We start from the raw sequence: 72089 nt of genomic DNA, 5'->3' as shown, positions 1-72089 counted from the left end.
TCAGAGACTACCTCACGGACAGGCCACAGTACGTCAGGATGAAGGACATCATGTCTGACACTGTGGTCAGCAGCACTGGAGCCCCTCAGGGGACAGTGCTGGCACCTGTTCTCTTCACCCTGTACACCTCAGATTTCTGTTACAACTCGGAGCTGTGTCACATACAGAAGTATGCGGATGACACAGCCATCGTTGGGTGTATTAGGAGTGATAGGGAGGAGGAGTATCGGAGTCTGGTGGGGGACTTTGTTCTCTGGAGCCGCACTAACTGCCTACAGCTCAATACCTCCAAGACAAAGGAGATGGTCGTTAACTTTGGGAGGACCAGATCAAGTCCGCGACCGGTCCAGCTGGAGGGAATGGAGGTGGAGGTAGTCAACTCATACAAATACCTTGTATTGTGGCTGGATAATAAACTGGACTGGACAATACACACAAGCCACCTGTATAGGAAGACACAGAGCAGGCTGTACTTCCTGAGGAGACTGCGCTCCTTTAACATCTGCAGCAAACTGCTGTTCATGTTTTACCATTCTGTGGTCACTAGTGTCCTCTTCTACACTGTGGTGTGCTGGGGGGGCAGCATATCCAAGAAGGACACCCACAGGCTGGATAAACTGATCAGGCGGGCCGGTTCTGTGATCGGTATGAAGCTGGATACACTGGTGATGGTGGCAGAGAGGAGGACACTGGATAAACTGTTGGACATTATTGACAATGTTAGCCACCCTCTGCACACCATCATCAGCACTCAGAGGAGCCGGTTTAGCGGAAGGTTGCTCCTTCCAAAGTGCCGGACTAACAGACTTAAGGACTCCTTTGTCCCTCATGCCATCAGACTATACAACTCCTCACTTGGGGGGAGGAGGAAATAGGGCAGAGAGGATAACACAATACAATACAATACATATACATATACATATACATATACATACACACATATATACACACCTGGACTTACGTTATGCTTGGTCACTATATCACCATATCATTATAACACTGGATTCAACACGGACTCTTTTTAAAATAATTTATGGTTATGAATGTTATATGTATGTAAATTTTCTCTTTTTTATGTTTCTCCTTTTTCTTCTTGCTAAAACTGCAGCTGGAACTTTCAATTTCCTTGTGGGAGTCATCCCAAAGGATTAATAAAGAGAAGTCTAAGTCTAAGTCTAAGTCTAAACCCTATTTTTATTTAACATTTTAATAACTGAGTCCTGAGTATTCATTTAGTGTAAGATATCGTTGAGTAATAGATTGAATATGTAAATGATATTTCATGTGAAAATGGTTTAAGTCAGTTACACAAAAGTAAGTACACAGGGTTGTGGTTTAAAAGTTTATTAGTTATTCAAAGCACATGTAAAGTTATACAAACAGACATTTAAACAGGAGGTCAGCAAGAATTCCATATATTATATACAGTTAACTAGGATTAATTTAAGAACCCAGGAACGCCCTTTAGTACCAGGAGATAGGCCTAGGGGGCGCTACACAAATTGGAGGCACCGCTGGGATTCTTTTTGCTGTAATTTCCTTCCTGTTAACGTTGATGATGCTCCAGAGATCGCTAAGTTGAATTTACATTGATGTCTTTGATCTGGAGTGTGAAGAAAAAAAATGGAGTTAGGAAACAGTTCTGCTTTGCAACAAGAGCTGCTGGATTGGTGTAATGATGCATTGGTTCAGCCCGATCATGCATTGCTGTTGTTGGATGTTCCAGCTGATGCTGGCATAGCCTTTATTGAGAGCACAATTGAAACTGTGAAAATATTTGGCAGAGTACGTGTTCGTTCTTCGAAAGAAGGTCCGTCTAAAACAAGTTTGCTGGTGCTGTATGAATGTCGCGAAAAGATTGATCCTTCTTGTGTCCCTGCTGAAGTATTACCTAAGGATGGTGATCCTCCATGGAAGATTGTGGTTGTCAGAGACAAAGAGCCTGACCCTGATGATTTTTCAGCAAAACTCAGAAAACTTTGAAAATCTATGACTGATGTTCAAGCTTTGTTTTCCCCTCTTCCTACTAGTTCTCCTGAAGCAGTAATTCATGCAGTTGGTGAGCTCTTGGAAAAGACAACAAAGCGTTCTGGTGATTCCACTGCTTACAAGTGACTGCGTGTTTTCTCAGGTGTGGTGCCAACCCGGCGGGAGAAGAAACCATGGAGAATTGGATAGAGCAAGCTAAGTTGATGATAGCAGAAAGTGATTGCTCTGAAAAAGAGAAGCGTAAGCGCATTGTGGAAAGCTTAAAGGGTCCTGCCCTTGAGATTATCAAGGCAGTTAGATTGTCTAATGGTGATGCTAGTGCATCTGAGTACCTTGTTGCACTTGAAAGTGCGTTTGGGACTTCAGAGTCCGGTGAAGATTTGTATTTTGCGTTCAGACTTCTTTGCCAGAACTCCGGTGAAGCACTGTCTGAGTTTCTCCGTCGAATGGAGAAGTCATTGACCAAAGTAGTTCAGAGAGGTGGACTACAACCTGCACAAGCTGACCGGGTGAGAATTGAGCAACTTCTTCGTGGCGCTGTAGAGTCCGACTTGATGTTGCTGAAGTTACGGCTGAGAGAGAGAAAAGAGTCCCCGCCTACTTTCTTGAAACTACTGAACGAGATTCGGGAGGAGGAGGAAAATGAAGCCGCCCGGTGTAAGCTTGATGCAACAGTGAAACCTGTGATCCCTAAAGCGTCGCCACCACCAACAAAACCCACTGAGATTCAAGCATTGAAAGCTGAGGTCAAGGAGCTGCGTGCCAAGCTGGAAGAGTCACGCAAGGGGCCCTTGAACACCTGAAGCCCCAGAACAGAAAGCAAAGATGACTTCTGAGAGTGCTGAAGCACGAATAGACCCTGAAGTACAGAGCTTGAAGACTCAAGTCCAGCAACTGCAAAAACAGCTGACTGTAATGAAAGTAGAGAGCAGTGCAACCCAAAGAAGAACGACATTTCAGCGGCAAGCTGTGAGCTCTTATGAGAGAAACAGGCCCTCAGTCAGCCGTGATGATTTCTTTTGTTACCGATGTGGTGGCGATGGGCACATTGCCAGCCAGTGCCAAGAATCAGAAAACCCCCCGGAAGTGATCAGAAAGCTGCTCCGTGCACTAAAGAGAGCCAAGGGTGGGAAGAGTGAGCCGATTCCACATCCGACTGTGAGCAGAGATGCCCACTGCAAGAAGAGCCATGTTCGCAAACCTGCTCAAAGCAACCTTCCTAGTGGTTTGGTAGGTCCTGCCTCCACTATTTGCATTAAGATCAATGGATATTCATGTAATGCCTTATTGGACAGTGGATCTCAAGTCACAATAATATTCGTCAAGTGGCAAAGGAAATACTTGCCCAATGTTCCCATCCACCCCATCACTGGTCTTTCGATATGGGGTTTGAGCTCCTCCAGCTACCCATATCAAGGCTACATAGTAGTAGATGTGGAGTTTCCAGCCACACTTACAGGAGTGAGTGAGTCTATCTCTGTGTTAGCATTAATTTGTCCCGAGCCAAGTGGCCCAGACCATATTCCTGTCATCATTGGGACGAATGCCAACTTATTCCATCGTTTAGCTGCTCTGTGCAAAGATGCTGACATTCCAGACTCACAGGCTCGCGCTTTCAGAATTTTGCCACAGACAAAACAAGTGAAACTCTCCCATAGCCAAGAGATGGATGTGGAAGAGCCGAAGGGGGAAGTAAAATGGATGGATCCCGGTCCTCTATCTGTTCCTGCCAGAGGTGAACGATATGTCGTCTGCAAAGTTGGATGCAAGGAATCCTTAGGAAAAGACATTGTCATGGTTGAAACACCTCTTTCTGTGACACTACCTGCTGGGGCGCTCATTCAGCCGGTGGTGCTAACGTCATCTGAGCTAAATGTCAACAGTTTCGAAGTACTGCTGAGAAATGAGACATTGAGAGAAGTCACTATGTTGGCTGGAACCGTTCTTGCTCATGTGTATCCCACTGACACAGTTATGATGGCCCAGAGACCTAAATCTACATCCAAGGTTCTTGATGAGACGTTGTTTGATTTTGGTGAATCTCCGATTCCAGAGGTCTGGAGAAAAAGGCTGCGTCAGAATCTGTCTAAAAGAGGTAATGCATTCTCTCTTGATGAGAGGAATGTGGGTCTCGCCAAGGGTGTGGAGCACCACATAAGACTCAGTGACCCCAGACCACTTAGAGAAAGATCCAGACACATAGCCCCAGCGGATATAGATGGCATACACCGCCACCTGAAAGACCTGCTGGCAGCAGGCATCATCAAAGAATCCAGAAGTCCATATGCATCGCCAATAGTAATTGTCCGAAAGAAGAACGGAAGAGTTCGCATGTGCATTGATTATCGCACGTTGAACAACAGAACAATCCCTGACCAGTACACCCCTCCGCGGATTGACGATGCCTTGGATTGCCTGTCCGGCAGTCGTTGGTTTTCTGTGCTAGACCTCCGGAGTGGGTACTACCAGATACCCATGTCTGAAGAAGACCGGGAAAAAACAGCCTTCATATGTCCCCTAGGGTTCTACGAATTTCAATGGATGCCCCAAGGCATAACTTGAGCCCCGGCAACCTTTCAACGGTTGATGGAGAGAGCTGTGGGTGACATGCATCTGCTTCAGGTGATTGTCTATGTAGATGACATCATAGTATTCGGACGAACCTTAGAGGAGCATGAAGAACGACTACTGAAAGTGCTTGACAGACTTGAAGAGTGTGGTCTGAAAATATCACTTGACAAGTGCCAGTTTTGTCAGCCACAAGTAAGGTATGTTGGACATAGTTTCTGCACTAGGAATAGCCACCGATCCTGAGAAAGTGAGTGCTGTCAAGAACTGGAAGTTGCCTACAGATCTGAGATCTTTAAGATCGTTTCTCGGATTCTGCGGATACTACCGATGGTTTGTTAAGAACTACTCAGCCATAGTTCGACCACTCACTGAGCTCACAAAGGGCTACCCTCCTAAGAACAGGCACAAGGCTGCCCAAGAGAAGAAGCATTATTTCAAAGAGGGAGAGCCTTTTGGGGAGCGCTGGGACGAAGAGTGCACCAAGGCATTTCATGACATCATTCACTCATGCCCCAGTGCTAGCATTTGCTGACCCATCAAAACCATATGTACTCCATGTAGATGCAAGTCTGAATGGTTTAGGCGCCGTCCTCAATCAAGAATATCCTGATGGTCTGAGGCCTGTTGCTTTTGCAAGCCGCAAACTCAGTGCCCCTGAGCAGCGCTATCCCATTCATCAATTGGAATTTCTCGCATTGAAATGGGCGATCGAGGACAAGTTTCATGATTATCTTTATGGGGCTAAGTTCACAGTGAGAACAGATAATAACCCACTCACATACGTCCTAACAACGGCCAAGCTCAATGCAACTGGACATAGGTGGTTGTCAGCTCTTGTCACCTACGATTTCAAAGTCCAATACAGACCAGGTCGACACAACATTGATGCTGATCTGCTCTCCCGTCAGTTACCATCCACTGAAGTGTCACCTGACTGGGATGAGATATCTTCCCCTGGGGTTAAAGCCATCTGCCAAATAACCACTCCATACCTGAAAACTGAGTCAAACAGACTTATAGATCAATTAGGAGCCAATTCCAAGAGTGTTCCTAGCGTCTATGCCTGTCCGACACAGTTGGAGATAAGCAACTTGGAACAATTGAGCCACCATGAGTTGAGAAGAGCTCAAGAACAAGATTCAGTCATAGGTGCAGTAAAGAAAGCAATCGAGACTGGCCAGCTTCAGTCTATGGCCAAGAATCAAGATCCAAGCATAGTGCTCCTGCAAAGACAAAGTCCCAAGCTGATTGTGAATAATCACCTTCTCTTCAGAGTGGTGAACAAACAGTTTGGAGACAAAAGACAACAGTTAGTCTTACCTGAGAAATATCGTCGGATGGTCCTGCGCTCCCTACACGATGACACTGGACACCTTGGAGTTGAACGGACGACTGAACTCCTGAAGGAACAATTTTACTGGCCGAGAATGACCACTGAAATTGAGAGTTATGTCAAGAACTGTGGGAGATGCATCACAAGGAAGTCAATTCCACAACGAGCTGCTCCCTTGAGTCAAATCACAAGTACAGGTCCACTTGACCTAGTTTGTATAGACTTCTTGTCTATTGAGCCAGACTCCCGAGGGATCGCAAATGTATTGGTCGTAACAGATCATTTCACCCGCTACGCCCAAGCTTTCCCGTGCAAAGATCAAAAAGATATGACTGTAGCCAAGACCCTGTTTGAGAAATTCTTTGTGCATTATGGATTACCTTCACGAATCCATTCCGATCAGGGACGAGACTTCGAAAGTCGCCTTATCAAAGACCTTTGTGTGATGTTGGGCATCCGTAAGTCTCGAACCTCACCTTACCATCCGCAAGGTGATGCACAACCAGAAAGGTTCAACAGGACGCTACTGTCAATGCTAGGAACTTTGGATCCTGCTAAAAGGTCACAATGGAGTCAGAGCATCAGTCAACTAGTCCACGCGTACAACTGTACGAAGAATGAGGTTACTGGCTATTCGCCATACTTACTCATGTTTGGAAGAGAAGCCCGCTTGCCCATTGATGTATGCTTTAACACTTCTGCTGACGGGAAGGATGCAGTGAAGTACCAGCAGTATGTGGAGAGCATGAAAAAAGAACTGCAGAATGCGTACAAGCTTGCATCCGACGCTTCACAAAAGAACCATGATAGAAACAAGAAAAACTTTGACAGAAGAGTGAGACATCATACTCTGGAGCAAGGAGACAGAGTGTTGATTAAGAATCTGGGATTGACAGGAAAACACAAGTTACAGGATGAGTGGAATTCATTGCCATACATTGTCGTGAAGAAATTGCCAGACTTACCTGTTTACAGATTGAAACCTGAAAGAGGAATGGGAGGTATACGGACACTTCATAGAGACCACCTGTTACCCATAGGAGAGTCTGTGAGGTTGCCGACCCCCGAAGAGAGCAAACAGACCCCTCATCGCCCTGTGACCAGAACCCAAACAGATCAGAAGCGGGTAAGAAAGGAAACAAGGAAGGAGGAAGTCAGAGAAATTAATGCTAAAGATGGATTTGAAGAGTCCTCATCTGATGAGGAATATGTGTCGTATTTCCCTCTGAGAGATGATGTGAGCGAACTGTTCAGATCGATACCTTCTGTTGTTCCTGAGAGAGAAATCTTACCTGAGAGTACCCCAGTGTCTGATGACTTGGAGCAAAGCCATGCTCAAGAAGTTGGAGAAGCTGGAGAAACCCTTGTGGATGATAAAGCAGGAAGTAGTCTACAACCACAACCAGACCCTGTGGATGCCTCAGAGTCTGAAGGGGGAGAACATCCTGCTGAGTGTGAAGTGGTTGAAGATGAAGTGCCTGTGGAAGAACTTACCTGTGAAAAACGTCCTAAAAGACAGGTAAAACCTGTGACACGCTTTACGTATGATGAGCCTGGGAAGCCAGTTTATAAGCCCCTTACTGTGGTTCCCATAAGTCAAGAGCCTGAGAAGAGGAAGTGCAAAACACTTTGGTGTCATCCCATGGCCCAATGTTTTAGATGCTCTCTTGCTAATCCTTGCCCTGAAAGAAGAGGACTTATTCATGTCTAAATGATAGCGCATGAGGACATGCTAGCCTTCAGAAGGGGGAGGGTGTAGCCCAGTAGCCTGACTACGTCAGACTTCGTACTTCCGCTCAATTTCATTTCGCTTCTGTACTCAGTCTGAGACAGCTTCAGAGCTTTCTGTTTGCCACCGGTCTGGAAACAGCCGGGCCAATCAACGAACAGAGGGCGGGCTGAGAGCCGTGACGTACACGCTGATTGTACCGTGGATGCGTAGATTTACTTAACTTAACCTGCAAAAGTCGTTCACAGCCATGTTCACTCCGGTATTTCGCTCGATGGTTTAGTTTTTGCATCATACATGTGTTTACAGTGAAAGTTAAATGCGGCCGAGCATGCGCATAACACATGCCATAACCAAACGTTATGTGATTGGCTTACGGCAGAGTTCTCAAACCGGTTCCACGGAGGGCCTAGTGTATGCAGGTTTTTGGTCTTTCCCTTCAATTAGTGCCCAATTAAGACCTAGACTACCAGGTGAGGGGAGATCTTAACCAATTAGTGACCTACTCAATCAGTTTGGTTCAAGGTAAAAGAGAAAACCTGCATACACTAGGCCCTCCGTGGAACCGGTTTGAGACCACTGGCTTACGGGTAACCAATGATTTTAAACTTCAGACAAGCGCCCCCTAGCAAGAGAGAAAACACTTCTCTGTTATGCCATTCCAGACTCTGTCTACGAAGCAAAGTGAAGTAGCAGAGTCTGGTATTACCAGGCTAGTAGCCCAGTGCTAAAAAGCATTTAAGTTATCTAAGTGCTAAATAATTTAGATTAATTAAGGTTCATAATTATACGTTAGAACTAAAGAAATTATCTTAAAGATATACAAAAATTAGAATTTAGAAGTAAGCTCAAGAAACAAATTTATTGTAGTTCATCTCCATTCTATTCATTTTGGGTAAGTGAAAGGGATTATGGGAGTTGTAGTTTGTTATACAATTGTTTGTTTCAAGTATGTGTTTAAATTTATTCTAAGGGATTTTGTTTAAAGAATTTCATTGGTAAAGTGAAATGTGTAATGTAACATGTAATATTTTGATGTTTGGTGGTAAAAACAAAACAAAACAATTATTATATGACTTTTGTATGCATGGAATGACGTGAGGTGAAAGGTCGACAACCGCGGGAAGAGGGAGAGAGAGACTGAATAGCTGAGCAGAAGTTGCGTCGAGGACTCGCTCCGTGCTTTAGTGTTTAAACTGTAAAATAGAACGTGACAAACGTTGTATATTTGCCAGTTGGACTTTGTTTGTGTTTTGTGCACACAATCGGACTGAATTGTGAACTTGGAAACCGAAGACTTTGTAGTTGTTGACGTTTTGCCAAAGCTAACATTTCGCCACCGAGAGGATGCTGTCGAGTGAGTGATTTCCAGTCCATGGACATCGCGTGTGAGAGACTGCCTATCTGTGATGGTATGGTAATCGACGGAAGAACTATCATTTGGGATTAAGGTATCTTTAATTGTTTTTTTTTTTCTTGCTCCAAAGGGAGTGAAGGGGTCATTTTGTTTATTGGCCACGCCGAACACAAGCGACGCTCCAGGCCTGCAACGGTTAACTGTTATGTTTTAGCTCCTTTGCCGGCTAGGACTGGGGTGGGTGAATCACGTGTGAGTGTGTGTGTGCGCACGTGGGCCCGTGTGTGTTTCATGCTGATGCGTTATGTACTGTATTTTAGTCTACTGTTGAATGTTAGCTAAAGTGAGGCTAATGTAGCCTACAAGTTTCTAAGCTCTTACTACATGTTGAGGCTATTGAGGTACGTGTAACCTTTTGATTTCTTTTACATTTTGAGGATAATTCAAACTTGAGGTTTGAGGTGATTTAATTTTATTCAATAAGCTAAGTGAGTATTTGTTGAATACTTTTCTTCATTGATACATTTTGTATCTTATTTTTTTGTTTATAGTGAGAATTCATTCTTTTGGTGAATTTAATATTTTCTTTATTCAGTAAACCCTATTTTTATTTAACATTTTAGTAAATAAAACCTGAGTATTCATTTAGTGTAAGATATCGTTGAGTAATAGATTGAATATGTAAATGATATTTCATGTGAAAATGGTTTAAGTCAGTTACACAAAAGTAAGTACACAGGATTGTGGTTTAAAAGTTTATTAGTTATTCAAAGCACATGTAAAGTTATACAAACAGACATTTAAACAGGAGGTCAGCAAGAATTCCATATATTATATACAGTTAACTAGGATTAATTTAAGAACCCAGGAACGCCCTTTAGTACCAGGAGATAGGCCTAGGGGGCGCTACATATTGATAACTATGCAACATATTAATATTACAAGAATGTTTAACCCCCTGGGGTTGATGGTCGTGCTGGCGCGATCACCTCGCTTTTCTTCTTTTCAGTGCAAAAGAGACTCAAATAACTCAGTCTATTTTTGTCATACAGGCATTTTGTTATACATCATTTAAAACTGTTAAATGTCTACTTTTATTTGTGTACACTCAAAATAAAAACAAAATGTTGTGCTTTTCGGAAAATAAAGAAAATAAACATGATGCACATCTCTCTCAGTGTGAAGTTCATTCTGAAACGTGACAAAAAATGAACTAACTCAGTGAATACTTGCCACACATATGTGAGAGATGTCTTTTAGAAAGCTTGAGTGTCTATTTTTAAATTATGTAAATCATATCACAAACAAACATTCTCTAAGTAATCGATATGAAAGCAACGAGATGTACAGTTTCTTAAGCGCATGCTCATTACCTCTAATGTGACCACTCCCACGCACGCACGAGCAATTCACATGCAAATATGAAATCGACAGAAACATGTTGAAATATGTGATGCGATCTGGGAAAACCCGTCGGATCTCGCGCTGGTACGTTTTCAGTAAGGTCTAAAAACAGGTCGATTGTCAATATTTTTGTCAAAATTGGATTTTCATTCAATTATTATTCTATAACATCTTGTCTATCATCTCTGAATATATCTTGCCAAAAGTCACTAGTTTAGTGCAGAAAAATAGCGATTTATAGTGGCAAGCTGAAAAGACTGTGTCTTTCTTTTTAAGAGCACGCACATCGGCGGAGGTGAAATTTTTTTTTTAATAATTCACCCACAGCTCTCCTTCTCTTGACACTACAAAGACAGTTCACCTATCAAAATAATCCACATAACATCTAGAATAAAGGTATATCAATGCACATTTCCCGCCAGTCCTGTGTAAACTACAACAGCACGCGATTTGATTAGAATCAAACTTAGAATCACAGCAGGTGATTCTAAGTTTAAATATTGATGATTACAAGCTTGGGGGAAATTCAAATTGTGCAATTAATTAGATAATTTTTTTTAATCGATTCCCAGCCCTATTCACAATGCTTTTCAATGACGCTTCTCATTCCTGGCCAAAAACACAAACTCTGAGCTCTTTAAGTGTGCATTCAGCACTGTAATGTCCAGCACAGGGGTCACTATGCAAATAATATAAAGTGTCCTTAACCCCCTGGGGTCGGCGATCACGCCGGCGTGATCAGCTCGCTTTTTTTCTTATCAGTGCAAAAGAGACTCCAAAGACTCTGTTGATTTTGATCTTACATATAAGTGTTATACATCATTCAATCCTGTTAAGTGTCTATTTTTTTGTGTATACTCACAATAAAAACAAAGTGTTGTGCTTTTTGCCAAATAAAGAAAAATAAACATGATGCGAGTTCTGCCTTCTCTCTGTCAGTGAAGTCCATTCTGAAACGCGTCTGAAAATGAACTGTAACAGAGAATACTCAGTCATACAGGCACACAGGCACACAGGCAAAAAGCTTGAATTCTCTTCTTTTAAATGAAGTCATTTATATAAAAAACAAATATTCTCAGTTTATGTAATCTGTATGAAAAGAGAGAGATGTCAGTCGTTCTCATTTCAGCTCATTATAGCTCATTAAGTTCTAATGTGAACACGCCCACGGAGAGCGCGTGCAATTCAAACGCAAATTATCTGAGGCAATCCATGCAAATGTGTCAACGCCCACATTAGCTCGATAAAACACATCAAGTTTAATCAGACTCGTGTACTTCAGGTCGTCTTGCGACACTGTGAGGAATAATACTATCGTAATAATAATCCTGGGAAATTTACCTCAGAAGTGCTGGTTAGTTTCACTTCGAGGAGCAACGGATCCATCTGAGGACTGTGAATAGTAAGTTCTTTATTCTTAAAGGGGTTATATAATGCCATTTTTGTACAAGCTAATATGATTCTTTAGGATATAAATTAAAAGTTTGTAATATACTTTAATTAAAAATTCTCATTAGTATTGTAAGAAAACACTCATTTTACCTGGTCAAAAACAGCTCTGTTTTCAGCACGCCATTTAAGTGCATGTCTCTTTAAATGATAATGAGCTTTGCTCACCCCGCCCCTCTGTTCTGTGCGTACACCGTTTGTAATAATAACACAATAACCATAATGCGTTGTTAATTATAAACGTGGGATTATGAATTATATTGAGAACGTCATACATAGAAAACATGCCGTAATGTACACTGAGTGTAAACAGCCGCATTCATCGTGAAGCGTGCTAGCGATTTGCAAAAGTTAATATAAATATTAATATAAAGGTTAATAAAACGTTACACTCACTTCAGTTATTCTGGAGGTGCAGCAGGAACACGAATAGTTGGTACCGATCCTTTTTTCAGGAGCAGCTTCTTCGCAAAACCAGCTTTACTGACCCTCGTTTGTAAAGCAGTCTGGTGTGTGAAATGATTCGCGCAAACATGAAAGCATTGACATTGATCGTGGGGAATATTCCCTTCGAAAACAAACTCAGCCACTGCGTCTTCAGCGGTTCGGATTTAGGAACATCAAAATGACTGCTGTGTTCCTTATTGCACCCAAGAACAGAACACCACAATCGCTTCGACACCATTCTGCTCATAGACAGTGCTCCAGCGTATCAACAATGACCGCGCCGGTCCGCGCAGACTATGATTGGCAGCTCGCTCACGAGCGAGGGTGGGTCTGTGTTGAAACGCTGCTGTCAATCAACAATCGTGGGAGGGGTGTCCGACCGTGTGACGTCACACGGTCGAACGGCTTGATTTGAAATGGGGGAAACATTTAAGAAGATTTAAAAAAAAAAAACACTGGATGGATTTTTATCATTTTATGATGGTTGTGCACAGGCACTGCCAACACACATTTCAGTACAATCAACTTGTAAAAGTGCATACATGTACCATTATATGACCCTTTTAAGTGCTTTGTTCTAATCGCGATATGCAATAGTGTCTGTAAACCGCAAAAAGACTGTTTAAATATGAATCGCGTGTGTGTGTGTGAATGAATGAACTGCACAGATGCGCGCTGTCGTTTACTACAGAACAGCTTGCATCTGTGCTGTATAAGCAACGTATTAAACTGCAAATTAACATTTATATGCTAATATATCATAAAAATGATGTTACAGACGAAATATGAATGTTTAGACAAGATTTTGTTGATTAGTTTTGGATAGATTATAAAGTTTTTACTGTAAAAAAGACTACCGTCACATCAAATAAGCTTTTGTTCGCCAATTTCTGCTCATATGTTAAATATATAGTATATATGTGTATATATATATATATGTGATGTTTTGTCAAAAATAAAGTAGGTATATTGAATTATCAACTAAGATGTTATTATAGTGTTTGTTCCAATATTCAAACTAATGAATCCTTAACTTTGAAATACGTATGATAAAATGTATACTTTTTACAAAGAAAGATTACACTTGAAATATTGTTAAAATTGTAATTGTTGTTGATTTACATGTGAAAACTTTTTAAAGGGGTCATATAATGCCATTTTTGTACAAGCTAATATGATTCTTTAGGGTCTAAATTAAAACTTTGTAATATACTTTAATTAAAAATTCTCATTATTGTAAGAAAACACTAATTTTACCTGGTCAAAAACAGCTCTGTTTTCAGCACGCCGTTTAAGTGCATGTGTCTTTAAATGATAATAAGCTTTGCTCACCCCGCCCCTCTGTTCTGTGCATACACCATTTGAAATAATAACACAATAACCATAACGCGTTGTTCATTATAAACGTTGGATTATGAATTATATTGAGAACGTCGTACATAGAAAACATGCCGTAATGTACCCTGAGTGTAAACCTTAGATGCATTCATCTTGAAGCGTGCAAGCGATTTGCAAAGATTAATATAAATATTAATATAAAGGTTAATAAAACGTTACACTCACTTCAGTTCTTCTGGAGGTGCAGTAGGAACACGTTGGTACCGATCCTTTTTTTCAGGAGCAGCTTCTTAGCAAAACCAGCTTTACTGACCCTCGTTTGTAAAGCTGTCTGGTGTGAAATGATTCGTGCAAACATGAAAGCATGGACGTTGATCGTGGGGAATCTCCGCAAGGGAATCCCCTCGTCAATGCTTTGGGCATATTCCCTTCAAAAACAAAACTCAGCGGTTCGGATTTAGGAACATCAAAATGACTGCTGTGTTCCTTATTACACCCAAGAACAGAACACCACAATCGCTTAGACGCCATTCTGCTCCAGCATATCAACAATGCACTATGATGACAGACAGCTCGCTCACGAGCGAGGGCAGGGTCTGTGTTGAAACGCTGCTGTCAATCAACAATCATGGGAGGGGCGTCGATTTTGTGACGTCACAAAATCGAACGGCTTGATTTGAGAGAGGGTAAAACATATAAGGAGATTTAAAAAAAAAAACACTGGATGGATTTTTATCATTTTATGATGGTTGTGTACAGGCACTGCCAACACACATTTCAGTACAATCAACTTGTAAAAGTACATGTACCATTATATGACCCCTTTAATAAAATAGCTAAAAATATATTTACAAGGAAAGCAACATCTTAATAGGTCAATATAAGTATTCTCATTAAATTGTTTATTATTATTTTTTTATTAGTGACACATTTGAGGAGAGGATATATTTCAAAACTTTATGAAAATACAGTATGATAATTAACTGAATAGTTACTAGAAATGTTTACCATGGATATTATACAATTTGCATGCATACAAAATAAGTCCTCACATTCTTTACTTGTGGTACTCTCAGTAATACACCTGAATAAAAGTCTCATTATGCAGATCATTGTCTTCTCAGGTGTGAATCAGAGCATTATTCATGATCATTCACGCATATTGCCTTTCTAAACATAACATGTCTTACAAAGTTTAAATCAATGTTTTGTTTTATGTGAATGATTAGGCAGGATGATTTTCAGATCATTTTGAAGCAAAAACTCTAGGCGACAACATCCATTAGTCAAAAGTCTTGTGGACACATATTTAGTTTGTGTTTTTTGGCCTTATTTCAGAAACTTTCATTTTTAGTTTTTTCAATAACCATGCATAAACATTATTCTCTCAAAAATACAAACATGTACATACATGTTGCTCACATATTATGGTAGCCATGTTTGTGCTAAATAGAGTGTAATTACACCTTTGCCATTAATATGTTTATAAGCAACTGAAAAAAGCACAAATGTCAGGGCATGTCAAAACATCTCAAGGACCACAAAAACACCTTATACCCCAGAGGGTTAATGAGAACATCTAGAATGACCACCTGATAAGTTTGAGGTTTACCTGGAGCACTATAGGCCGTACGACACAGCACTCCACCCTTCAACACCATACGTGGAACTTGCCACCAAAGCTGTCTCAATTTCCCTTTTACCTGCCTAATATTAGGTCTAACAGATATAGTCGCTAAGTTGAAGCCTACTGTCTCATCTCTTGATAATGTTCCTACATGGTTCTTCAAACAGATTTTTTATAATGTGGGGCATTGGATTTTGTCTATTATAAACAGATGCCTTCTCTCAGGTTTTGTCCCTGCTCTTTGCAAACATGCCTTGGTGAAACCCATATTAAAAAAGCCAAACGCGGACATTACTGATTTGTCAAATTTTAGACCTATCTCAAATTTATCTTTTATATCTAAGATCCTTGAGAAAACTGTGCTATTGCAACTACAGAGCTTCCTTGATGAGAATAGTATCATAGAGAAATTTCAGTCTGGTTATAGGACTAATCACAGTACTGAATCTGCTTTATTGAGAGTTTTAAATGATATGTTGTTGTCTCTTGATTCTGGGGACTCCGTCATTTTAATTCTCTTGGATCTGAGGGCAGCATTTGACACTGTTGACCACAGAATTTTACTATCACGCCTTGAAAAGTCTGTGGGCATCCGAGGAAATGCTCTTAGCTGGTTTAAGTCCTACCTTACAAACAGAACCTTTTCAGTTGGTATTGGAGATTCTGTTTAGTCCGTAGCTCCTCTTACCTATGGCGTACCACAAGGCTCCATTCTGGCTCCTACTTTGTTTTCATTGTATATGCTGCCGTTGGGATCAATTTTTAGGAAACACGGAGTGTCTTTCCACTTATATGCAGATGATACTCAAATCTACCTGCCTTTTGAGCGCACTGACACAAAGGGCCTTGAAACCCTATCTGCGTGCCTAAATGACATAAAATCCTGGATGTCCTTAAACTTTTTACATTTAAATGCAAGTAAAACAGAGGCTATTGTGTTTGGCCCCTCTTTAGGAGATGGAAAAAATACTTTTAATACTGCAGACCTGTACTGTGATATTAAACCTACAGTCAGGAGTCTGGGAGTGGTTTTGGATTCCTCCTTAAAGCTAGAGAAACACATAAACACAGTGGTTAAATCAAGTTTCTTTCACTTGAAGCTATTATCTAGAGTAAAGCATTTTCTATCACCGATAGAGCTTGAAAAAGTTATAAATGCTTTCGTTCTATCCCGTCTGGATTATTGTAATTCCTTATATGTAGAACTACCCCAGTTCTCAATTACAAGGCTTCAAATGGTCCAAAATGCAGCTGCCAGATTCCTGACTGGGACTCGCAAACATGAACATATCACTCCGATTTTATTGTCTCTTAACTGGCTGCCGGTGCGTTACAGGGTTGACATGAAAATACTGATGTTTGTTTTTAAATCTTTAAACGGTCTTGCACCTTCATACTTGTCCGAACTTGTAAATGTTAATGTACCTGGGAGGTGTCTAAGGTCCATGAGTAACTATACTCTGACCCAGCCACGCTCACGCTTAAAGTATAGAGGGGACCGCTTTCGCTGTTGTCGGTCCTAGGCTGTGGAATAGCCTCCCTGTCTCCTTGAGATCGCTATCCTCTTTATATGAGTTCAAACTCAAACTAAAGGTGTATCTTTTGGAGCATGCTTTTCTCTAAATTTAAATTTATCTATGTTTTTTTTTTTCTGCAGTCTGAATGATATTTTTTATTCTTAAATCTTGTTGGATTTATGTTATGTGAAGCACAGTGGTCAACTTCTGTTGTGTTTACTTGTGCTATATAAATAAAGGAAAGAAAGAAAATAAAGGAAAGAAAGAAAGGTCTAGTGTTGTCACGGTACCAAAATTTCAGTATTCAGTACCAATACCAGTGAAAATCCATGGTTCTCGGTACCAATTTCGGTACCAAAGCTTAATTTAGATTAAATTTACATATATTAAAGTGTATATCATGTTTTATTTGACTTGACTGTACTTTTATTTAATCCAAAACTGTGTTCATATTTAATTTTAAAAGGGCTTTTTAAACCTGCTAAGAGTTATCCAGCCAAGAATAAGCCTAGAACTGCTTTTCTGACGGACTGATATTAACCCTCTGGGGTCTAAGGTGTTTTTGGGGCCCTTGGGATGTTTTGACATGCCCTGACATTTGTGCCTTTTTCAGTTATTTATAAACATGATAATGGCAAAGGTGTAAATTCACTCTATATAGCACAAACAGGGCTACCATAATATGTGATCAACATGAATGTAGATGTTTGTATTTTTAAGAGAATAATGTTTATGCGTGGTTATTGAAAAAAAAAAAAAAGAAAGTTGCTGAAATAAGACCACAAAACTCATACTAAATATGTGTCCACAAGACTTTTGACTAATGGATGTTGTCGCTTCGAGTTCTGGCTTCAAAATTATGTGAAAATAGTCTTGCTTTATCGTTCACATAAAACAATACATTGATTTAAATTGTGTAAAACAGGTTTTGCTTGGAAAGCCAATATGCGAGGGGGGCGTGAATGAGGAGTGGTTTACACCTGAGAATACAATGTCCCACCCCATTATGTGTAATGTCTTGTATAATGAGCCATTCATTCAGGTGTGACACTGACTGAGCCAGTGCAAGGACAAAATATATATTTAGAAGAAGACTTATATTGACCATTTAAGATTTTGCTTACATCTATCTTGTAAATATGTTTTGCTATTTTATTAAAAAGGTTACAATTACAACAATAATTACAATTTCAACAATATTTCAAGTGTACTCTTTCTTTGTAAAAAATGATTATAGGCCTACATTTTATCATATGTATTCATTAGTTTGAATATAGCCAACATTGGAACAGCTAACATCTTAGTTGATGACTTTATTTTTGACAAAAATAGTATTTTTATATATATATATATATATATATATATATATATATATATATATATATATATATATATATATATATATATATAACATATGAGCAGAAATTGCTAAACAAAAGCTTATTTGATGTGGCAGTATATTCTACAGTAAAAACTGTACCCAAATCTAGTCAACAAAATGTTGTCTTTCATATTTCGCCTGACTGTAACGTTGTTTTTATGAAATATTAGGGCATATAAATGTTAATTTGCAGTTTAATACGTTGCTTATACAAATAGCCTACATTTTATTTCAACATATTTCAGTCGATTTTTACTCATCTCAGTATAGCAATACAGTTTGCTAAAACATCATCATTCATTCACACACAGAAACGCGATTCAAATTTAAACTCTCTTTTTGCGAGCTGTGGTAAACAGCACGCATCTCTGCCGTTCATTCATTCACACACAGAAATGCGATTCACTTGAGAAGGAAAAAAAACTTACTACATATTCTCAGGATGCGTTGCTCCTCGAAATACCAGCACTTCTGAGGTACATTTTCCATTATTATTATTCCTCACAGCGCCGCGAGACGGTGTAAACAAGTACCATGATCTGATTAAACTTGTGTTTTCTCGAGCTGATATGGGGGCGTTCACAGGTTTGCGTGGATTGCCTCAGTCATTTGCGTTTGAATAGCACGCGCTCTCCGTGGGCGGAGTCACATTAAAAATAATTCGATGAGATGAGAACGACTGACATCTCGCTCTTTTCTTACAGATTACATGAACTGAGAATATTTGTTTTTTATATAAATTACTTCATTTAAAAGAAGAGAATTCAAGCTTCATGCCTGTGTGTCTGTATGTCTGTTTGACTGAGTATTCGCTGAGTTATTGTTAATTTTCGGATGCGTTTCAGAATGGACTTCGCTGACAGAGAGAAAGCAGAACTCACATCATGTTTATTTTTCTTTATTTGGCAAAAAGCACAACACTTTGTTTTTATTGTGAGTATACACAAAAATAATACACATTTAACAGAATCGATTGATGTATGAAAAGTGTTTGTAATATCAAAGTCAACAGAGCAAAATGAATCTCTTTTGAACTGATAAAAAAAAAAGCGAGCTGGTATTGCCGGCGATACCGCCGACCCCAGGGGGTTAATGACATAAATAGGGATGCACCGATACTGATACCAGTATTTGGGTGTCGGCCTGATACTGTGCTCGTAAAACTACCCCGATACAACCGCACCCGATACCACTTTAGGGGCCATTCACATATCGCACTTTTTGCGCGTACAAAATCTTTATTTCAAATGTAGGCTATGCCGCGGCGAGATGAAAACGTCTCAACTTCTCATCTCAACAGGTCATGTGACAAAAACCAACCGATCAGCTTCGGCCTTTCCATAACAACATCGAAAGCTTGGCAGTTCGCACCGCTTTCTCCTTTCCACAAGCGCTTGCTCTCTCGTGGCGTCTGTCGTTGCCGTGCAACCATGAACAAAGGCGCACCGTTATTGTTATGGGTGCGCATGCCACACGCCTACATTTGAAATAACGAATTTGTAGACACAAAAAATGCGCTATGTGAACGGCCCCTTATAGCAACGTGACATTAGCCTAATCCAAAATATTTCCATATGTGGCTCTTTCCTCCTTTCTTGTCAACGAGTGGATTCAGAGACACCGCATTAGTACTGTAGCACCGCCGATTGCCATGTCTCAGTGTTTTTATGAAGAGGACGCAACTGTGCACCTTTTGGACAGCGCATGAAGGCACCACCGGTACTTAAGAAAAGCTGGTACCGTAACGGTTTATTTTTTTTAGTACCGACTTGGTACCGAAGTACCGGGTCTTTTGACAACACTAATTAGGTCTTTTTCGATTTTCAACCCAACTATAGACCTGTGAGAGCAGAGGATCTGTTTTCTGATAGTATGCAATGTCTTTTCCCTCATTACCCAACGACGTACACAACACATTAACAACAGACTCAGAAAAACTGTCCACAATTTCACATTCGGTCAGACAAACTTGTGACTCCACCTTAGGCTGACTTTCTGTACTGTTGGAACTAACAAAAACAGCCATCTGAGAAGTGAGAGGAAAGTCATCTGTTTGAATGGATGCTGTCTGTGTGAAGGGTTTTCGGAGTCGTAGATGAATCTACAGGAATTCGAGACATGGCATCCGCATTAGTATGCCTCTTGCCGTCTTTGTGAACAATCACCCATTCATACGGATCAAGCTCCATAGCCCACCGACCTCTACGTCCTGTGGGATCAATGTCAAAGTTTAATTTCCTCAGGCCAACCAGAGGTTTGTGATCGGTGACAATTGTAAAAGGGCAGTTACTCAAGTAGTGATGAAAATGCCTGAATGCCCAAACTATAGCCCACAGTTCTTTGTCATAAGTGGACCATTTTCTTTCCGTTGAGGTAAGTATGTTACTAGCGTATGCAACAACCCGCTCTTTGCCGTCTTGGATTTGAGACAGGACAGAACCAACCGCTGTATTAGACGCATCTGTACTCAGTGTAAATGGCTGATCAACGTTAGGGAATGCCATGATGTCAGAGCTTCTTTCAGTTGCAGAAAGGCTGCTGAGCAATCATCGGTCCACTCAAATCGAACATCTTTGTGGGTTAGTCTGTGTAAGGGCAGAGCCTTAAACGCATAATTTTGCACAAAGCGCCTATAATAACTACACAAGCCCCAAAATGCTCATACCTCAGTAGCCGATTTAGGTGTTGGCCAATCTCTTACTTTCTGGCTATGAGCTGGATCAAGAGCCAACCCATCCTTTGAGACGACATGAGCCATGTATGTTACAGATGCCTTACAAAAATGACACTTCTTAGGGTTAAGCTTGAGACCTGCTTCCCTAAACCTTGTCAAAATATCTGTGAGGTTTTTCATGTGATCCTCAAAATCTTTACCCATACAAATGATGTCATCCAAATAAATGACACACTTTGTCCAATGCAAACCTCTAAGAACTAATTCCATTAGCCTTTGGAATGTTGACGGACTATTTTCAGGCCCATAGGCATCACCTTAAAATGATATAGTCCAGATCTATTCTACCTGCCAATAACCCAAAGACATGTCCATGGTAGAAAAATACTGAGACCCTGACAATGCATCAAGACTATCGTCCACCCGAGGCAACGGGTGTGCATCAGTAATGGTTACAGAATTCAATTTGCGATAGTCCACGCAAAATCTGTAAGGATTGTCTTTTTTCCGCACCATCACTACTGGAATTGACCAAGGACTATCACTATCCTCTAATATGTCTTGTGCTTTGAGTTTTTCTACCTGACTGTGAATTTCTGCCTTGAGAGCAGGAGAAGTCCTGTACGCTCGCTGAGAAATGGGAGTGTCATCTATGGTCCTGATTTTGTGGGTAATCAAGCTGGTCAAGTCAAGTCAAGTCATCTTCATTTATATAGCGCTTTTAACAATGTAGATTGTCTCAAAGCAGCTTTACAGAGATAAGCGTATAATTTAAGGCAACAGAGATTGTTTCGGCTGTACAGCAGAGTTAAGTTATTTCCATCTAAAGTTAGTTTTAATTGATTTGCTTCCGTCGCAATGATCATTTGTTATTAAATTAGGGGCCGCTAAGACGACACCATTCCCTCTACACAGACTTTAAATGCGAACCTGTGAGAAACACTGATGGCGTTCACATGCGCATTTAGAATGGGTTCTATAGTTATGTGCGTTTGAAAATACGCAGGTTTGGAATTCCCTACAAGCCAAGCCTAAACAAAATACTTGTCTTTCCTTATAAATTTTGATAAGGAATTTTATTTTATTTGTTGCTTTGGGGTAGGACCGCGAGACGAATTTTCCCGACAACGCCTTATCTGTAGAGTGGTAGTGGGATCCTCCATAGGGAGAGACTAGTTGGCACTTCAGCACTGCGTTGTCATCGGTCCAGGCGAAGGTCCTTCGTCAGATCTGGATACGGCCTGGATCCGGCAGGCTGCAGGAAAACCTCGGGATAAACACAGACACTAAAATTAGCGTAGATGCCATTCTTCTCATGATGTAACGAGTACATCAGGATTTTTGGGAAGTGTTCCCGGTTCCGGCTGACCTACTATATGCAGCCTAACATTAAATTATAGAAGTCTATAATGTATTATGTGAAAGCTAGGTCAAAGAGATGTGTCTTTAATCTGGCTTTGAACTGACAGAGTGTGTCTGCTTCCCGGACAATGGTAGGAAGACTGTTCCAGAGTTTTGGTGCTAAATAGGAAAAGGATCTACCGCCAGCAGTCGATTTTGATATTCTAGGTATTATCAACTGGCCGGAATTTTGAGATCGTAATAGACGTGACGGACTATAATGCGTTAAGAGCTCGCTCAAGTACTGCGGAGCTAAACCATTCAGTGCTTTGTAAGTAATCAGCAATATTTTAAAATTGATGCGATGTTTAATAGGGAGCCAATGCAGTTTTGACAGAACTGGGCTAATATGGTCATACTTCCTGGTTCTGGTAAGAACTCGAGCTGCTGCGTTTTGAACCAGCTGTAGTTTGTTTATTAAGCGTGCAGGGCAACCACCCAGTAGAGCATTACAATAATCTAGCCTTGAGGTCATGAACGCATGAACTATCTGTTCCGCATTTGTCAATGAGAGCATATGGCGTAATTTAGATATATTTTTAAGATGGAAAAATGCAGTTTTACAGATACTAGACACGTGACTTTCAAATGAAAGATTGGTATCAAAGAGCACACCCAGGTTCCTAACCGACGACGAAGACTTAACAGAGCAGCCATCAAGTGTTAGACAGTATTCTAGATTATTACGTGAGGAAGTTTTTTGTCCAATAATTAGAAACTCTGTTTTTTCAGAATTTAGAAGTAGGAAATTACAAGTCATCCAATTTTTTATATCCGCTATGCATTCCGTTAATTTTGTGAATTGGTAAGTTTCGTTAGGTTTTGAAGAAATATAGAGCTGAGTATCATCGGCATAACAGTGAAAGCTAATGCTATGTTTCCTAATGATATCTCCTAAGGGTAGCATGTACAGAGTGAACAGCAGCGGTCCTAGTACTGAGCCTTGTGGTACGCCATACTGAACTTGTGATCGATGAGACATCTCATCATTTACTGCTACAAATTGATAACGGTCAGATAAGTATGATTTAAACCATGCTAGTGCATTTCCCGTAATGCCAACATAATGTTCTAATCTATTTAAAAGAACGTTGTGGTCGATGGTGTCAAATGCAGCACTAAGATCGAGTAACACTAATAGCGAGATACAACCACGATCGGATGATAAGAGCAAATCATTTGTGACTCTAACGAGAGCTGTTTCGGTACTATGGTACGGTCTAAATCCTGACTGGAAATCCTCGCAGATATCATTTCTTTCAAGAAAGGAACACAGTTGTGAGGATACCGCCTTTTCTAATATCTTTGACAGAAAAGGTAGATTCGAGATCGGCCTGTAATTGACTAATTCTGAAGGATCAAGTTGCGTTTTTTTAACAAGCGGTTTAATCATAGCCAGCTTAAAGTTTTTTGGTACGTATCCTAGAGACAAAGACGAATTAATGATATTAAGAAGAGGATCTATGACCTCTGGAAGTATTTCTTTCAGTAGCTTAGTCGGTATAGGGTCTAACATACATGTTGTAGATTTAGATGATTTAATGAGTTTAGTAAATTCTTCCTCTCCTATAGCAACGAATGAATCAAATTTTTCCTCAGGGAGACTACAATGGACTGCCTGATGTGATACTGTAGTAGACGGTTGCATAGTTATAATTTTGTCCCTGATATTATCAATCTTATAAGTGAAGAAGTTCATAAAGTCATTACTGCTGTGTTGCTTGGAAACTTCGGTGCTTGAAGCTTTATTTTTCGTTAGTTTAGCCACCGTTTCAAATAAATACCTAGGATTATGTTTATTTTCTTCTAATAGGGTTGAAAAATAAGCAGATCTAGCAGCTTTTAAAGCCTCTCTGTAAGTAATTGAGCTCTCTTTCCATGAAATGCGAAATACCTCTAGTTTTGTTTTCTTCCAGTTGCGCTCCATTTTTCTGGCTGCTCTCTTAAGGGCCCGAGTGTGCTCGTTGTACCACGGCGTTGGACTATTTTCTTTAATCTTCTTTAAGCGCAACGGAGCAACTGTGTCTAAAGTGCTGGAAAAGAGAGAGTTAAACGTTTCTGTTGTAATATCTAGTTCTTCTAAGCTATCTGAGATGCTGAGATGATGAAACTGTTTAGGAAGATTATTAATAAAGCAATCTTTAGTAGCAGAAGTGATAGGTCTCACATATTTGAAACACGGAGTCGGCTTTGCAGCCTTGGCTAAATGCAAATTACACGAGACTAGATAATGATCTGAGATGTCATCGCTCTGCTGCAGAATTTCAACGGCATCCACATCTATTCCGTGTGATAATATTAGATCTAGAGTATGATTACGACGATGAGTAGGTCCTGACACGTGTTGTCTAACTCCAATTGAATTTACAATGTCTTTAAATGCCAATCCCAATGCATCTTTTTCATTATCGATGTGTATATTAAAATCACCAACAATTAGTACTTTATCTGCAGTCAATATTAATTCTGATAGAAAGTCCGCAAATTCTTTGATAAAGTCTGTATGGTGCCCTGGTGGCCTGTATACAGTAGCCAGCACAAATCTCAAACGTGATTTATCGTTTACACTATATATTTTTACATTAAGCACCAATGCTTCAAAAGAATTATATTTAAAACTTGATTTCTTAGTGGTTTTGAAACTATTACTATAAATTACAGCAACACCACCCCCTTTGCGTTTCAGACGAGGCTCATGTTTATAACAGTAATCTTGCGGGGTTGATTCATTTAAAGTAATGTAATCGTTTGGTTTTAGCCAGGTTTCTGTCAAACACAGCACATCTAGGTTGGTTCTAATGTAGTCCTGAGCATGCTGACTGAAAACATCAGAGAAAGAGGTTAGCAAATCTGTTAGACTCTTGTGCTGTGTCACAGATAGCTCAGTGTTAGAGAGATCAGGCAGTACAGGTGACTTGGGCATTGACACTTGATTGGACCCAAAAACATTTTGAATGCTCACATTCAAACACTTTTATTCATACTTTTATCCGTTATCACAAATCAATCCTGATCACCCTCAGAAATGGAATGGAAAGTACCAATTGGAGTGCCACAGTGCAAGGAAATGTCATCTGCAGAGGGATTGACCACTTTCAGATAAACTGACCCCTTCTCTGCTTTTGTCACAGTCCATGAAAATCCTACCTTTGAGTCAATATGATAGTGTGTCTCAAACACACCAGTGTAGCCATTTGGTTGTAACCCTGTTTGATGTGACGCAAGTTTTGCAGAGATTACGGCTTCCGACAGGGCAGGAACAACCGTAGTGTTCGACACTGTAACATCCACAAGTTTATGGTTATGGTGGTCTACACTTATAAAGGATAAGGAGTCATCACCTATGTCAAAAGACATGTTACACATGTTAATCACAATTTTGTGCATAGACAAAAAGTCTCAACCGAGTACAACTGCTTTTGAGCAATTTCTGATCACTTGAAATGAATGTGACACTGTATGTTTACCCAAAGTGACATTAGCGAACAAAGTACCCACTGAATCTAAAGTGTCACCAGAAATAGATGTCAGAGGTATGAACTGTTTCACCAAGGGCTCTGACGCAAAGTGGGGGTTGACATTATGAAATCTTCACTTATAAGTGAAACATCAGCACCAGTATCAACAAATGCATGAACTACTGTGTCTTCGACTACAAGTGACACATTTTGCATCACAACCTGGCCAGTGTCTGAAGTCACATGACGTTCAACAACATTACCAAATGGGCCTGGTGTCAGTAACAGTTGGCAATTGGCCCTCATTGTCAACTACTGGTAGTTTCCCTGGCGCTGATGGCCACGTGAAGGAGACTGGAAACGCACATGTCCAGGACTTGGAGATCGATGACTCAGCCACTTCGTTGAGTAGTAGGGCTGTCACTTTTTTGAAAAAATCCTGTTAAATTTTTGAGACATAAGTGTTCATTGAATCGATTGTAAAATCGATTTTCCATGTCTAAAGACGTTTCCATTTTAAATGCCAAATATAGGCAAATCCACGGACAACTAACAGGCATTAAGACGAACGTTAAGAGGGCGCTTGAGACGCGCACAAGTCAGCAATATTTCTGATGATTTATTGGCGTGAAGTTTCGTGCACAATGACAAACAGGAGTAATATAAGACACAGCATGATATAAAAGTAGGCTAGTATGAGTGTTTACACTAACATGATGAATATTATAATGTTTAGACCCGTGTTTACTGTTAAATACTTTGTGGATATCTGTTTAAACGTAGATGTTTATAATGTAGTAACAATAATGTAAAGCATTGTAAGTTTGGGTTACTCGCACTGTGCATTTGAAAGCAAAACGCGCCAAACACAAGGGGGTAAGCCAGCACCCGAAAAGCTTAGCTTCCATGGGGCCAGCCATTGGCTAGCAAGCCATCACCTGCTGTTAGCATTCCATTGACTCCCATTCATTTTGGCGTCACTTTGACAGCGAATAACTTCACATCTGAGGCGTTTAAAGACTCCATTTGTCCATTATTTATTTCTAAAGAAACACAACAATGTATAAAAGGCTCCATTACCTTGTATCTTCCGTTATGGCCCCGTAAAAGCCGTTTTTGTAAAAATAGGCTAACAATTGCGTCATAACCACGTGACTCTCTGTTGCACAGTTGAGAAATTACCGTATAGACAGGAGGAAAAGCTTGCAGGCAATCGAGGGGACGTGGAGGCAAAATGACAAAATAATTAATCAGAATACTTACCAAAAGTTGCTCCTGCTCCTAGCTCATGGACAGCTCCTACTCACGCTCTCAGTCTCTGCAAGATTTGGAAGGGAATGATTCAGATTTCTCTTGGCAAAAGAACTAGAAGACTTACAACTGTCAGACAGGTTGCTCACGTCACATCTACGTCGTCAAGTTCAGTTTGAGGTTGCGCTCAGGCATCAGGAAGTGAGTGCTTCTAATTGACTTCACTTTTCTCCGTTGAAGTCTATGGGGTCGCTGTGTCCATTTCTTTTACTGTCTATGGCCAAACATTAGGCTACATGTTTTTACTCCAATCTCATTTTATAACGTCATAACGAATGATAACATTTGAAGTAACATATGATAATCCATATATGAAGAGTTTGGTTCCAAAACGCGATAAATCCATTTTGATTAATTTGAGTAAAAATGTGTTTTCTTTACCAAGAATGTGGCAAGATGAAAACCACTATTTTCTGTTTCAAACTTTCACATAGCATCTTTAGGTTATAATAACAAAACAAATTCAAATCCAGATTTTGATTTTCAAAGATTTATTATAAAAACTGATAATTTTTTCCCCAAAATGCAATAAATCCATGACACTTTTTTTTCAAAATGCAATTAATCCATTGAATCAATATAAAAGTTATTTTTCATATTGAAACTGTTCAAAATACACAGTTTCAATATGAAACTGTGTATTTTCACAGTTTCCGCAACATTGCCTGTGAACTCGGTCAATATCTTATAACAGGCACTGGACTAAAAATACATTCAATCAGCCATCGCTAGGAAATACCTCCTGAACTTTTTTGATGGCGATCATCTGTAAAATGGCTTGGTCCTGCTCGGTTTTCGTTGACTTGGAGTAAAACAACTGAAAGTTTTTCAAAAGATCCCCTGGGGTCAACGTGTCAGCGTGACAGAAGTTTGATGCTGTCGTGTGAGAACAAGCAACATCCGGCATTTTTCCTCCTCTCGCGTGCCTCGTCTTCTTAATCTCCTCACGTATATGATTAGATTTCGATGGCTTACGTTTCTTCCCTACCGCAGAAACCACCACAGGTTCATCAATGCCATCAAAATTATAAAAGATTTTGTTTGATTGTTGATCAAGTACAAAGTACAAAGTAGATAGGAAAAACTAGGATGCCGGGTGTATTCAGAGAGCCGCTGTTACTGTTTACAATGCGTGGAATGGTGTGCTGTGATTGGTTGAGCGGATTTATCGCATTCTGCAGAGAAAGGAGACTGGCGTTTGTCGCGGTTTGGAAAGAAAGGGAGAAAACATGACAGAATAACACGGCGGATATCGCATTTTACGTAAAATTTAAAATTTACTTTTCAATACCGACCCTATACAATACTGATTTTTGCGGAAACTCAATTTTTTTCAAAATGGCGTTTATCGCATTTTGGAACCAAACTCTTCATATGTTTCTCTAGTGTAGTGTACTGAAGTGTTCCTTTTTATTGATTTATCGTTATAGGCTGCCTGCATTTCTGTAAAGTAAAAAATATTATTGTTATTATTATTTTATGCAGCCCTTCAAGTATATGCCTACAAGGCACAACAAACCTGGTATTCATTATATATATTTTTGTGAATTTTAAATCACAATTTTAACCAGAAAAAGCACAAATAGATTTTCTTCCCCAAATCGTGCAGCCCTATAGTTCCCTTTCGTTTGGTCACTACGACGTACGTCGTGGTGAACGACGAATAGGAATCTCGCTAGAGAGGCCAATCTACTTCGAGTGAACTAAAACAAGCCAATGCACATTGGTGTGCAATCATTTGCATCAGCTGTGCAGCCTCGCAGCGCGGATATTTAACGAGCAGCTGGTGTGATTGCACTTCAGCTTTTTGCTTCGGAGCCAAGCACTTCGATGCGTCTTACAGAGAGTGATTTACTAATCAATGAGCCTTTCTGGACCTCTCCTTCCCGGTGCGGGCGTTACAGCACGGCAGCGCGAGCAGTCTTTTTCTCTCTTCTCTCTTCTCTCTTCTCTCTACTCTTTCTGTCTTTTTTTTTTTTTGGTTTGTGGTATTGAGCAAAAAAAAAAAAAGCTGTTATAACAGCTGGTAAGGTGCGCCAGCAGAGCGCTCAAAAGCTGTTTTTACAGCTGGTAAGACCTGCCAGCGAGAGAGAGAGAGACAGCGCACAGACAGGTGCACATTCCTGTCTGTGTTCGCAGTGACTGTTCCCCTGCGTGTTTCAGCACCAGTGAGAACAGTCCCTAAAAGAGCTTACACAGATAGAGAGCGTGTGTGTGTTTCTGGATGCGGTCGTTACCTGGGTTCGCGGGATGGTCACGAACGCTGCCTCGTGTGTCTGGGCATTAAACACGCTGAGGCAGCGTTTGTGGATGAGTCATGTACCCATTGTGGGAAGATGACCATCGCGGAGCTGCGGTCGAGACTCACGTTCCTGCAAAGGGGCGGAGTCCCTGTGCCGCTGCCTCGATCCAATCCTCCTCAGAGGGTGGCTTCGGGCAGTGACGTGGGTGACCTGAGGATCACTGTGAGCGCGTCTCCTTCGGGGAACCAACCCCCTAGGAGCCCTCACTCCTCTCATGCTCCGCAGCCAGTTGAGCCCCCATTGGAGAGAGCTGGACCATCCTCGCGGTGTGTACCAGTTGTCTCCTTTGGGGCTCCCTGTGAGGATCAGATGTCGATCGCTGCATCGGAGGGTGGGTCAGACTTCTCTGCGAATGACGACTCGGCGCCGTTGCCTCCTTCGGGGGTGTCAACGGTGCCTGAGACGGACCCGGAGATGATGGCCATGCTTTCCCGGGCCGCCAACGGGGTCGGGCTCGTGTGGAATCCTCCACCGTGTCCCGAACCCTCGAGGTTGGACGATTGGTATCTCGGGGTGGCGCGCGCTGGTTCTCAGCAACCCACCCCAGTGCCTTTCTTCCCGGAAGTGCATGAGGAGCTTACGGGGACGTGGACGGCACCTTTTACTGCCAGAAACCGTTCCGGTGGCTCCTCCTCCCTCACCACCCTTGATGGCGGGGCAGCTAAGGGATACACGCGCATCCCGCCAGTGGAACGGGCCATTGCTATGCAACTGTGCCCTAACTCCACTTGGCGTGGAGAACCGTGTCTCCCTTCACGGGCCTGTAAGTACTCGTCGGATTTAACCGGCAAGGCTTACAAGGCCTGTGGGGAAGCTGCCTCTGCCGTGCACGCCATGGCGTTGCTGCAGGTTCATCAGGCCAAGGCACTGAAGAACCTGCACGAGGGTGGTCATGATCCCCAAGTTCTTCAGGAACTTCGTATCGCGACGGACCTCGCGCTTCGTGCGACGAAGGTGGCCGCGCGGTCGGTGGGTCGTGCGATGTCCACCATGGTGGTCCAGGAACGCCATCTCTGGCTGTGTCTGGCGGACATGCGGGAGACCGACAAGCTCCGGTTCCTGAACTCCCCCATGTCCCAGACCGGCCTCTTCGGCGACGCGGTCGAGAACTTTGCCCAGCAGTTTTCGGCTGTACAAAAGCAGACTGAGGCCATCCGTCACATCCTGCCGCGGCGGCCAGCTGCTGCTCCCACCCCTCCGTCTGCGGCTCCTCAGTCTGCTCGTCGCCGAGGGCGGCCTCCTGCGTCTGCCCCTGCTCCCGCGCCGCAGCAGCAGCCTCCATCCAAACGGCGGCGTGGAGCCAGTCGCAGGCGGGCCGCCCCGCCCGTCCAGGTCCCCGCTAAGAAGGGCGGCAAAGCCAGGAGCAAGCGGCCCTAGGACGGGCGACCCAGAGATGGCAGGGACTGCTCTCCAGGAGACGATGACTGCATCGCTCCATCCCCCGGAAGAGGGCCGGGTGGAAAATCTTTGTTTTCCTTTTCTTTTTGTTCCGCCGCTGGCCTCAAAACCAGCGGTACCCAAATTTTCAATTAAAGAGCAGTTTCTTCCGTCTCTGGGTCCGAAGAGGGCCCGGAGAGCAGTGGGGGGAGAGAATCCTCACCACTCTCATCCGCCTCTTCTATCGCCAGCAGGCAGCAGTGTGCAGTTCGAGAACGCAACCAAGCCGTCTCCTGCACCTCCCGCCTCGTGGAACCAGGTAAGTGTTGCGCAGCACACTCAGACTCCGCTACGGGCCGCCTCCCAGAGAGAGCCTCCCGAGCCGAGCCCCTGTGTTCCACCTCGCTGCCCCACTCCGGGTACGCCTACGGTCCCTTTGGTCCCGCTTGTACGGTCTCTGCGAGCCTGGCTAGCGCTCCCCAGTCCGTCTCGCTGGCTCATTCGGACCATCAGGCTCGGCTATGCGATTCAGTTCGCCCGGCGTCCCCCCAAGTTTCGGGCCATCCACTCCACTACAGTGAGAGCAGTCGATGCCCATGTCTTGCGCGCGGAGATCGCAGTCCTACTGGCGAAGGACGCGATAGAGCCGGTCCCTCCAGCCGATATGAGGTCAGGGCACTACAGTCCCTACTTCATTGTGCCCAAGAAAGGTGGTGGGTTACGACCGATCTTGGACCTGCGAGTTTTGAATCGGAGCCTTCACAGGCTACCGTTCAAAATGCTCACGCAGAAACGCATTTTCGAATGCATCCGTCCCCAAGATTGGTTTGCAGCGATCGACCTGAAGGACGCGTACTTTCATGTCTCGATTCTTCCTCGACACAGGCCGTTTCTGCGCTTTGCGTTCGAGGGCCGAGCATATCAGTACAAGGTCCTGCCCTTCGGGCTGGCCCTGTCTCCCCGTGTCTTCACGAAGGTCACGGAGGGGGCCCTTGTTCCCATGAGAGAACAGGGCGTTCGCATTCTCAACTATCTCGATGACTGGCTCATACTAGCACACTCTCGAGATCAGTTATGCGAACACAGGGACCTCGTGCTCAGGCACCTCAGCCAGCTGGGCCTTCAGGTCAACTGGGAGAAGAGCAAACTCGCCCCCGTGCAGAGGATCTCTTATCTCGGTATGGAGTTGGATTCGGTCGCACAGACAGCACGCCTCACAGAGCAACGCGCTCAGTCGGTGCTGAACTGCTTGAACACGTTCAAGGGCAGGACGGCGGTCCCACTGAAATTCTTTCAGAGGCTCCTGGGGCATATGGCAGCGGTTGCGGCGGTAACTCCGCTCGGCCTGCTCCATATGAGACCGCTTCAGCACTGGCTTCACGGCCGAGTCCCGAGATGGGCGTGGCATCACGGCACTCACCGGGTGGCAATCACACCGGCGTGCCGCCAGACCTTCAGTCCGTGGTCAGACCCCTCGTTCCTCCGGGCAGGAGTCCCCTTGGAACAGGTGTCCAGGCATGCTGTGGTTTTCACAGATGCCTCTGCCACCGGCTGGGGTGCCACGTACAACGGGCATGCAGTGTCAGGGGTGTGGACGGGCCCCCAACTGCAGTGGCACATCAACTGCCTCGAGTTGCTAGCAGTACGTCTCGCTTTGAGCCGCCTGAAAAGGCCGCTACAGGGCAGAGACGTGCTGGTCCGTACGGACAACACTGCGACCGTTGCGTACATCAACCGTCAAGGTGGTCTACGCTCCCGTTGCATGTCGCAACTCGCCCGCCATCTCCTTCTTTGGAGTCAGAAGCATCTGAGGTCGCTTCGAGCCATGTATGTCCCCGGTGTGCTCAACCGTGTGGCCGACGAGCTATCACGAGCTGTGCTCCCGGGAGAATGGCGACTCCACCCCCAGGTGGTTCAGCTGATCTAGAGAGTGTTCGGAGAGGCTCAGGTAGACCTGTTTGCCTCCTCAGAAAACTCCCACTGCCGGTTGTTTTACTCCCTGACCGAGGGAACACTCGGCACGGATGCACTGGCACACAGCTGGCCCCGGGGCCTCCGCAAATATGCATTTCCCCCAGTGAGCCTACTTGCACAGACACTGTGCAAAGTCAGGGAGGACGAGGAGCAGGTCCTTCTGGTGGCTCCCTATTGGCCCACCCGGACTTGGTTCTCAGAGCTCATGCTCCTCGTGACAGTCCCTCCCTGGCCCATTCCTCTGAGGAAGGATCTTCTGACTCAGAGACGGGGCACCCTTTGGCACCCGCGTCCGGACCTCTGGAAACTCCATGTCTGGTCCCTGGACGGGACGCGGAGGTTCTAGGTGACTTACCCCCAGAGGTACTTAACACCATCACTTCTGCGCTAGCGCCGTCTACGAGACGTGCGTACGCCTTGAAGTGGAACCTGTTCGTCGAGTGGTGTTCCTTAGGGGGGCGAGACGATTAAATCCTCCTCGTCCCCCCTCCATACCCTCTTGGGACCTTTCCCTGGTGCTCCGAGCACTTCAGGATGCTCCCTTTGAGCCTTTGCAGTCAGCACACTTAAAGCTTCTCTCCTTGAAGACTTTGCTGCTGATTGCACTGGCCTCGATCAAGAGGGTAGGGGACCTGCAAGCATTTTCGGTCGACGAGTCGTGCCTAGAGTTCGGGCCGGGTGACAACCATGTTGTACTGAGACCCCGGCCTGGCTATGTGCCCAAGGTTCCTACCACTCCTTTTAGAGATCAGGTAGTGAACCTGCAAGCGCTGCCCCTGGAGGAGGCAGACCCAGCCCTGGCTTTGCTCTGTCCCGTTCGCGCTCTGCGTATGTACGTGGACAGAACTCAAAGCGTCAGGACCTCAGACCAGCTCTTTGTCTGTTACGGAGGCCAGCAGAAGGGAAAGGCTGTCTCCAAGCAGAGGATGGCCCACTGGATAGTGGATGCCATCGCCTTGGCTTACGAAGCTCAAGGCGTGCCCTGCCCGCTCAGGTTGCATGCACACTCCACGAGAGGCGTTGCATCCTCCTGGGCGCTGGCACGTGGCTCCTCGCTAACAGATATCTGTAGAGCTGCGGGCTGGGCGACACCTAACACGTTCGCTAGATACTATAGCCTACGTGTAGAGCCCGTGTCCTCCCGTGTTCTCACCCAAAACGGGTAGAAGCACTGAGATTACCGGCTCTGTCGGCTTGCTGCACCCTACTGTGCACCCTTATTGCTCCAGAGTTAAAACCTGTCGAGTCCTCCAAACACCCTCGGCCCGGATGTGGCGGAGCGTCCGGTGCCAGGCCTTTATCCGCTGAATCCTTGAGAACCGGGTCTAGGCTGGGTCCCATATCGTCGCTGTCCGATGAAAACCACGTATGTCCATTTTGCCGATTTTGAGATTTTTCGACGGATTGAATGTCCAGGTTCATTTCCGTATACAGTATGCTTCACATATCTAAATGGCCAATGAAAAGTTGTGAAATCATGTCATCTGATTTTCACGTATATCCATTTGGTGTCAAACCTGTCAATCACGCCGCGTATCTCCCGCCCTGTGGAAGCATCTCGCCGGTCTCGTGAAGTTTCATCGAAGCTCAGCACTGGATAGCCGAATAACACTGTGAGGTAAAGTATCAGCAAACGTTTGTTTTTGACAACTGTTCTCAAGTTTATTATACATTCACAACTATTATTTATCGGTAAATGGTCTAGACGAAGTGATTGTCACCGAATATTTTTATTTATTTTTTATATTTGTGAACCTGACTGACGAAAGTACGACATTGAAGCTCTCCACAGTTTAGTTCTAATCTAGTTCTTCACAGATTAGTTTGCTTGCTAGTAAGTAAATAAACTCAGTCTCATTGATAAGATTAAAACTTTTTTTTTTCTTTGTCAAACTGATCAAATTATAGCCTGTAATGCTACTGTCTGATTGTCACTAGAACATGCCTCACTCATACTGCTATCACCGCTTGCCAGAGGCTGAGAATTTCCAGCACTAGAGTTATCTTGCTACGTTTTTATTGTGAAGATGTTAACGCACGGATTTCCGAAGTGAAGTGAAACAATGTTGACTGGGCATAGCGCTATATTTTTTCTGATCTGTTTTTCTCCCTTCCTTCAGGATGTCTGTCTCTGTAAAGGAGCTGTGTGAATTGATGAATGTTAACTATGATAGGGCTGTTATTGAGGCGATTGCGAGGGTCAACAATGTGGAGGAAGGTTTGTAGGAAAATAGAATTGAGTCAGCCAAACAGTTAATTCTACATTGTATTCATTACTGAAATGTTAACTAGTTTTCCTTTCTGTCATTCTTAGATTCACTTGAAAGTGACAGTTCTCAGACAGCTGCCAATGAGGGTAGGTACTTTAGGCTTAAATTATTTTCTCCCAGTAGCAGCTACCTATACAGCAACCTAAAGCCTATTGATGTGTTGCACATTAAGGTGAAACTGTCACACATGTTATTTTGGTTCCCTTGATCCAAGAAACTGCTGTTGCATTTCCAAATACTAACCCATCAAATTGTATGTGGCTAAATTAAAACATTTTAAAGTTTTAAAAATGATATTTAAGCCATGATTTACTCACCCTCAAGCCATTCGAGATGCATATGTCAATCTTTTTTCAGACAAACACATTTTCAGTTATTTTAGAAAATATCTTTGATCTTTGAGTGGTTATAATGTGAAGTTATGGGGTCCACATTGTTGAAGTCCCAAAATGTGCATGCATCCTTCACAAAAGTAATCCATCCGGCTCCAGGGGGGTAAACGAAGGCCTTCTGAGGGTAATCCGTGCGGTTTTGTCATAAAAATATACATATTTAAAACTTTATAAACGAAAATAACTGGCTTCCGGTGGCGGTCGGTGGTCGGCGCGCGTTCATTTGGAGATGGATGCTGGCGTATGACGTAGGACGTAGCCCAGTTATTTTCGTTTATAAAGTTTTAAATATGTATATTTTTACGACAAAACCTCACGGAATATCCTCAGAAGGCCTTCGTTTATCCCCCTGGAGCCCCTGGATTACTTTTGTGAAGGATGCAGGCACATTTTCGGACCTGAAGCAGCCGGACCCCATTGCTTCACATAATAACCACTGAAAGATCTAAGACATTTTCTAAAACAACTGAAAATGTGTTCGTCTGAAAAGAGATGCATCTCGAACGGCTTGAGGGTGAGTAAATCATGGCTTAAATTCATTTTTGGGCGAACTATCCCTTTAATCACAGAGAATTCAAAATGTATAGTTACTGTACATTTGCTGGTCATAGCTACTGATGCAAGCTCAGTTCTTAATTATTCAAACATTGTAGGCTATTCAGTGTGCTAAATGCATTTTATCTTTATTGTTGTTAGATTCTCTGGAAAGTGATAAAGAAAATCATTCCGAAATAGCTGCCAGTGAGGGTAAGTATTATTCTTCTTCTTTTTCTTCTTCTCAGATTAAACTATACTACAGCCTCCACCTCACATTAGTTTTGAGTAGGACTTAAAGACTAAAGCCCATTACTAATTACAAATCTAGCGTATTTAATCTATTACCAGTCAAAATGAATGCAATCTTATATCTGAATGATGTGAACAGTGCATCCGTTGTACTAAATGTGTTCCTCTTTATTATTCTAAGACTCACTTGAACACGATCCAGAAAATGAGCCGGATTACACACCTGTCAATGAAGGTGAGTAACTTATTGTCATTATTTTTACATTTCTGTCAGCTACTAGTGGGCTCAGCCACACACACACACACACACACACACACACACACACACACACACACACACATGTCTGGTGCACTATCTTTGTGAGGACTCTCCATAGACGTAATGGTTTTTATACTGTACAAACTGTATATTCTATCCCCTTACACTGCCCCTATCCCTAAACCTACCCATCACAGGAGACATTCTGCATTTTTACATTTTCAAAAAAACTAATTCTGTATGATTTATAAGCTTTTGTACCCATGGGGACCTCAATTTAGGTCCCCACGGTGACACGAGTCCCCATAAGTCTGTGTGCATTCAGGTTTAAGTCCCCACCGGTGTAGAAAAACATGTCCACACACACACACACACACACACACAAACAGCAATGCCAAACTTAAATGCATGCCTACACACTGACACACACACACACATATATCCACATGCTAAGAAACCATGTAAGAGAAATGTGCATTTGTAGAACATCATTTTTATTTTATTTTTATTTTAATCATATGAAGGTGCCATTGATAATCGAGGAAGGTCAAGGAAGAGGGCCAACCCAGACAATTGGAAGGGTAACATCCAGAAAAGGAAAAGAATGAGGGGCCAATCTTATCTTGGACGGAAAAAAAATGAATTTGTCATCAAAGAAGAAAGAAAAATGGGCGGCCGGTGCCAGTCTGTGTCCTGCCAGAAATCGAGCAAACTACACTGCTCCGAAATTGATGAAGGGAAGAGGGAGGAAATTTTCAAGTATTTTTGGGGGAAATTGGAATGGAAAGAGAGGAGAATGTATGTGAAAACATTGGTGGAGGTGAGTGATGTCAAGCGGCCAGGGCTCCAGACTAACTTTTTTTATTAGGAGCGCTGTAGCCCCTGACTTAAAATTTTAGGAGCGCAAGCAGAAAATTTAGGGGCACACCTTCACATTTTCCCCCTAAATAACTATTACAGACAAATGCTTTGATAATAAATAGATTAAGCGTACAGAAATTATGGTGCAGTTTTATTTTAAGATCACAGGGCTCCAGACTAACATCTGAGGGCCGCGGCTCTAAGTTCTACAGAAAGTATTTGGTAGCACTGTGGGATGACAAAGCAAGCACTGAGCTAAATTTGAGGTGTATAGATAAAGTTAAATTTAATTATTATCCTTCATAATGTCTTAATATTATTTCAAAAGCAAAATGAGTGACAAAATAGATATTAGGGAGTGAAAATAGCCAATAAGCACCCTCAGCAGCTGTTTACAATGGTAGTCTTCTTTTTTTTAAAAATAAGTGTGAGTTTTCCTACTTCTTGAAACTTTCAGTTTTATAAATAGAGACAATCTTTAAAGGATGAACAAAAATGTTTTGGTCGACACATTAAAAAAAAAAAAAATTGTGCTGTAAAAAGATGTGTAGGCTACTTTCATAACCACAGTATACCATAGTTATAGTTATGTCTGGTTCAGAATACGCTATTTTTTTGTCTGTTACTATAGTCAATGTATCAGATTACACGATTTCGACTCCTAAAAATCTTGTCATGTCCTGGACAAGAAACATTGTCAGACTACACATTGCTTTACGACCAGTCATCTCGAGCCGTCTCACACACATATTCACTCGCACATGTACACACGCACTCACATAGACTAACGCACGCACGCACTCACTCACTCACTCGCTCGCTCACTCGCGCGCGGGCGCGCACACACACACACTCATTCACTCGCGCACACACACACACTCATTCACTCGCGCGCACACACACACTCATTCACTCGGAAACCTTCATGGAGGAGGAGGACCGTTAAAAAATTAAACATGCTAGTCTTCTTGTCGTGATGTCGTAAACAAAGCATCGCAGACGCGACGTCGGTTGTCGCCCACTATGAACGAGATGAAATTTACTGGTCGCACATGTGCGACTGGATGTAAAATTTAGTCGCACACTCTCAAATTTTGGTCGCAAAATGCGACCATTTGGTCGCAGTCTGGAGCCCTGCAAGCGGCGCCGGACAGAAGCGGTTCAATCTCGGAGGTCAGCATCTCTCTTTTGTTGTTTATGTGTAGATGGTAAAAGGCTCAGAGTTTGTCAAAGGATGTTCCTGTCTACACTTGGCATCAAGCAGTGGACTTTTTTAAAGTGGGTTGGGCGAAGAGGGGAAAGTCCTGAGAAGATGGCGAGAGTGAGTGTAAGGACAGAGGAGCAGGACTTCCTAAAGACCTTCCTTCTGGATCTGCCAAAAGTTCCATCGCACTACTGCAGGTCCTCCTCATCAAAGATGTACCTGGAGCCTTTCTTCAAGTCCATCAGTCATCTCCACACACAGTATAAGCAATCATGTGCAGACAACAGCATCCAGCCTCTGTCACGGCAAGTATTCACTAACACCTTCAACGATTTAAATCTTTCTCTGTTCCATCCGAAAAAAGATCAGTGTGACACTTGCTGTGCCTTCAAAGCCGGGAACATCGAGGCTGCCGTGTGGGAGGAACACTGTGTTAAAAAGGACGACGCACGAGCAGAAAAGGTAAAGGACAAACAACTTGCAAACAACACCACCTTGGTTGCATGCATGGATCTGCAGGGCCTTCTCCTGTGCCCAAAGCTTCAAGCGTCTGCCCTGTACTACAAAATGAAGCTTGGTGTCCATAATTTTACCATCTACAATATGGCATCACATGAAGCAAAAAATTACCTTTGGCATGAGGGTGAAGCTGGGGTCTCTGCCAACGAGTTCGCCTCCTGCATTGTGGATTACCTTGAAGCACACCCCACTTACAATGAATTCATCCTTTGGAGTGATGGGTGTGGTTATCAAAACCGAAATCTGATCCTGAGCAATGCCCTCTTAAAGTTTGCTACTGAGAAAAAGAAACGTGTGACACAGAAGTACCTTGAAAGAGGTCACACACAAATGGAATGTGACTCTGTGCACAGTGTGATTGAGAGGAAGTTGAGAAACCGTGACATACATGTTCCAGCTGAGTATGCTGCAGTTATTCGAGGAGCTCGTTCCAGTCCAAAACCATACGAGGTGAAGTATGTTGGTTACAGCTTTTTCCAAGACTTCAGCAAAGTCAACATCTGTAAGTCAGTCCGACCTGGTAGCAAAGTTGGAGATCCTACGGTGCATGACCTTCGAGCAGTCAGGTGTTTGTTTGTTTTTTAACACACTTTTTCACAAATACATGAAACATTAGCCATATCATATTAAAATATTTTGTTTCATAAATCTAAACATGCTTTTGGTTCCCTCTTATCTCTGTGACCTTCCCCGACACCCCTCCCCCTTCTTTTCTTTAATCTATCAATTAGATACAATGTGGATGGCAGTATGGAGTTTAAATTACTACACTCTGACAACTGGCAACCCTTCACATCCCCATCCCTGAGGAAGACGTGTGTCATCGTGGCCCCACTCTATACATCCGCCCCAAAAATTAAAGCCCTGAAGTTCAAGCACCTTCAAGAACTGAAACATGTTTTACCCAAGGACTTTCATCCATTTTACAATGCACTTGACCATGAGTGATGCAATTTCACTACCTGGATGAATGAGCTGTCCTGACTTACTGATTAATTTATTAATTAAATGTTCTATTTATTGTGTATTGTCATGTAATTGTTTATGTGCATGTTTTAAAATGACTTGGTCTTATCTGTTGAAATTTTTGGAATTCCTATCAGCCAATTCTGACCGGAAAGACATGATTAAAATCTTGCATTAAAGGAATAGTTCACACAAAAATGAAAATTCTGTCATCATTTACTCACCCTCAAGTTGTTTCAAACCTGTATGAATTTCTTTTTTCTGAAAAGAAAAGATATTTTGAAAAATGTCTGTAACCAAACAGTTGACGGACCCCATTGACTTCCATAGTATTTTTTTTTCCTACTATGGAAGTTAGTGGGGTCCATCAACTGTTTGGTTACAGACATTTTTCAAAATATCTTCTTTTGTGTTCAGCAGAAAAAAGAAATTCATACAGGTTTGAAACAACTTGAGGGTGAGTAAATTATGACAGAATTTTCATTTTTGGGTGAACTATCCCTTTAATGCCTCTTGCTATTTTATAATTCCACCTGTAATATCAGTATTGAGTCTGATTAGTTGGTATTGCTTGAATCACCTGAAGAATAAACATGAACTGGTAACTGGAGTTTACTGGAACTGCATCTTCATTTTCACTTTTCTTTTCTGCAATACATTGCCAAATAAACATAGCCTGGTGAGACAATGACTTTCCTTCATCGAGGTAAACGTTTCCCCCCTGACGCCAGACGTACGTCTAGGAGTGACAAAATTACGGTAGGACTGTGCAAACAAAGTATCTGTCTAGCATTACCATGCCAGTGTAGTGATTCATTGTCCCTTCATAGTTTGCAAGAGACATTTAATACATTTATAATTAATATTAAATAAACTAAGCGTATTTAATAAACTAAGACGTAGGCTATTTAATAAACTGAGCGTATTCATCTGTCAATATGAAACGCGACTTGGCCATTCAGTAATGATCGGAAGAACGCGTATCGACCACCGTTACTGTAAAATATACACGTATGTCCATTTAAACTCAATTTTGGTCAAATGTGGATTATATCATTACACTGGCAAGAATATGGTTACATTCAAAGATGCCGTACCAAGTATGACAACGCTACATTCAACTGCTTTTGAAATACGATGTTTTTTTCACTTCCTGAAAAGTAACCGTTTTGGACATACGTGAGTTTCATCGGGCAGCGACGATATGTGTGACCCTACGGGGATCCCATATGTGTATATCTTCCACGGCTGCTCCTAATGGAAGCCAGTGTCTTTCCCTTGGGCTAAGTCACCCATTATTCATATGCAGTACAACCCTTGGGTTAGTCCATATGTGTATTCCCACATAACTCTTCTTAAGAATGTGGCTCCCGCAGCGTTCCCCTCCCTCAGTTCGGGCACGCTTCCCAGTGTTATCCAATATCTCACTGTATGGGTTATCACGGAACAACAGTGAAGGATACTCTTGGTGTAAGCCCTCTCCTATCGTCCTTCCAGGCAAGAAGGCGTAGAGGCTTACTCAGGGCGCTGGATGGGGTGCAGCAGCTGTGGCACTTTGGTAGGGATTCCTATTCGTCGTTCACCACGACGTACGTCGTAGTGACCGAACGAAAGGGAACGTCTCGGTTACATATGGTAACCCTCGTTCCCTGAGGGAGGGAACGGAGACGTACGTCCCGTCGCCACATCTGCCGCTACCCGCCGGGGCGACCAGCTTCAGGCTTGGCTCCTCAGCAAAAAACTGAAGTGCAATCACACCAGCTGCTCGTTAAATACCCGCGCTGCGAGGCTGCACAGCTGAGGCAAATGATTGCACGCCAATGTACATTGGCTTGTTTTAGTTCACTCGAAGTAGATTGGCCTCTCTAGCGAGATTCCTATTCGTCGTTCACCACGACGTACGTCTCCGTTCCCTCCCTCAGGGAACGAGGGTTACCATATGTAACCGAGACGTTTCTCCTTATATCAGCATGTTCACAGTTGTCTTTTTTTAAATCTATATATATACACACACACACACACAGATGACACTGATGAGCCCTGCTGACTTAAACATTCACACGAGTCTCTGTACATGAACATGGTAAAATGAAGCAAACACCTTGGAAATGGGCACAAAGGTGTGTGACTGTTCACGTCTCTCTGTTTAGATCAGTGTGCTCAATAATGTGCCTTTTTGTCTTTTGTATATTAGGATTATTTTGTTTTAAATAAATCCAAAAAATCAAAAAGCCATTCTTTTTTTAATCTCTCCTCTTTCCTTGTTTATTGTTCCCCAACATTCCCACCTTGTAGAGCCATTTGGGGAGGGTCTTTGTCTTCCCAGGTGTAAAACACCTCAATATTCATGAAGATTCAGGTAATCAACTCAATTAGCACAACAAGAGGTGTATATATACAGCAGACTTACCTCTGTCCCACCACAGTTTACCAGCATCCCTCCACCACCTCATCTTCTTACTCCTAACTATTCCTATCCCAGCCTAGGATGGGTGAGTACTCTGGGTTCAGGCCAAATTCCAAGCTCAGAGCACTCCCCTTGGACAGCACGGCAAATATACATAACCTTTACTCTATCTGATTATATGTAAGTGTGAACTTGAGAATTAACTAAACAGAGGTTTAATAAACTGTAAGCCGTAGACCCCTTGTTGGCGCTTTGAATAAGAAACTGATGGTTCTGTTTAGATGGTTAAATGACTCTTTTGCAAAGCTTCTTTACCATAAAAAGTTATAATTATTTAGTCATAGTTCCCTTTTGAGCTAATTTGCCACAAAGCAGAGTGGAGTCAGAGAAGGAGCCGAGGACTGAAGGGAACCAGCAGAGGCGGGGCCGAAGGACTGTCTGTCTTTGGTAGAGGAGGTGGGAGAGGGAGGTTCTCAGCACAAATCAGCTCAAATTAAAAGCCAAAGAACAAAGATAGGTTTTGAGTTCCCTTTCAAAAGGGAACTCGCGCTGCATCCCCTAGGGGTTGCTCTGGAGAATGCCTTGGTGGTGACTAGTGTCTGAAGTGGAAATCTAAACAGTATTATGAACTTTGTCATTGGCAGGCGGCAGCCCATGAAGTCACTACAGGTGATACAGAGAGTATAAAAGGGCACCTGTGCCAAACTTCATCCTCTTATTATCTTCAGGAGACCGTTTGTTTGAACATGCGACCTGAACAAGCAAGCTTATTATGGCCAGTCAAGTCATCTTCATTTATACAGCGCTTTTTTACCATACAGATTGTTTCAAAGCAGCTTGATAGTGATAGGAAAATAATGCAACAAAGATGACAGTGGCAAGTAACCAAAACTCCATCAGGTGACATAATGAAGGAAAAAAAAAAACTTGGGAGAAACCCTAGGCTCAGTTGGAGGGGCCAGTTCTCCTCTGGCCAACAAACAAACAGAGCATTGCGAGCGCTTTCCTCTGAGGAAACTTCACACTTGTCTGTCCCTTTTCTCAAGGGAATCGGGACAGCCATCTGTGCCCCGCGATTCAGGACCTGCTGTAGCCGAGGCGAGTAGGAAACTGAGGTCGTGGGGCTCACAGATTGAGCTCGCCGACAAGCTTGAGAAGGGTTTGAGTATCTCTCACTCTTCTGCAGCTGATGAGAGCAAGCTGCCGGATGATAAAGCAATCTCTCTGGATGATGAAGCGAGCACATTCCTCACCCCCAGGCCAAGTCGTGCAGGATGAGGCTGATGAGGACGAAGATGTTTCTGAGTGCTCTGTCCACTTGCCCCACATATGACGTGCTGTTGGACGTTTTTTCTCGCGCCAAGGAGAGGTTGGATCTCATATGCGGCAGTGGGTCAGGCTGGGGCGGCTCTGCACACTACTGCTGTGTTGCAAGCCTACAAGGCCTGACCTACTGAAGGACCAGGGCCAGGGGCTCCCCCCTGAGGCGGTAGAGGAGCTGCACCGCACAACAGATTTGGCTCTCCGGGCCACCAAACAATCGGTTGATCTATGGCAGCCATGGTGGCGACAGAGACATCTCTGGGTGAACCTGGCTGACATCGGAAAGAGGGAGAAATCCTTTTCCTCGATGCGCCAGTTTCACTTCTTTTTGGCACATCCGTTGAGACGGTGGTCGGGAAGTTTTGGGAGGCGAAGGCGCGCTCCGTGGCTCTTCAGTCCTTCATGCCGCACCGGTCCAGGTCCACGCCTCAAGCCATGAAGGGGGCTGGCTCGTCCCGGATCGGACATGAGACCAGAAGGCGAGCATAGAGAGGGGTAGAGCTTGGAGGAGGCATGAGTTTAGAAAGAGGCGAGGTATCATCAGGGAAGTGATCCAGACCAAGCATGTTGAGCGGCATTCTGGGGCTCCAGAGGCTAACTAACATCTGCCTCCTCCCCCCTTCCATCCCCTGACTGAGGTCAGGTGGGGCTCTGATGCATGTTACAACTAGCCCTGATGCTGAACACAGGATGTGTTTACAAAACATTATCTTCTGCCTCATTGAAGGTTCACAGAGGCTGGTTAGAAACATGGCGTTAGATTCGGCTTGAGGCCTCCACTCCCCTGAGCTCCGTCTAAACAGCGTTATGAGTCGTATGTTCTCTGTGAGCCTCCTTGGGGCTGTTTAAGTGTGGACGAGGTTAGGCCTCCCCTCGCTACAAGAGCCTGGAACGGGAGTGTCGTTAGGCCTCCGCTCTTCTTTGAGCTTTTCTGGTTGAGCCTCAGCTCCCCTGTACTCTGCCCACCTACACAGCGAGCTCAGGGACTAAGTTGTAGGCCCTTTGTGAGCCTCAGTTTCTGCACTCAACTGGAGCATTGTAGGGCCTCCTCTTGCTTTAGAGAGTCACTTTTTAGAGAGTCCTCTGCTCCTTAGAGCTCCACCTGGATAGCAATATCAAGTAGTTGGCTCTCTGCGAGTTTCCTTGGAAGCTGTCTTGGATGTAGGACGTAGTTAGGCCTCATCTCACTTTGGAGAGTCATTATGCTGAGACCTCCATCCTCGGGGCTCGATCAGGCAGTAGTACAGAGTCATTAGACTCTCTCTGAGCCTCCTTGGCTACCTTTACGTTAAGCATTGTCAGGCCTCCTCTCGCTATAGAGAGTCATGTAATAGAGGCCTCCGCTCGATATCCACTCGATATAGCGATATCAAGTAGTTAGGCTCTCTGTGAGCCTTCTTGTAAGCTGTCGCGGGTGTAGAGCGTTGTTAGGCCTCGTTATGCTTAGGCCTTCGACCTCAGAGCTCAACAGGTAGCAGTACTGAGTAGTTGGTTACTGCTTTTAGATGGAGCATTGTCAGGCCTCCTCTCGCTATAGTGAGTCACTTCATAGAGGCCTCCGCTCATCAGAGCTCCGCCTGGATAGAGATATCAAGTAGTTAGGCTCTCCGTGAGCCTCCTTGGTAGCTGTCCTTGGTGTAGGATGTTGTTAGACCTCGTCTCACTTCTGAGAGTCGTTATGCTGAGGCCTTCGTCCTCAGAGCTTGACCAGGCAGTAGCGCTGAGTCGTTAGACTCCCTCGAAGCCTCCTTGGTCACTGCCTTTATTATGGAGTATCGTCAGACTTCCTATCGCTTAGAGAGTTTCAAAGAGGCCTCCGCTTTTCAGAGATCAGACTGGATAGCGATATCAAGTTGTAAGGCTCTCTGTGAGCCTCCTTGTCAGCTGTCGTGGGTGTAGGATGTAGTTCTCTCACTTTTGGGAGTTGTCATGCTGAGGCCTTCGTCCTCAGAGCTCGACAGGCAGTAGTACTGAGTAGTTAGGCTCTCTCTGAGCCTCCTTGTTTACTGCTTTTAGATGGAACATAGGCATCCTCTTGCTATAGAAAGTTGAGTTATAGAGGCCTCCGCTCCTCAGAGCTCCTCCCGGATAGCGATATCAAGTAGTTAAGCTCCCTCTGAGTCTCCTTGGTTACTGCCTTTATTATGGAGCGTCATCCATCTTCCTCTCACTTTGAGAGTTGCTTTATACAGGCCTCCGCTCCTCAGGGCTTTGCCCAGATAGCAACATTGAGTAGATAAGCTCACTGGGAGCTTCATTCATTCATTCATGCGATCTTGGGTGTTGGATGTAGCTAGGCCTCCTCTCACTTTAGAGCAGGGGTCGACAACCTTTTTGTCATGAAGTGCCATTTTTAAGTTTAATTTATCACTGTGCCATAACCCCAATATGTATAAATACACATATTTTAAATGTTCATAATGGCTAGCATAGAAATAGTGCAGAACCTTAAATAGGCCTATTTCTGAAGAAATTTTTCATAAAATAAATTTTTTGTCAAAATTTAGTTTGTTTGTTTTCAGTTTTAAATTTGACTTTGAATGACAGATTTCCAATGGGCCTGTTTACACCTGGTCATTCATGAGCTTTAAATGATCAGATAGCTATCCCTTTTGTTAAAACTGTTCCATTTACAATGGGCAACGTAACTGTGTCTCCGCAAAACAAATATAAATCTAATCTTCAATTCCTGCGCTTTATGCAAATTTAACGGCGTTCATGTCAAAGAAAGCACATGATTGGTCTTTTTATGGTTGGATAGCTATCCCATCAGAGAAAACACATGAAGTGACCAGGTACACATGAACGGTGTTACCACGATGCATCATATTCATTTCGATGCGTGTGGAATGTTTAATAAGGACTCTATACTGAAAATCTCAGAAATGTAAAGCATTGACGTCAGTCAGTAACTTGTGTGCACGTGATGCGCAGTGGTCGCGTGCTACTGGTTTGTCAGAGCTGCACGCTTTTATTGACTTGCGCAGTTTAATTCTCACACTTTAATAGTATGTATAACTACTACCTTAATATAACAAGCTGTGTTACCATTATATGAGGAATGATTACCTCAAAATGTAGATCTGTATCCAGGTACAAGCTAATCTATCTGAATGAAATACATACATCTATCTCACTTTTGCTCAAGTGCCAGCGATTAACCCTCAGCATGCCATAGGTTGCCGACCCCTGCTTTAGAGAGTCGTCATGCTGAGGCCTCCATCCTCAGAGCTTGGCCAATGCATAACAATAAGTTGTTAGGCTCTCTGTGAGCCTCCTTGGCTGCCGCGAGCATCGTTTGGCCTCCTCTCGCAGAGAGAGTTATTTTACTGAGGCCTCTGTTCTCCAGAGCTCCGCTAGGATAGCATTGTGAATGGTATTCTCTCTGTGAGCCTCCTTGCAAGATGTCCTGAGCATTTTTTGGAGCATTGTTAGGCCTCCTCTCGATTTAGAGAGTAGTCATACTGAGGCCTCCGCTCCTTTTAAGTCCTTAAAAGAAATAAATAATTTTACTTCAACTATGACTAGGAGATGAAAAAAAAAAAAAAAACGGTTTTGACTACTGTAGTAATATGTATGACAAATTTGAGGGCACTATTAAAAAACATGCCCAAATTCTTCACTAGTGGTTTCACACACAAAGACAAATAAGTTTCTGAAGATTCAAAAACTATCATCTCAGTTTTGCCTTCATTGAGGTGAAGAAAATTTAGGGACATCCAGGCCTTTACATCTGCAAGACAAGCCAACAGAGTTTCCAAACCAATGTTATTTGATCCCAGGGGCAGATAGATTTGGGTATTATTAGCATAACAGTGAAAGGAGTTGCCGTGTTTCCTAAAAATCAAACCCAGGGGGAGCATATACAGGGAAAATAAAAGCGGAGCAAGAATATAACCCTGAAGAACACCACACATTAGAGGAGCTGCATCCAAAGTAAATTCACCAATACTAACAGAGAACCTTCTACTGTTCAAATTGGATTTAAACCATTTAAGGGCATTTCCCCAAATGCAAGAGTTTAGAGTCAGTAAAACACAGTTTAAAACTTTAACCCGTGCTGTTTCTGTGGAATGGTATTTCCACCTGTCAAGTCAAGCCAAGTCACCTTCATTTATATAGCGCTTTTTACAATACAGATGGTTTCAAAGCAGCTTTACAATGATAATAGGTCATATTTACAACAAAGATTGTTAGAACTGTACAGCAGCTCTAGAAGAAAGTCATTGTCAAACTAGAATTAGTTTTTAATGGATTCATTTTTGTTGAAAAAATCATTAGTTATGGGCCGCTTACACAACACCGTTTTCTCAACTGCTCAATGCTTTCTGGCATTTTGGTGGCCTGAGAACGCAAACTTTGAAGTGCAACATCTCCGTGTAAACTTCAAAAATGTGATTCTGTGAAAACGGTGATGGCATGCACTTGCGTATTATGTGTTTAGTCTATAGACATGCACGTTTAAATGCATGTGTGTGCGGGCGAGTAGTCTTTCTTTACAAAGTGACATGCATAAGACTTGTTTTTAGTCATTTCCGCTGAGTAAAAATGTTTGTTGTGAAAAAACAACAACCTTTTTTCATGTCGATGAGGCCTTCACAGGGGGTACTCTAGTTGACACGGTCTCTGCTGACACTTCAGGGCTGCACTGCGGTCGTGTCTAGGCGCAGGTCCTTTATCTGATCTAGATACGGCCCAGATCTGCATGAGTATGGTAAACCTCGTGATAAAAAGAGAGACTAATATTAGTGTAGATGCCATTCTTCTTATGATGTAACGAGTACGTGTTATGGGAAGTGTTCCCGTTTCAGTCTGACCTTATTTATGTAGCATAATTATTTTACATGATTTTAATAATAGAAATTGATGTTATGTGTATGCCAGGTTAAAGAGATGTGTTTTTTTGTCTAGATTTAAACTGACAGAGTGTGTCTGCTTCCCGAACAATGCTAGGAAGTGTAACAACTGAGACCAGATCAGACACACTTATTTGGTACATGTACCATACAAACTTTCAAACTTCTCTGGGATCTGCGTCCCATCCTCCAACAAGACGGTCTCCGTTACCCGGACAACAATCAGATAAGGTTTTATGGGTGTTAAAGAATGCAGGCCAAATGCAAGAGAGAGACCATGGAAAGACAGAAACAATCTGCAAAACAAACTCTCCTGCATTCATTTAACAATGAACTGACCAACATGAAATTAACATACATTCCAGAACATTTTGTGAATGATTTACTGGCTTGGGTACTATTATGTATATACTTTGATATATATATATTTGATTATACAACCAAAACGGGACTCACACTTAATTCTCGCTGAGAAGGAGAGATAAACCAATGTATTCTATGTATAACCTCTTGAGAAATGTGTAGACATGTATCCAGGGTGCGATTTGTGAAAAAAACAGAGGGGGGGATGTTTTGAAAAAATTGTATTCATAGAAATAAATCATGAGAACATGAACTTCATCACTGCATTTGCAGGAATTGTAAAATCTTTTTTCTTATTAACTCATGAAGTCAGGGCCGGATTAAAAATTTCCTGTGCCCTGGGCTAGAGCCCTGCGCGGGACTGTTTTCTTCATCCCGCTCCCGCCCGCAGAATTTCTGACCATTACCGCCCGCTCCCGCAACGTATGTGTTACACTCCCGCCCGCTCCCGCAATATGTATGTCCACTCCCGCCCGCACCCGCAAAACTGAGAATTTATTCCCGCACAATAATAGAGATGCATTGATTTTGTGTCTTCTCCCGTCCCGCAGGAAAAAACATGTATTTGTATTGCTATTAGTGAAGAGATTCATGGGGTTGTTTGTTTCGTTTCCCTGGCCGGCATGTATTCTGGACACATACACACAGGACAATGGAGGAAATCGAGTGTATGCTGTTTTTGGATGGTTTTGTTTTTGTTTTTGCTGTTTTTATTCAGGATACTCCGTCTGGCACGTGCAATGATGACACAGTGAATAGTGATGATTCTCTCTGATCAGCAGTCTGCCGTGTTTTCACGTCACATTTTAGTATCGCCTCAGCTCGTTTAGAACCTCGCCGGAGGTGGTACGAAAAAAAAGTACCTGGAAGCAGATTACAACTTTTACACAGCGAGCTGGTACTGTGTAGTGGAAAAGTGGCATTATTGACATCTCCATCATGTCGCTAGGCTACCTCCCGATCCCGCAGTGTTTTTTTTAGCCGCCCATTCCCGCCCGCAGCAAAGTTCAAACCGCCCGCTCCCGCGAGATTTGCGTTGGGTCCACTCAATCCCAATGCAGCCCTCTACCCTGGGCAACAAGACTCAAGGCCCCCCCCAGGTAGGGGGGTTCGGGGGCATGCTCCCCCGAGAAAATTTTGATTTCTCTGACCTACATATGTGCAATTTAAGACTTTTGAAGGCCAAAAAATTATAAGAAATAGCTTTAAAACCTTGTCATTAGATTATTTGTCAATACCTGCTCCTCATCTTCATATTTCTTATTCTCTCAGTCTTCTTATCCTGGCCTATTTCTTCCCCTCCTAAAGCTGAACTTTGACTGAGTCTTTTCATTTTCGTCTGTGTCAGTGACTAAAGTAAGCATAGGCTCGACTGATATTTATTCGTTTTATGAATCATTTTCTTAGACAAGTTAATTTACTCAAGGCTACCAGGAAAGCAGTATTGCCATTAGGAACCTTCTGAAAGCTTTGGAATCTGAAAACGTCTGTTTTTAAATGTTAAAAGTAATTTTAAATAATACAAATTATAGACTACGTTTACCGCAGTTGGTGGAATTGGCAAACATTCCCTTAAGCATCGTGCGCTGTAGAAAGGCGTCAAAGCATTCTCATTAATTATGCAGCATTAATGCACGAATGATTTTGAATGAATATTTCATGTCGATATAGGCTACAATGGTCACATAGCCTAATGTTAAAACTAATATTGCTATTGATATCTTTGTTAGATTACAGACTCTATAGAACAAATGTCCGTCTGGGTTTTGAATTGAATATGTTCACATCGTCATAAACTTAGCCTATCTGTTAGTTTTCTTTTCAAACAACAAAAGTGTTAAGTTGTTACGGCGTCCAGTCATCTTTGTCAAGACGTTTTTCTTTATTAAATGCATCATAGATAGCGGTTAAGCCATTTTTGTAATAACATAAAAAGGGCGCTGCTAGTTAAAATCCGATTTGCGCAAAAAAGAAAATTACTAGCTGGGCGCTGGCGTGACGTAACTGAAGAGACGAATTAGCATGTTCTTATTAATATTATTACGAGAGAGTTTTAATTGTTTTTGACGTTTAATTGTTTAACGTTAATGTTGTTAAACGAAAATTGTATTATCAAAAACATTTTTATTTACCTGGATCTGACTGAGCTCCGCCCCTGTCAGGGCCCCTTGATGTCATGTGCCCCTGGGCAAGTGACCAGTTGCCCTAATGGTTAATCCGGCCCTGCATGAAGTAGCCTAACGCAATATTTTTACTATAATAGCTTATCTTTCCCCACACATATGAACTGTGATCATGCACAACGAAAAAAACATGTAAGAATGAACCACGATTGATTGCAAAGTTAAACCATCACACATCACAGTAGAAACTGTTTTACGGTTGCTGTTAAAGTAATAACGTTAACTTTACAAAGCGATGCTGAGCTACAGTAAAATGATAGAAAAGACATCCATGCATTATCTGTGTTAGTCAGTTCGCCTCATTCGCGCGAACTGGACACGGCGCCCGCGCCGCGCTAAACGCCTCATTCGCGCCGCAGGACCACTAGACGCGCGTAAACGCGTCTTTACATTGACTTAACATTGAAATCACTCGCGCCAGACGCTAAAGAGTGTGTGAGTAATCAAAAAACCTTTGCTTTAGCTTTTTTTTTTTTTTTTTTTCGCTTAGCCTCAATGGAGTGAAACACCGTAGGCATATGTATAACTTCGGCCATTCTCAGTGGTGTGACTGGGACACTAACTCTGCTTGTCATCATAGAAACAGATAATCAGACTGTGATGTTTATTCCCGCTTCAGTAATATGCTGAATATTATTCAGCATATTACTGTGAATATGCCTTCCTTTCGACACACAGCTCCACTGCCCAACGGACCTGCAACCATCTCGCAAGTGTTGATAGGCTATTACTCGTGAGGTGTAACCAATCAGATAGCGCCGTGGGCGGGACATTGAGCAACAGAGAGGCTGCGGCAGCTATCAGAGCCAGCCAAAGTAGCATTTTAAAATAAAATTGACTTTAATCAAACCACGGATCCATGATAAGTTTTGTGATCCGTCTCGCCACTAGTGTAGTAGCACTGATCACCTTGAGGGGGGGATAAATTTATCCCCACCGGGGATAAAAATAATTAAGCAGAGGCAGGGATACATTGACCAGAAAGGGGGAAATCCCACGCATCCCCCCCGGCAAATCGCACCCTGCATGTATCTAATTCTCCCACCTCATGATTTTCAGACTTTGTTGCATACTATGGTTTATCAAAATCAGATGTGTGGCGTATTTGGTCTCTATAAACTCCAATCTACATCCCCAATTTGTTCATTTACAAATGTGCTCTTTCCCCCTCACTGGGCCCTGCAGGCCTCTGCAGGCCGAGTCAGACTGCCTTTCTTAAATCCAACCAAGAAGGAAACGGACAACTCTTGCCTTAAGGATGCCGTGTGTTCCAGCATGGCCTCAACAGGCCCAGGGCAGGAGGCTCCGAAGCATCCAGGACATGTGCTCACTCCAGCATCAAGGACAACTTCAGAAGTTCAGTGACGTCATTCAAAACGGACGAAGTCCCTCGCAACTCTCACCATGTGCTCTTCGTGTCCTGCCGGCCCAGAGCGTGCAGGCCACAATCTGCATTCCAGCCATGAGAGCAGCGACAATACAATCTCCTTCATCCAACGGAGAAGAAATGATTGCAACTCATAAAGTGACATTTGACACTCAAGGACCCAGCGACGAATTCAATCTTCAACCACTTCAAGAATTGACCATGCAAGGTATACATTTAATGAGGTGCTCTGAAATAAGCTGATGGTTCTTTTTTATACTAAAATAGATCGTGCTCCATAGTTCTATTTCCTGTTTCCGGTTCCACATCACTCACCCCTTTACCTACACTGTAAAAAATCCAACTCACAAAAAGTTAGACTAATTATTATATTTAAGTTAACTGGACAATTAAATGCAAAAAAGTTGGCTTAACCAGTGAAAAGAAGTTGTTTCAACAATCGTTGGACTAACTTAGTATTAATTGTAAACTCGATTTGTAAATGCAAGTTAACAAGCATACAAGTTGGGTTGGAGGTTGAAGCATGCGCATTGAAGCGACCACGAAGTTGGCGCATGTGCAATGAAGCGCGCGATCAACGAACAGACTGGACGAAGAAGCCATTTTGAGCATCTGCGTGCGAGACCTACGGACCAACTCACAGCCAACGTGTTTCTTCTTTCTTCAGCTTCTTTACACCGCGAAAGCCATCGTTTTATGTAAGTGTATGTATTTATATTGAAGTCGTTTGTACAAGTACATGTATGTATCAACTTGACCGCAGAGCCCTGGTTACGGCTATTTTTTTTTTCACGAGCAAGCTAACTCTTAACTAAGTTAAGTCTCCTAACTTAAGTATTCAGCATGTAAACTGTTTAGAATAGAACCCGTGTAATCGTAGTAAGTTAGGAACAAGTTTGAAATCGCCACTTATTATTTTAAGCTAGCTTTGACGCTATAATGCACTAATATGTAACGTTGCTACTTATTTTGAGAATTTGTGCAATACATCAAAGAAATAATCGATCTTAAATTTAAATTAACACACCTTTTACAGTGGTTTAATATTTGATTTTCACGTTTCAGACTGAGCTCAAATTGAAAATTTGCAAATTTTTTCAATGTGTGCCCTTCGAAGCCTGTCTAGGCTTTCTCAAGTGTTTCCAGACTAACGTTAGGCTACTCGACGGAGTCGACAAGACTGCAAACTTCTAATTTAAAGTAAGTATCATTTTATGGAGTTGATTTAGATTTGATATTATTAACAAATACATGCAGACAAATCAATGAATTTTGTCGAGTTTGCAAATGTATTTTGCAATCCACAAACATGCATTTTAACTTGTGTCTGCAATGAATTTGATCGAATTCAAAGTACCACAAATTGAGATACATTTATACAAAATAGAATATTTCTATTCACAAACATGTCAATGTTTGTACAAATCTCTGCACATTCATTTAATTCTGAATTTCACAGACATAAGTTGAAATGCTTTTATTTGTGGATTGCAAAATAAATTTGTAAATTCAATCAAACTCATGGATGTGTGTGCATGCATTTAAAGGTGCAATATGTAACTTTTTTTTTCAATAGGAAAAGAGAAGATGACAGGATCATCTCTGAAGTGCTTGAACGATGGCCTGGCCTGTTTCTTCCAAATGAGGTAAAATAAAGAAGGTTGAAATTAAATTAATTGGCTGTAGATTATCTTTAATACAGGTTATTGTTTTGTTGGTTGTAAATATCTGTTGTAAGCCATGTGAAGCCAGTTAAACAATGTTACAACCAAGACATGTTTTATTTCTATCACCAGTTTTTGTGGACCTCCTCGAGACATTCAGAGCATCAACACACCAGCACACTCCACAACTCCTCGAGCTATACAGAGCAAGACTGGGGGCATTTGGAACAGAAATGGAAGATCATCTCAACAAGCTTGTTCAGCAGGTAACTTGTTGGTAAACATCATGTGTCAAAGATAGTTTTAAAAACAGATTTATCAGAGCCAGTTTCTATTTTATAAAGAACGTTTTCTGAAGATATTTTTGAAGGAATATCAAGTGTACACTGGCTGATTAGACTGATTTTGGTCCTGAACTTAGAATACTGCATACAATACTGATTTCCTATTTAACACATCTAATTTGATTTGGTTGCTCATTAGCAGAGACTCTATGACTTCAAACATACATGCAAACTCATAAAAAGTAAAAATGAATAACAGTGCATTAAAGAAATTTGTTGTTCTTTTGTACCTTTTTTTTTTTTTAGACCACAAATATTGTACCTCGCAGAAAGCAAACTGTCCTGGAAGGTCTCCCATGTTTCTCAGTGAAGATTCCTCTGCACTTTTTAAAACATGCCTGGTGAGTATGTTTCATTACTTCAACAGATATACAACATCTTACTACATGACCATGAGTGACTAAAAGGAATGGGAATTTTTGTGTTAACAGCAAAGAGATTGTTTTGATGATGCATTGATTTTTTATTCAAAGTATTTTTTTGCAAGTACAACATGATTTAATCAATGATTGGGTATGCAATTTATTTCAGTTCATGTTTCAAATTATAGGCCAGATCCTAATCATTTACTTAGATTTATACCATCTTATAGTTTTTATTAGCCTGGATGACACCAAAACCTTCTAAGTTGTATCTGAGAGTGGGTCTGGGGAAGGTTCATTCACAGCCCATTTCCAAAGGGGCGTCACCAACGGACGTTGCTCAAATGCCTCTGGGCACAATTGGATAGACCAATCAGAGCGATCGTCATCGTGTAAAGCCCGCTTCAACGTTTGTGATTGGTGCCTCGATTTGGAAAAATTGGAAATGGGCATGAATGGGCTCTTGGCCAGACTGACTTGCGGAGCAAATCTCAAATTTGCCGGAAGTTCGTCAGGGTTTTCCCAGGCTAAGTTTTTATACTTCTATGTGAAATAGCTTATTCAGGGCAGTACTAAATTGAAAAAGAAACAATTGTTATTTGTGCGTATTTGAGTGCATTTATTTGGAGATTCTGCAAGTGGGATGCAAACTTATGAGCACACTGTATAGGATTACTTTATGGTTCCTTAATGTATCTTTTTTGTTGTTTGTTTTTGAGGTTAGTGTCAAGTGATATTGATTTGTTCTTTTCTTCTTTTTTATTATTATGACAAGACTACAGAGGACAGACAGACCAGAGGAATGAAGGTGGGAATCCTTGTGGTAATTGAAGATGATGTCCCCCCCCCCCAGCACACTGCCTAGTGTCACAACATTTGCTGTTGTGTTGGAGGAGGTGATTGTACTGAGAGATGCCAAAGACTTGCAGTCTGCACTTGCATAACTGTTTGGCCTTTTGTTTGCCTTGGACTTTGAGTACCCAACAACTGAAATACACTTTGAGAAGGTGTTCATGAAGATGGCCACTCATTGCTCTGCTAGGATGCAGTCCCTAAAAACTAAGATATCACTGTGGCGTTGCATTTGTGAGCTGTATGGATCTTACACATTTAATGTTTTTGTTTAAACTGTCAACTTGAGGCTGTGATAAAACATTGTGCAACTGTTTCAGCACTTTCAGCACAAACGTTAACTTGCACTTATAAATCTGCTCATTTTGTAACATTTTCAGTGTTAACCATTTAAAATGTTAAACATTTAAAAGATAGAACTTTTAAAGTATTTAGGACCATTTGAATGTGAGAACACTTTGAATGTTAAAGTACTCTTTAAAGAAAAAAGTGATTTATTCTTCTGCCTTCTCTTTGTTTTACTTTTTTAATGATAATGAGTATGGCTAAAGTGTTCAACATTGTTTCCATTTCCACAACAATGTGTTGCTGCTAATTTAAAATAAAACCTGGACCAAAATATCAAGCCTGTAGTTGTAGCTTTATTTTTTTAACCTTGTAATAATGTTGATTAATTTTTAGTCAAATTTTTAGTCAACTGAACATACTTTAAGTCATGTGAAAATAACATTAAAAGTTGATATTTTATAATTTTCTAAGTTTTCTAAACTATAAAAACTCAATCAGCTGAACAAAAGATCTTAAGTTGGGAGACATGTGACCTTACTCAGTGAAATGAGTTAAGTGAACTACTTGATTTAAAAGTTGAGTAAACTCAAAAAAGCCATGCAGCAAGTTGCCTCGAAATTTTAAGTTAAGTCAACTTTTTTTTTTTTACAGTGTATGCATGTATGTATGTATGTATGAATGTATTTATGTTTGTTTAGTGTTATTTATGTTTGTGATTTAGTTAATAAAACTTGTGCACAATTATGAATTTGATGCATACAAAGTCCCTTTTACGATTTTGATTTTGTTACAGTATGCTCTAATTTCTGTACATGCTAAGGAATAATTATTTTTCAGTGACGATGAAAGATACACTTTTCTTAGAATAAATGAATAATCAAAGAGTTCATTGGAACTGATTAATTGATTATAATATTAATTAGCTTACCTCAAAGTTAATCTAATTAACTGACCCAAATATTAATAATTAATCATAATTGGTAATTATGGATTATTATTAATATTTCCCCTTTGAGTTAATGTCATTACAGAAGACTGTTCCAGAGTTTAGGTGCTAAATGAATATTATAAACTGGCCAGAATTTTGAGATCGCAATAGACGTGAAGGTCTATTGCTTAATGTATAATGCATTAAGAGCTCGCTCAAGTACTGGGGAGCTAAACCAAGTACAGCACTTCAAAAATCTGTTTTTTATTCACACTGCTTTCTCTAAGATTTTATACATAAAAGAAAGATTTGAGACTGGCCTAAAATTTGACATAACTGTCAGATCTAAATTATTTTTTTTAAGAAGTGGATGGACAATGGCATGCTTCATGTCATCTGGTACCTTTGCCGTTTCTGGTACCTTTGCCGTTTCTGGTACCTTTGCCGTTCAGGTTCGAATTAACTAATGATGTTAGTGCACAATGAAGGGATAGAAGAAACATGAGAAGGGGAGATATTTAACCTAATATCCCTTATCTTGTCCATAAAAAAAATGTAAGACTTTTTTCACACATTGCCAGAGACTCTGTGGGGAAGAGTTCCAAAGGAGGGGTTAACAGCAGCATTTATAGCGGAAAAAGGTGCTCTTGGATTCTGATATAGTCTTTTCAATATCTGAAAAATACTGACTTCGTTGTTTTCACCACTTTCTGATATTTTATCAAATTCCCTTACCCTTAGTATTAAACTTGCAGCTTATCTTTTTCCACCTTCTTTCGGCCCTCCTGCAGACCTGACGAAGTGTGTGGGTATCATCATTTAGCCAGGGGTCAGAATTTGGTGTATGCTGTTTGGCTTTTATGGGAGCCAACGAGTTTAAATTATTAGTGGAGATAGTATTTGTTAGCAAGGTTGTAGGTAGACAGACAGATGAAGATGGTGGTAGTAGCACAAGCACAAGCACAAGCACAACTGAGACCTGGCAAACACTGAGTGATCTTAAACACTGAGTGAGGAATTGAAATACTCATGGTGGTTAACTAAATGACGAACTGCTGTGATGAAGACTAGTGTCCATGGAAACTGATGAGTGGCAGGAAACTCAAACACGTGACCCAGATAGCATGTAATCATTGAAACAATGTTAACTTGACGCTATTTGCAATCAACGCTAATTGCATTGAATTAATGTTACAAAGTGATGTTGCTTTAGGCCTTGTCCACACGGACACGGGTATTTTTATAACCATGACGTTTTTTACGCGGTTCGGCTGTTCATCCACACGTAAACGCAGTATCAGGTCACTGAAACCGAACATTTTTGAAAATCCCTGTTGTCGTGTAGACAGTAAAACCGGAGTTTTTGCTTCTGATTCAGGCTTCTGATTGGCCAACGTGGCTTTACGTGGCTTTCATATTTTATCAACATCACTTTTGCACCCTCAGTTAATGTTGAAATAATGTTTTGATTTTAACCACAAATCAACGGTAAGAGTATTGATTCAACATTACAAAGTGATATTTTATCAAAATCACTTTTGCACCCTCAGTTAATGTTGAAACAATGGTGAACAAATCAAAGGTAATGCTATTGAATCAACATCACACTATGATTGATTGATTGTCACTGATGCTGAATCAATATTGAAATTAACAAAAATAATCAATGGTAATATTGTTGAATCAACATTACACTTTGACTGATTCTACATCACCGATGCTGAATCAATATTGAAATTAACAGAAATAATCTTTGGTAATATGGTTTGATCAATGTTACACTTCCCATAAATCCTGATGTACTCGTTACATCATAAGAATGGCATCTACGCTAATTTTAGTGTCTTTGTTTATCCCGAGGTTTTCCCGCAGCCTGCCGGATCCAGGCTGTATCCAGATCTGACGAAGGACCTTCGCCTGGACCTGATGACAACGCAGTGCTGAAGTGCCAACTAGTCTCTCCTGGAGGATCCCTTTACCACTCTACAGATAAAGCGTTTTCGGGAAATTTGTTTCGCGTACCTACCCCGAAGTGATAAAATAAAATAAAATTCTGTATCAAAATTTATAAGGAAAGACCAGTACTTTGTTTAGGCTTGGTTTGTAGGGAATTACAAACCTGCGCACATATATTCAAACGCACATAACTATAGAATCAATTCTTAATGAGCATGTGAATGCCATCAGCGTTTCTCACAGGTTCGCGTTTAAAGTCTGTGTAGAGGGAATGGTGTCGTCTTGGCGGCCCCTAATTTAATAACAAATGATCGTTGCGACGGAAGAGAATCAATCAAAACTAACCTTAGATGGAAAATAACTTTATTAAAGAACCGCTATAAAGCCAAAATAATCTCTGTTACCTTAAAGTATACGTTTATCTCTGTAAAGCTGCTTTGAAACAATCTACATTGTTAAAAGCGCTATATAAATGAAGATGACTTGACGACCTAAAATATAAATGACACCTTTCTAGCAGTTGAGTAATTTTTTTTTATTCAATATATGAAAAGAAAGATCATTCTTTAAAAATTAAAGGGGGAGAAATAGGACAAAAGCATTTCAACCTTGAAAAATAAAATTGGCTTCTGATGTCATTACTACAGGTGGTCCAACGGTTCAGTTTTTTTAAAATCTGTCTTACATCAGACTAGAGCCCTGCGCGGGACTGTTTTCATCATCCCGCTCCCGCCCGCCGAATTTCTGACCATTACCGCCCGCTCCCGCAACGTATGTGTTTCACTCCCGCCCGCTCCCGCAATATGTATGTCCACTCCCGCCCGCACCCGCAAAACTCTGAGAATTTATTCCCGCACAATAATAGAGATGCATTGATTTTGTGTCTTCTCCCGTCCCGCAGGAAAAAACACATATTTGTATTGCTATTATTAAAGAGATTCATGGGGTTGTTTGTTTCGTTTCCCTGGCCGGCATAGCCTACTGGACACATACACACAGGATAATGGAGGAAATCGAGTGTGCTGTTTTTGGATGGTTTTGTTTTCGTTTTTGCTGTTTTTTATTCAGGATACTCTGTCTTGCGCGTGCAATGATGACGCAGTGAATAGTGATGCTTCTCTCTGAACAATCAGCAGTCTGCCGTGTTTTCACGTCACATTTTAATATCGCCTAAGCTCGCTCAGAACCTCGCCGGAGGTGGTACGAAAAAAAGTACCGGGAAGCAGATACAGTTACAACTTTTACACAGTGGAAAACCAAACAAAGGCGAGGCGAGTCGAGTCGAGCCAGGCTGGTACTGTGTAGTGGAAAAGCGCCATTATTGACATCTCCATCATGTTGCAAGGCTACCTCCCGATCCCGCAGTGTTTTTTTTAGCCGCCCATTCCCGCCCGCAGCAAAGTTCAAACCGCCCGCTCCCGCGAGATTTGCGTTGGGTCCCGCGGGACCCGGCGGGACTCAATCCCAATGCAGCCCTCTACATCAGACTACTGCCTCTTTTCCTTTGGGTTCTCTGAAATCTGAAAAAGAAAGCATGATGTTACTTAAAGGGGGGGTGAAATGCTCATTTTCACTCAATCTCCTGTTAATCTTGAGTACCTATAGAGTAGTATTGCATCCTTCATATCTCCAAAACGTCTTTAGTTTTATTATATTTATAAGTTAAAGATTGGCTGTACCGAGTCTTTCCGGAAAAAACCGAGCGGCTGGGGGAGGGCCGTGTGGGCGGTGTGCTATAGCTGTGCTAACTGATCTAACAACAACACAGAGAGACATTTGAAGTAGTTTACTCACCGTGACTGCTCGATCCTTAAGCATTAGACGATCTGGGCTTTGTTTATAAAACAATCATCGTCGAAATGCAGGGAACAAAGAGTCGTGCACAACCTCCGTTGATGCTTCGAAAAAACAAACTCCATCCACTATTCCCTTAACGCTGGGTTCTTTGGGAATCTGTGCAGGGTTGTCTTGCCCTGCCAACCAAAAACCCACTTCTTTGGTGACATTGACTTCCCTAAAAGCCGAGCATAGCGCTTTGAGGTAACGTACTGCTTTCGCTCTCTTCTCTCTCTGGTCTGCGAGTGCGCGCGCGGCCGCGGAGAAGTGCCCTTAGGAGGACCCATATAAGGAAATTCCGCTCTATCTTACGTAAGACAGAGCCATACTCGAAAAAAACTTTCCGAAACTTGTGACAAACCGGAAGGAGTATTTTTGGAACAAAAATACTCCTTCAAACGTACAACTTAACTTTTGAAACTTTGTCCATGTTTAGCATGGGAATCCAACTCTTTAACAGTGTAAAAAACTCAGTATGCATGAAACAGCAATTCACCCCCCCTTTTGAACAAGTCAATTCAGTTGTCATACATACAGTCACATTCAAGAATGTGAATATACTAAACACAATCTGATTCACTTTAAAAAAAATAAAATAAAAAAATGCTAAGTAGCTTAACACAAAATATTCTAACTACGGTTATAGTATCGCTAAAATCTATTTAATTTATTTTTCTAAAATCTATTAATGCTTCAATATCAATAGAAAGCACTATGGCAGGGGTGTCCGATTTTATCTCCAGCCCTAATTAAACACACCTGAAGCAGCTAATCAAGGTCATTAGGACCAATGAAAACTTCCAGTTAGGTGTGGTGGAGCTAAACTCTTCATGAAACATTTTCTGTGAAACTACATAGCTTTATCTTGTAGAATAAAAGAGCTTAGTTTTTTTCAATAATTTCTTTAAAGGGATAGTTCACCACGAAATGAAAATTCTAAGTCAAAATGTACTCACCCTCAAGTTGTTCCAAACCTATATGAGTTTCTTTCTTCTGTTGAACACAAAAGAAGAATGTTTTAAAGAATGTTGGTAACCAGAAAGTTGACGGTGGCCATTGATTTCCATAGTAGAAAAAAAAAATTACTATGGCCTTGTCAGTCACTTTCTCAATAAACACAAGATGTTTTTGTGATTGTGTTTCAGTGGAAACAAGCTAAACCGAATGGAAATCAGTTACATTTCTCAAATTTAATACAGATTCAGGAATATTAAAAGGCTTGTTCGACTCTGCGCAGACCGATCGGCGGCTGACTTAAAGCAGTGCATGCCGGTTAGAAATTTTGTCCGACTTGATACAGCGCCGACACCATGTGACTGTGACGTATGCCATCAAAGTACCGCGAGAGCGATTCGAGAGTAGCCGGAGAACTCAGCCAGCTCAGCTTCTCAAGAGCGGCTGCACTGGGCTGCACGAGGGCTGATGACGACACAGCTGTTCCACGATTGGCCGGATTCACTGCATGACAACGATCACGTGTGTTTCGTGTTCATTCGAACACCTTTAGTTCCTCTAAAGCTCTCAAATCAGTTTTTTATAACAGTAAACACTCTTTTCATGTCGTTGCGATGTTATATTGTGTCATGTTTATCAAATTAAAACTGATTAAAAAACGTAGACTCCACTTCATTGATAGTAGCTTATGTTGAACTTTATTCTTGTTCAAACAGACGCTGCATGAAGCAAGTACATAAAGTATTGAATGAAAATGTCTCTGAAACATCTATTTGGCAAATATTGCATTTATTTCACTTCAGCTGTGGTAAAGTATGCAAACACCACGTGAGCGGTCACCACGGGAACCAGAAAGTGTCCGACTTCACGTCTTCGTTTGCAGCTCCTCCCCGCTACATGCCAACCCTCCCGATTTGTCCGGGAGACTCCCGAATTTCAAAGCCCCTCCCGAAAATCTCCCGGACCGACCTTTCTCCCGAATTTCTCCCGATTTCCACCCGGACAACAATATTGCTACACCATCCGTCACTGGGCGCCGTTTCAGACCAAACGCTTGCGCTCCCATGGCGTCTGTCGTTGCTATGCAACCAAACTGCGCTCTCCATGATGACGACGAAGAAGTATCAGCAAAGGATTAATTCGCCTTTGGCTAAGCCCCACCCTAGAATGTAGATTGACCAATCACAGCGCAGCCAAGAACGAGCTCCGACAGAGGTCCGACACTTTTTCACAGCGCTCCATTGACTTTAACCGCTTACACTCCTCGACCATTTTTGGGGATTTCCGCCTGGATTTTCCTACCGAAATTGAAAAGCCTCCCATTTCCACATATTTTTTCCAAAATAGACAATTTTGGTGTCATTTTACAGGAAACCCTTTGCAGATTCATAAAACAGTGCTAAAAGTGATAAACATTTAAGTATATGTTGTCTGAGCTGTAATAAAGCCAAAAAAATATAGGCGCTTTTTGATTTTTTAATTTTAAATTCATTTTTGAAAGTGTGTAACTCAGGCCCTGTGGGGTCTAGCAACATGCAGACACTTATGGCTGTTTCCTCTAGATGCCAGCAAACACTGGAAAAAAGATTTTTTTCTCTACACTAAAAAATGAAAAAGATGTGCATATTAATCTGAAGGGAGGAATATTACCTTTTTTTATGTAATATCCACCTACCCAAATCTAAACTCTGCTCATACCCATATACAGTGGAATATATGCAATATTCCAGTGTCATTTTACAGAAAACACTTTGAAATTATATAAAACACTGCTGGATGTGATAAATATTATAGTATATGGTGTCTGTGATATAATAAACAGAAAGAAAAAAATAGGCGCTTTATGATTTTTATCATTTTATTCTTTCAGAAGATACAAGACTTATCATTTTACAAATGATTTGCCTAAAATCTGTGGTCTATTACAATCTAGAACAGGATCCTCATCCTCCAGATTTATATCATTCATTATATTGGCATCAGATTTGTCACCTGTGTTGTGCATCACCTCAACATCACCAGCCAGCCTCCTGGAGATCTGATGCCAACTGTGCCAACTGTGCCCACTGTGCCAATCTTCAACAGAACATGAAACAAAGAAAAACACTATTTATACATAGTTTCTGCACTGTAATAATATCCATTTCACAATATCAAAATGTAGATTTACTGAAATGACCATTTTATTCCACTTATGCAAAGTTGTAAACTATTGCGCAATAATATTTTCCATATCCAAAACGTTTGACATTTATTTTCAAATAATAGTTTATCAGATTGGTTGCTGTGCTTTCACATTTCAAACTAACAATATTTTAATTAAAATATTTATATAAACATTGTAAATGCTGAAAAACCATGTACCATACGTACCCAAAAGCTCTGGAGAGTCTGTAGAGTGCGCATTCTCCAACTCCAAATCGTCCATTTAGAAACCAGTTGCACTTCCAAAGATCGCTTTTATCAATGCCATTGATGCTTTTATCTTTCTAGATGCAATTTTAAAAATCAAAACAGTTCATAAACTATAATAACACACGCAAACTCGCGGCTATCTTACTCAAAAGAGAGCTCGCGCTTACCCGGAAGTGATCAAGGAAGCGCATCCGATCCGACTCTGTTGAACTCGCGTCTTTTGTAATAAGTCCGTCACAGATATGCGACGCGAGATTAGTTTCTGCGTCCGAAATCGAATACTTCCCTACTATATAGTATGCGAAAAACAGTACGCGAGCAGAGTAGTATGTCCGAAATCATAGAATTCGAAAAACAGTAGGCGAGAAGTACCCGGATGATCTACTACATCCGGCGAGATTCTGAAGTGCGCATACGATGGACACTTTACTATCCCATGATGCCACGGGAGAGGAGTTGTCGTCGTTATATTTGAAAATGGCGGAAAACGGAGACGCGGCTGTTTTCAAGTGTAAGTACTTTACAACACACTTTTTGTTTATTTGTGGTTAAATTGTATTCGTTTAACATCATACAAGTAAACGATTGACTTGTTAAAAGTTTAAATAATGTAAATCGAGGGTACAAGTTTGTGAATTGGCTGCAAAATGACAATTTTATCATTATTATTATTGCCGAACAGAACGAGCTAATGTCTGTCAGTTAACACTGTTTTATTTAAACAACGACGTTGTTTCTCAGTTAAATGAGAGGGTTACACAACTTTTATTTTTTAATTTTACAACGATTTTATTTCTTCTTTACCAGTGTTGATATGTAATATGTGTTGGCTACAAAGCAAGCTATCAAGTGTAACTTACCTCAACTTGTCCAACATTACTATTAATTTAATAATATAGATTGACCATGGTTCATCACTAATGTTAAATTCTGTGTTGATTTTGCAGGGGCTGATGACCACACCTGTGTTCTTATAGAGTGGCTAATGAAAGAGAGGAAAGAAAAGAAAAGAAAGCGCGACGAGAGGGAGAGGAAAGATTCCTCCAGCTTTTAGAAATTGCTAAAAAAAAAAAATTATAATAAAGAAAACAAATGTTACACACTCTCTTTCCATTTATTTGTTAGTACGTTCATTTTGTAATGCTGTTTTAGCAAGTTTTATTACAAAACACTTAATTCCCAGGGATTTACAGTAGTTAGATTGTCAGTTGTAAAGTATTTAATATGTGGCATGGAGTAATTAATATTTTTAAAGGGTATTGTGTGTGCACTTATTTTGTGACAGATTCCAGATGTTTTTTTTTTGAAAAGCAAATTGCAGGTATATCTGAAAAATATGAGTGCCACACTGAAGAGAAATATCCACACACCCCAGACACCTTTAAAATGTATTTGCTTTATTTTTGTATATTATTTAACTTTTTAATGGATACAGAATACAAAAGTTTAAAACAAAATCACAAAACTTTGGCAAAAAGTAGTATAATAGAGCTTAAAGCACCACCAAAAGCAAAAGTTTTAAAACTTTTTTTATTAAAGTGTCATCTTGAGGGAAGAAAATGAACGTCAGCAGCTTCAGTAAGGTAACCTTCACAGGTTTCTAAAGATCTAAAGGGACTTTCTTACTAACAATCTCATTTGTTGGGCATCACTTTAAAATAATTTAAAATCTGTTTCTTTAAAAGCATGTATACAAGATGAGAACTTTACACCCTGGGCAATTTTTGGATTTCCACTTGAATTTTTCCTACCTAAATTTAAAGTAAATAATTTGTAAAAAGTTAAGCTCAAATATGTGATATGTAGCTAGAACACCAGCACCTCGATGTCCTTTTTTTCCACCCATGGTCCCAATCAGTGACTGGATGGACTACCGTGAGGGGTGGAGGTCAGCTCCATCTTTAAAATATAGATGAAGAATTGGCGTTGTAGGGCTCACAATCTGTAACGTGTTCATAGTTTATTTTAAAATACCGTACGATTTGAATCGACAAGACACTTGTTTTCTGTGTTGGATTATTTATATGTATATGTATTATATGTATATGATCCATTTCTTATATATGTGTGTGTATATATATATATATATATATATATATATATATATATACATATACATAGACACACACACACACACATATATATATATCTGAATACTTAGGATGTAAAAGCCTCTAAGTGCCATCTGGAATTTTCTTTTAGTTTGATTATTTTTATCAAGCTTGTATGTTTATGTTCAGTTATTTCACTTTAATGGCAATGAAAAGGACCTATTAATTGTCATTAAAGTCAAGTCAAGTTTATTTATATAGCGCTTTTCACAACATAGGTTGTATCAAAGCAGCTTCACAGTAATAAATTAAAACAATACATCAATGTTTGTTTCTAGTGGAACGTCCACGTTTGGTAATGCTGATCAATGGTATCGTTGATTGATTAATTCAATTAAATATCCCCAAATATCCCCATTAATTAAAGTGAAAATACTGAACCTAAATAATACAAGTTTGATAAAAATGCTCATTTTAGAAGAATTATTTTCTTTTAAGTCTTAAGTCTTCATATATAACGTTACACATGTATGAATGAATGTGTGTGTGTATTGTATCTGACCTCAGTGTGTTACCCTATTGTTCACTGTGTGTGTGTGTGTGTGTGTATATTATATATATATACACACACACACACACACATATTGCCATCCATGAATGAATCGACAGAGATAAACACGCATATTATTGATTCATTCATGTTTATTCATTGATGGCACTATCACAAGCAAATAAATTACTTTTTCCTTACCAAAAATCAGCCTCTGTCATTGTTCATAGGTTTGTGTGTGTGCGAGCTATGAAGGACTAAAAATGACAGAACGAAAAATAAATAAATAAATAAATAAAAGTAGAAATAAATAAATAAATGCAGAAATAATAGTAAAAATAAATATATTTTGGTAATATAAATGGCTATTTCTGTATTTTTACATGTATTTATTTATTTATTTATGCATTTCTATATGTATTTATTTATGTATTTATACATTTATTTATATATTTATGTATTTATATATTTATTTATTTATATATCTATATATGTATTTATTTATACATTTATTTATTCCTACATTTATTTATTTCTGTATTTCCACATTTCTACATTTATTTATTTCTGTATTTCCACATTTCTACATTTATTTATTTCTGTATTTCCACATTTCTACATTTATTTTTCCCTGCGCATGTATGCTAATTGACCAATGGCTAAGCCACGCCCCCAAACGCGATGAGCCAATCACAGTACGCATAGCTAACCCAATACACTTGGACATTCTCTGCTTCCTCGTCCATTGCAATGCATTGCGGTTATCAGTTTTCATTCGTTTTTATGTTTTTTCTTGTCATTTTGGCTTTTAAACAGCGTGTGTGTGTGATTTTGGTTGGGTGACAGTTGACATCGCAGCCTGTTCATTATTCTGCGCTCCCACCAAACGCGAATAGAGCGTCAAATTCGCGCGTATCCGCGTCTAGTTCGACGCTTGAACATTTTGAATCCAAAGCGAATAGGACGCGCGTATAAAGCGAGCGTTTGAAGCGAAATAGCACCAAACTATAACGTTTACACTGTGAACTGTAAATCTTTGTTCTGGAGCTGAAGCTTATCGACCTTCTCAACAATAAAATTATTAATATAACCCTCCAATGCATATTTAAGGCCCTTTTGGTGACATCGAGATGATATATAATCTTTCTGTCTCCAAAAAATCATCAATTGCCTCCTGTGAAATGTCTCCTACTGTGACAGCTGCCAAAGCGCCTGTTACCGAATGTTGACTGAGTGAGTGGAGGGGGCGTGGTTAGCCATTGGTCAATTAGCATACATGCGCAGGGAAAAATAAATGTAGAAATGTGGAAATACAGAAATAAATAAATGTAGAAATGTGGAAATACAGAAATAAATAAATGTAGAAATGTGGAAATACAGAAATAAATAAATATAGGAATAAATAAATGTATAAATAAATACATATATAAATATATAAATAAATAAATATATAAATACATAAATATATAAATAAATGTATAAATACATAAATAAATACATATAGAAATGCATAAATAAATAAATAAATACATGTAAAAATACAGAAATAGCCATTTATATTACCAAAATGTATTTATTTTTACTATTATTTCTGCATTTATTTATTTATTTCTACTTTTATTTATTTATTTATTTATTTTTCGTTCTGTCATTTTTAGTCCTTCATACGAGCAACTGACCGACGACTCTGAATTGTGAGCACGAACGACGTAAAAACGCAGACGAAAGCGGAAAGAAGAACTAAAAACATTGCTCTGGTGCAGTCAGTGGAACGGGCTCTTTAAATTTTCGCGCTGATGTGACCGCGCATGTTACGTGACAATAACAACATGGCGCATGTAGTACGTCCGGACTCCATTCATACTACCCGTATTCATACTATATAGAACGTACTTTTTTAACGGTCGCGAAGTACGTTCTAATTTAAATGTAGTACCTACTCACAAAGTATGCGATTTCGGACGCAGCCCGGTTAGATATATATACTAAAGGCTTGCCTTAGCAGTAGCTTTGTGAGTAAGGCTCGCGCCTGTACAGATGGCATGGAGATCCAGTGTCCTGCGCTCAGAGCGCGTCTTCTCTCAGTTCATTCGAAAAGGTTTTTCTTACCAAGGAAAGCTCACAGAAACGTGAAAATGGTCTCATTTGAAAGATTACATCCTAAGCTAAAAGGTGATATAGATTATGTGGCTGTTTGCGGCTGACTGAAGCCGCCATCGGAGCAGGAATACACCTCCCCATGTAATGTTGTTTCAGATAATTATTTCATATCATATTAAGATTGTGTGTGTGTGTGTGTGTGTGTTCTGTTGCAGCTTACAGTTCACAGTTTGTTCAAGTGCCACCAGTCTTATTTTGGAGTTTCATCTTTTCCTGACATCAGAGTAAAGTAAGATTTAATACTGTTCTAACTTGATTTAGCCAGATATGTTGTCAAATACTGACACTGGTCCACACTACAGCATTTCAATTGTCAAGGCTTAAAAATGTGCAAATTATCAACTTGAAGATGCAGCACTGGCCCAATGGGGCAGGTGAAAGTTCCTGCAACTGGCCCAAGTATCTTTCACACTGGCCCCGGGCCATCAGGCAGTCCTTATTGTCGAGCCCTGCTGTATAATTATTTTTGAAAACACTAAAAATTTTGGTTATTTTCCACAACTCACTAGTTGAAATGTGTATTTTGTGTTTCTGTTACGTTTCTTTTAGATAAAATGAATAGAAAAACTGTACCTGTCTCCAGCTCCACCTTAAGACAGTAAGTTCTTCAGCAACTTCACTGTAAGTTGACAGTTCATTGTTGATTCAATTGAGTTCAGTAAGGCCACATTTATACTGCAGGTCTTGATGCCCAATTCTGATTTGTTGACCATATCTGAATTTCTTTTATTTTTTGGACCAGCTTTTTTAATTTAAAAGTGACCCATATGCAATTACACCATACACTTGGTGAAATAACCCAAGGTAGACATACTGACCTGTTCTTGAAACAGGAAGTTCAATTTATCTGGTGCTGTTTGTTACTTCCTTCTCGTTTAAGGATGTTTGGTGCCACAAAATTGGTACAGTGATGGAGTTACCTATTGGCCAAACTACAAAAATGATGAGAGAGCGAACGGGGCAGTGAAAAATTCTAAGGAACCTGGACCTGACTGGAAAAAATATGATGCCAGAGTCATGTGGTATGCTATTTTCTTTTTAAATAATCTAAATGGCTTTTGTAAGCAAATATCAAAGTATTTTGCCAATATGTTATATGGGAAGAAAATCCTTTTAATTACATTCTCATATTGTTCTGTTGTCTATAGTTCTACTCTATTAATTTGAAGGTCTACTGAAGTTTAACATGTAGGCTATTTATTTTTTAGATGACTACTTTGTGGCACAACAACTCTTGAAGAAAGCTCTAAATTGCAACACATCAGATCTACAGTCTGAAGAGGAAGAGGAGGCCAAAAAGAAGGCCAAAGCCGATGTTAGTATACGTATATTATCCTTTATATTTTACATTAACTTTTTGGCCTCTATATTTTCTCAAAAACATAATTTAGTGTGTTAGGATATGATGAACCCGACAACCACCACACGTAAAGCCAGCTGAAATATAGATAAAGCAAATTTTTATCCAAAGCAACTTACATTGCATTTTAAGGTACACATTTACATTCTTATCAGTTCTTGCTTCCCCTGGGAATTGAACCCATGACCTTAGCATTGCAAGCGCCAACACTCTACTGTTTGAACTACAGGAAGGCTTTACATTTATTATAATTATTAATAAGAGTAATTAATAAGATGTTTACTGCTTGTTTTTTTCCACCCTAATTTATAGTCATTTCTTGGGAGACTCTGATGAGAGCGAGGAGGAAGATGCTCATAAAAAGAGGCAAACTTTTAACACAACCATCAGCTCCTGTTATTGCACCACCACCTTTTATCCTAAGTAGCGGCACAGCTGCTCCACCTCCACCCATTTCTCCGCCTCACTGTTCACAGAGACCAGCAGAAGAGCAAACCCCTTCTGCAAGCAGGGTCTACAGACCTACCTGGCGGGGGGGGGGGGGGAGATGTGGATCAGACAGTGTTGCCTGCTCTGGTGAGCAATACCTCATTAGATACAAGACTCAAATAGAGTTTATTTTGTCAGCTTTTTTATTTTTATGCATGCTTAGTCCTGTGTCAAATTTACTATTTAACTTTTATCATATTTAGTCAACCTTATCCTGTTTTTGTTTAGTTCTTTTTTTAGTCAACTAAACTTATGGGCATTCAAGTTTTATTCAAGGAAAACTTTTTTTTTTTTTGTCACGCTGTATAATGGTTAAAATTATAATCACTTAGTCATTTTAGTTGAACTTCTGTTTGTGTTTGTGCCAAATTCTTTAGGGAGTCTATTAAAGTCTGTAGTTTTCTTATGTCTCATTAGAACTACAGAAACGCGACCCGATCTGGCAATCTTACATAGCGTGGTTATAGCAGATAAAGGACCGCAAAGCGGAGGCAGAAGTGCCTTTCACCCTGTTACGACTTGACATTATTTTAAGTTAAAAAAAGAATTATGTCTATCCTCTAAAAAACAACAACCTGGTAGCTTCAATGTGATTTCATGACATGTAATGAAAATCTGCTTATGTATTACAGGTGCTGTGAGAAAGAGCCATGTCTCCTGTGCCGCCACCGATGACGACATTACAAAACATGTAATCCGGTGGTTCAACCTGGCATCAGATAGGGGAAGCTCAAGGAGCCGGAGCCCCTGTCAGCAAACCTTGACCCAACAGTAGTGAAAAAAAATACTTTATCATTTTAGTGTAATGTTTTTCACTAAATAAAATGATGTTCTTGGTACAATTCATGGTTGATTTCATTTTTTTCTGTAATGTCTATTCAATGTATACATGTATAAAACTATTTAAAAAATTAGTAAATACATTTATAGTCTGTAATAACCTATTTTGTTATTGTTAGTTGGCTAAAAATTATTAATGTTTAATGATTCATGTTTTATTCAAAGGCACATACATTAATAACTATTCAAGCTTTTATAGAGCAGTCCAGTCTATCTAATGTTCGTCCACCATTAGATTTTAAATATATCTGTAGCTATAGTTTTGGCCAGATAATCAAGTGGGAAAAAAGTGGCATTGTAGACGGAATTTTATGAACGGGTCCAAAACGGACCCGGGCCGGGCATTTGACCGGGTCCAAAACGGACCCGGAGCGGATATGCGGCTCATTCGCGGATCCAAAGCGAAGCCGGGGCGGATGTACCCATTTATGTACGGATACGCAAAGGGACCGCAGCGGTGTCAGACCGGATCCGCGAGCCGCCACCGCGGCGGATCCGGCGCGGTGTGCAAGTGGACGCAGTTTCGGATCCGCTTTCTGGATCCGTTCCGGAGTTCACTGTACCTCCGCGGCGGATGCGTTTCGTAGTCAGTTTGCTGTCTGGGTAGGCTATTACCTTCGTAGT

At 41.2% G+C, this 72089-nt stretch overlaps 2 protein-coding genes and 2 long non-coding RNA genes across 4 annotated transcripts; all 4 read left to right on the top strand.

The window, feature by feature from the left end:
• Positions 1-30682: 30682 nt before the first annotated feature.
• On the top strand, positions 30683-37722 carry LOC307146673 (uncharacterized protein; the record flags this gene model as incomplete). The annotated part of the gene is made up of 5 exons (XM_079850881.1): positions 30683-31085; positions 34955-34996; positions 35999-36049; positions 36270-36323; positions 36872-37722. 5 exons carry the CDS (start codon positions 30683-30685, stop codon positions 37213-37215), a joined length of 894 nt encoding a protein of 297 aa, XP_079707007.1. The 3' UTR covers positions 37216-37722.
• A 683-nt stretch (positions 37723-38405) lies between these two features.
• On the top strand, positions 38406-40506 carry LOC307146529 (uncharacterized protein). The gene is made up of 2 exons (XM_079850656.1): positions 38406-39497; positions 39663-40506. Exons 1-2 carry the CDS (start codon positions 38443-38445, stop codon positions 39877-39879), a joined length of 1272 nt encoding a protein of 423 aa, XP_079706782.1. The 5' UTR covers positions 38406-38442; the 3' UTR covers positions 39880-40506.
• A 13706-nt stretch (positions 40507-54212) lies between these two features.
• On the top strand, positions 54213-56261 carry LOC307147504. The gene is made up of 3 exons (XR_013819318.1): positions 54213-54346; positions 54671-54765; positions 55562-56261. It is a non-coding gene; the product is annotated as an uncharacterized lncRNA (long non-coding RNA).
• A 12059-nt stretch (positions 56262-68320) lies between these two features.
• On the top strand, positions 68321-71469 carry LOC307147371. Its single transcript, XR_013819293.1, has 6 exons — positions 68321-69005; positions 69326-69374; positions 69657-69798; positions 69985-70091; positions 70449-70712; positions 71258-71469. It is a non-coding gene; the product is annotated as an uncharacterized lncRNA (long non-coding RNA).
• The last annotated feature ends 620 nt before the right edge of the window (positions 71470-72089 follow it).

Source organism: Squalius cephalus (assembly GCF_949319135.1).
Source record: "Squalius cephalus genome assembly, chromosome: 19".
Lineage (NCBI taxonomy): Eukaryota > Metazoa > Chordata > Actinopteri > Cypriniformes > Leuciscidae > Squalius > Squalius cephalus.
Note: the sequence above shows the minus strand (reverse complement) of the source record. Positions and strands in the feature narration are given on the sequence as shown.

Coding starts and splice junctions, on each gene's coding strand:
- LOC307146529 (XM_079850656.1), top strand. CDS start 38,443: ATGTTCCTGTCTACACTTGGCATCAAGCAGTGGACTTTTTTAAAGTGG. Junction 39,498..39,662: donor CATGACCTTCGAGCAGTCAG/GTGTTTGTTTGT, acceptor TCTATCAATTAG/ATACAATGTGGATGGCAGTA.